Below are 72,089 nucleotides of genomic sequence, written 5' to 3'. Positions count from 1 at the left end.
AACTGAATCCAAGTCTTGAACAAAGGGGCCCCACCCTCTCATTGGTCCGAGAGGGATTTGGTTTATAGGTTGTACCTTAAAACCAATTGTTCAATAATGGATCAGTGGGACTTAAGGAGAAAGATGTAGTCTTGGGGATAAAACGGTACTTTTCGACCTAGCCAAGCTTACGAACAACCTGTGAAGGATTAACCTATTGATCATGGTTATATCAAATGGACACAAATATATCTATAATGAGGGGAGTGCAACTACCAGAATTTAATAGAATGACCCGTTAGTTAATGAATGTTGATTAGCTCGGTATAAAAGAGTTTAACCTATTAATCTCGGATCGTTGAAGCTCATGATCTATAGGTCCATTAGGTTCTCCTGCTAGCTCATATGGAATAAACTTAGAACAGTATGATGGAATGAGTCGAATTGTTTGAAATAGGAGAGGAGAGAGAAATCGACAAGTATATGTGATATAGCCGTCGGTTTTAGATTACTAATTGAAGCTTTATGCTTAAATGAGATCTAAATGTTAAAGATATGAATGTGGATTCATACTCGGAAGCTCGAAAAAGATGGAAATTGTCAAAGTTGTAAAAAGTCAAAATGTTGATTTTTGACTTTTGAAAAGTCAAACTTTGACCGACAATATATTCAAATGTGATTTAAATCTTGAGAAAATAAATGTGGATTCATTCTCGGAAGGTCAAAATTAGTCAAGATGGACAAGACTGTAAAAAGTCAAAATGTTGACTTTTTGTTTGAAAAGTCAAAGTTTGACTTTGACCAAATGATAATTTTACTCTTTGACCAAGGTTAGTGGGAAAATCCAACATTTTATTGGATAAATCCACTAACTATAATGGGCTAGGTGTTAGCAAACTATGAAGACATTAAGTCTACTAATGGTTAGTGGGTTATGTGTTATTGGCTCATGTGATTGCATGCACATACAACCTTGCATGTGAATTCTCTATAAAATGGGCTCTTGGGGCCTTAAGGTCGGGGCTTGACATTTTCTTCTAAAAGAAAAGATTGGGTTGCTGCTGTTTTTATAATAATTTATAAAAAATAATAACCCAACCCTTATTTCTTTTTTTTTTATTTTCCATCTTCTTTCTCTCTCCCGATTTCCTTCATCTAACGGGTCCCACAACCCAGTTCTGAGTCCGGAGGATAGTAGGTCAACCCTAGTGGTGGTTCAAGCATCAATAGGAGCTTCGAGCGTAAGTTTTTCTTACAAAACCCTATATTTAATCTTATTTTGGTTTAGGGTTTATTGTTAATTAATTGCAATTAGGGTAAATCTTTGGTCTTTCTTCTGCCCTGCTCGTTTAATCTATATCATATCGTCAGTAATATCCTCTCTAAAACAAAAATTAAGGAAAGTTCAGACAGAATATGATCAACCTATGAAATCCGTCAAAATGTTAAATCCAGGGTTCGAAAATCTACATCAAATACTGAGTTTAAGACGGTCTTGTTCCAACCGATGTGGTCTTGGATTTAACTCATCAGTAAAGAATACTAGTCAAGCAAATGAGATAAAGTTTGTTCCTGCCACTGTGAGCATCAAGTCTAATCAATCAATTGAAACAAAAGTTATTAGCTCTTCCACAAAAACAAATAACTGGGTGTGTCATTACTGTGGTAAAAAAGGTCATATTCGTCATTTTTTATATGCTTTATAAAGGTGTAAAGTTCTCTATCAGAGAGTTACTTATCACTCGCAAAAGCACAGACTAAACTCATTTACTCCAAGAAGCAAGAGAAGCTATAAGGAATGGAGAGTTAATAATTCGAAAAATTGTAATATTACTTTCACAACAATTCAATCTTCAAGTGATGCTTCGTATTTTAATAGTGGTTGCTCCATAACATGACTGTAAATAGATCCTTCTTTTCCAAACTGAAAGAGTGTACCTCTGGACATGTTACGTTTGAAGATGGTGCAAAAAGAAGAATCCTGACAAAAGGAAATATAGACAAATATAATCTACCATGTCTAAGTGATGTAAGATATGTTGAAGAGCTCAAGGCAAACCTAATTAGTGTCAGTTAACTTTGTGATCAAGATTACCTTGTAATTTTCAGCAAAGATAATTGCATAGTGACTGGTGTAGATAAAAGAGTTCCTATGAGTGGCTGTAGACAAGCTAATAATTATTACCATTGGGTATCAAACAATAATAATGTATGTCACTCAATCAAAGAAGATCAAACTCGACTATAGCACATGAGACTCGGACATGCTAATCTAAGTAGTATTGATAAGCTATATAAAAAATGAGGTTGTCATAGGAATTCCAAACATTGACTCAAACAGTAAGCTCTTTTGTGATGATTGTCAATTAGGAAAGCAAATCAGGGCATCTCACAAAAGTATAAAGGAATGCAATACAAATAGAGTTCTAGAATTTTTACATTTGGATCTTATGGGCCCTATGCAAATTGAGAGTCTTGGAGGGAAGAAATATGTGTTTGTAGTTGTTGATGATTTCTCTCGCTTCACTTGGATAAGATTTCTCAAAGGAAAATCAGATACTGCCAAGTATGCATCAGTTTATGCTTGAGTCTTTAACGTGAACAAGGGAAAAATATTGTTCGAATCAAGAGTGATCATGAAAAGGAAATCGAGATGAAGAATTGAATAATTTTTGTGAAACAGAAGAGATACATCATGAATACTCAGCACCTCTAACACCACAGTAGAATGGCGAGGAGAGGAGAGATAAAATATATATATATATATATATATATATATATATATATATATATATATATATATATATATATATATATATATATATATTCTTTTTTTACTAAAAGTTTCTTTTTACTTTCCAAAACGATTTTTTATTTATTTTCATTAACTAAAATCATTTTGGAAATTAATTGACATTAACGTTATGTAACGTTTCAACGAAATCGTTCCTTTCTTTTATGATATAAACAAAAGTTTTTGAGCAATAGTGAGTCTGATGTTTGAGTGTTTTTTGATTACTAGTTGATTTTCGTGCAAAATCAATTGAAGAAGAGAGACTGTTTTATCCTAGGGACAACAGGGCTATTATCTGTTTGCACAATCGAGAGCAGAGCTGCGAAACATCTTAAAGAGAGCGTGTTCCGCTATTCAGTCGTTTATTAACCTCGTTCTGTTTTGCAGCTTCTGTTCTAGTACTGATCTGCTTCGTTGTTGCTGTTTTAATTCCTACATCACAGTTTGCCGAACTGACCAAGCCTTGAGTTGAAGACCGAAGTGCACAACATAGACACATGCATATACATATATTTTGATATATATATACATACATATCGATAGGTATGCATACATATGCATATATCTATATACATATTTGTACATGTAGGTACGTGTATATCTATGTATATATTTATTGGAAAAGGGGTGAAAATATAATTTAAAAGAATATATAAAAATAATAATAATAATAAATATGAATAAGAGAGTAAGGTTGGGAGATAAGGAAGTAATAAATTGGGAATAATTATAGAGGGACCCACGTCAGTCGTATGTGATATTGTTTGGTTTGGGACAAAAAAAGCCATGAGGTACAGCCCCAACCCCCACTAGTTGATGAATGGTTACATCATCCACAAAGAAAAACAGAAAAACAAACTAATAATAAAAACAAAAACACCAAAACAATCACCCACTCATCATTACTTTTCTTTTTCTTTTTTCTATTTTTTTCTAATTTCTTTTTATTTTTTATGGTGTCACATCTTTTAATTAATTTATTTGTGGTCTTTGGGGCTTAAAAGTATTGGAAAAATATTAGACCTTTTGATTGTTGAGTTTTGAATTTGATTTTTATAATGTTTTGTTTTAATTTGATTTAGACGTATTTCTTTTAATAATTTAATCTAAATTTTAGATACACATTTTTTTTTAGGAATTATACATACACATATATTTTCTATTAATCATGTATGCAAAGTTCATTTTATTTAATAGTAATTTCCTTAAACAATTTTATAAAAAAACGTTATATAAATTTTAAAATATGTAATAATTTAGTTTATATCGTGAAAAACTATTTAGAGTTGAGTTTTGTAATAACTTGATTTTTGGTTAGTGTCGATTATTCCCTAAGATTAATACAACTTTCAATTTTTAAATATGAAAAAATGACTAGAATCAAGTAAAAAGTAGCTCAAAACATACGAGAACAAGGTCAGACAAGGGAACACACGTCTCCCATCAGAAAACTCTATAAACACCAAATCTCGAAACGTGTTAAGAAGAAGAAGAACGAATAGAGGTTTGGAAAAAAATAAACATTTATAAAACAATCAAAATAATAACTCATTTGATATTAAGAACATTTAATTTTTAATAAATCAAGCTAAAAGATTAGACGGATAAGAAACAAAAATTTATATTTTTGTGCAAGCTCAAATCCGTTCGAAAGGTGGGCGGTGCATGTGTGATAAAAGAGTTCTATTTCCTCAACGAATTGATCACTTTGGACTCACCTCTAACATGGCTTGATATTATAGCTTTTAAGCATTTTGCTAAATTCTCCACCGTCAACAACACTTTCCCATTTCCCTTAATTTTTGCTATCGCGGCTTAAGTCTAAAAGTTATTTTCAATATTTGAAGGAGTCGATTGTAAATATAAAAATTAAATTCAAAATAAATTATTGTAACTTAACTTCTATAATTTATATATAAAAAGAATTGATTTTCGATTAATTTATCAATTGACTCGTGGAAGAAATTTCATTCTAACTTAATGATATTTTTAACAATAAGATCTAAATCATTACAAACGGTATAATACAAAGTAACTAAATTGGTGTAAACTTGAAAATACAACCATTCATGAAATAAATTATTATTTATGGCAAAAATATATGTTAGCCTTGTTTTTACCTTAAAATGATTAGGGATCAGAGTTTCAAATTCAAAACATTTATCAAAACCACTTTTATTTTAACTATTTAATACAAATTCAAAACACATTTAAAAACAAGGAAATTATTTTTTTTTCTTTTATAAATTTCAAAGTTAGTAAAGAATAAGTGTATTTGGTATATAAATTTTTAAATCATTTTTTTTTTAGATTCAGATCTTCTAAAAAAAGTGTATTTGGTCTATAAATTTTTAAAATATACTTTTCTAGGTTTTGAACTTATAAAAACTTGTTCAAAAAGGTAGTAAGATGTAATATTTTCATTTTCAGAAATTATGTGGAGACCTAAAAACAACTTTAGAGATGTAATTTTATTAAATTATATATTATTCTAATTTGTAATAATTAAAAAAGGTTACAAAATGTTAAAATGTATATGGGAAAGTTGTTGTGTCCTCAGATCCATGGTACTAAAAGCAACTACGACACAACCCTAACACTAATTTTTAGGGTGCATTTGGAGGAAGGATTGGGTTATGAAATTATTAGTATTATGATAAACTTAGTTTTAGTTTTATCATAACCCTTGTTTGGGAAAATGGTTTAGAAATGTAGTTTTATAATAAGTGGTGTTTGGGGGAAGGACTATGTGAATAGGTTTATGAATATAATTTTTTTTTACTTATTATTATTTTTTAAAATTCACATCGTACATATACCAAATAAATTATTATTGCATATTTTTTATTACGAAAGCGTCGAACCCCTTTTATTGCATATTGTTCTTTTCTATGTCTAATGTTATTAAATTAGTAAACACCGTGACCAATTTCGAAATAATTTGTTAACAAATTGTACTAATTTTATTGTAAGTCATTTTTTACAAATACAAACTAGTTATTGCGCATTTGTAATTAGCGATAGCGTGGTACATTTGTTTTTAACATATTTAACTATGTGGTCTAACGCATGCATTGATATTCATTAATTAGATTACTTATTACATAGCACTTCAATGCCATATTGTTCGAATTGTTACTATTTATCTTAATTTGAATGAAACATTTTAAACCAAATTGAAGGGATGTAGAAGAGACAAAAAGAAAACATATGCATAAACAGGTTACAAATCATACAAGGGATCCAAATACTATACATACGAAAAAAAAAAGTTTGGTAAAATAGGCGTAATTAAGAATTCCTGGCGCACATGGGTGTCATTGGCAAGGGCGCGTGCAGGCCACTCGACAATCATCCTTAGTTGGTCATTCGTACACTCGAGGGCCATATGTATGACTTCAAGCTCACCCTTCTGCTGGCTTTCCCTCTTTCTCTTTGATCCACTTAATCCGGCCCTACCGTCTGACGTGCGAGCAGGTCGTGATGTGCATACATACTCCTGGGATATGTCAATCCCCTGGCTGTACATAGATGGGAACTCCTTGTTCCCAATCGGCATGTCAAACCCCTCATACTCGGCAGGCTCGTTAGACCCGACGATAGCGAATGTCTCAACAAAGAGATCCATCGTCCTATCGTTGTGATCGAACACATATGCAAGTTTAACGTAATAGAGAAAGGGCTTGTTAAGGAGTCGTTTCCCTGCAGGATGCGACTGCATAAAAAACAAGATCACTTAAAACTACTGATACAAAAATTGTGAAGTAAAATGTACATTGCTCAAGTAGTGTGATGTTTAGACTATTTTCCTTACCCTAATCTAGTTATCAAAGACTTCCTTCTGCGCAATATGTATTTTGCATCATTGTTCTAGTCGAATCCACTGCACGCTGGTTCTCGCATTTCTACGATGGCCTGGATTATCCGCTTAAGTGTCTTTATTCTACAGTCAATTACAATGGTTGTGCATACACGACATCCAGGCAATTTTTCAGCCATCATACGTACCTTTTGGGTCAGGTAACCTAGCCGAAATGTACTATTGTTGGATTTTCATCCCCCGGTGGACACCAACTCCACTAAACACTCTACAAAAGTGTCCTCCTCCTTCATCCATACATGCTTTGGTGCACGAGAGGAGGTTGCCAACTGTAAATGATAAATGACAACAAATACATGAAACACGTTAGTAATTTCACATTTCCACATTCATGAGACATAAAAAACTGGTAAACAATATTATGATAAAAACTCAATGCACGCATACATTAGATATGAAAAAATAAAGAGTATAGGTGATTTAAATTGGCATACAACTTAGGGGTTCTAATTTAAATTCGTTTTATCTAAGCGTTACGCAACTTCCATTCGGTGAACGTTGCTTGAGCTAATTCGTCGTGCCACTGAGACCACTCGCTTATGGTCTTAATGTACTGAATGTCTTATGCAGCATGGTGGTCGTGGCGTACGCAGAGTCCTCCTCGTCAACGTCGCCAATGTTTTCGTAATTGGTCATTTCTCTGTTTATCAAATTATGCAGCAAACAACATGCTAGGATAGTGCGACACTGCACTTGAAGGGGATAGTACAATTTTCCATGAAGTATTGTCCAACGATCCTTTAGAACACCGAACGCCCACTCAATCACATTCCTTGGCGAAGAGTGCTTCATATTAAAGTATGTCTTTGCAGTGGTTAGGAAATTTCCAGCACCATGCCACTCTTGCAAGTGGTACCTCTGGCATTTGTATGGGGCAAGAAATCCCTTAGCGTTTAAATAACCCGCATCGGATAGATAGTAATATCCTGTTACGAAAACCAATCATTTTTGTGCATTCAATAGGAATTTCAATAGGACATGGTTGGATGAAAAATGGTAAATACCCTTTGGCACTTGGAGTCTGTTTTGTCGTGCAATGGCATCCCGTAGAATCCACGAGTCTGCTACAGATCCTTCCCAACCGACGAGGACGTATACAAAATCCTCTTTCGTGTCGCAAACACTGAGTACATTTATGGCAATTCCCCCTTACGTGTTCTGAACATAGGGCGATCTGATGCGGGCACGTTCACCTTTATGTACTTCCCGTCCAACGCCTCAAGGAAATTCTACAAGTTTAAACAAATGCGCTTACATTAGTGGCACGTACTGATACGTGACATAAAAACCATTTCTACTACGCCTACCTCGAAACACTAGCAACGTTGATCAGTGTAGTTGTTTGTTACCAACACAGGTTTCTTTATCAACTCGTCGTGTAGTCGCAGCACAACCAACAAGACGAGGTTGAAATGTTGCGATATTTTCTCACCTGACCGTACAAATTTCTATGAATTATGCGGTTCTTTACGTCATGGGCAAGGACGTGCAAAAACATCGCAACCATTTCCTCAGCATCGACAATCTCTGTCGACGATAGACCAACTACAGTCCTAAGTAAATGGCATAGAATAGCGAATGTTCACCTATTCATGCGTGTACTTTGTCGACACAGAAGATCAGACTCGTGTATCTTGTGAAAGTATGCAAGCTACCTAATTCTATGTCCAATATCGTACGGTGTCTATGGGAGACGCTTATTGTCGTTCATTAGTGCATCCAATATTAAGAGCATCTGACTTGGGCCAGTGTGGACGCAGTTAGGACTCCAAGAAGGGTTTGTTGATCCATTTGAAAGCACCTAAAAATCCTAAAAATACTTACTAAATCTGTTATTACACTATCCATATCTTAGTCAAAAAATTACTATTAAGAATAAATTTAGTATAGGGAAACTACGTACAACTATTTAAAAAAAAAGTTTAAAACGATGCTCACTTGTGTCACATGTCATGTTTGAAAGAAAAAACATAATTTGTTTTTCTTTTGAAAAATGTTTACTTTTCGTGAAAAATTATCGAAATTAAAACTTTAAAAAAGAAAATAAAAAGTTGTTATAATATTAGTTAGTAATTTATTTTAATATAAGACAAAAAGTTGTAAAAGTACGTGTCATAATGAATGAAATATAATTAAATGCACTACAATTACAACTTTATTACATCTTTAATCGTCTAAGTTCAATTTTCTTCACAATTAAAATTACAACTTAGAACAATTGCAACTTAAGACAACTAGTTAAACACTTTTTAGAATGTGGTAAAATTTGAAGTATATTGCATCTTAAATGTTGTTAATTTAATTCCTTCGACAACTTAGGGCCACTTTTAAAAACAACAATTTCTAATTTTTTGAACTTTTGTAAGAAAATGTGAAGTTTTCATTTTTATTTCGTTTCAAATAACGAAATTCACGTTTGACGGCTATGATTGTTATCTAACAACACTAACAACATTAGGAAATTTTTTTTAAAAAAATTGTGGTCAAATATTTGATTACACTAATATTAGTGGTACTACTGAAATTATGTATATTGGGATGATAATTTTGGAAATAAAATTTAATGGTCGTACATGTCAAAAAAATAACACAAATCTAAAACTTTCTAGGCATAGATAAAAAAAAACAATACCAAATGTAATGACTCAACTCCTTATACTAAGCTGAAGTCATTACTAATTTAAAAGATAAATAAAATTTATAAATTTAAAATAGAAAAAAATGAAACAAAACCTCGAACTTCTCATTAAGAGCATAAACAAATGTATACTGAAATAATTCTAAAAGTAAAATCCTAACTTTATCTAGTTTTAAAGAAATAAAATAGAAATAAAAGAATAAAATAAAAGTGCAAATGCTGGAATCCGAACAATGACATAAAGCGGAAGCAAAATGGCCCCTATGGCTCGCCACGGTCACTTCTTGTCAGTCGCCAGCTTGCCCTTGCCCTTACCTCTACCTCTGCCTGAAAAATTCAAACAAGAAAGAGTGAGTATAAAAATATACTTAGTAAGGGACCCACTAATAGTCCCGCTAGGTGCCTGTTAACTTCCTATTAGAGCCCTATAAAGTACCTCTGAACTGGCACGTTCCTGAACATGTGCAATCTGTGATCCCGTAGGAACACATCTGGTCTTCGGTGAACCTAAAGGAACACCTAAGACAATCTGGTCTTTAGTGTACCCTAAAGAAACACTAAGACAATCGGGCTATGAGTGACCCTATCGAATCACTCGTAATCATGTTTATGTCAATGTCAATGTCATAATGGACTGATGACCTCGTTGGGCTACGCAGTCATAAAAAGGTGGTGATCCCGAGGGACACCCATGTGGGGTACGACTCTAATAGAAAAGCTAACAGCATACCCTATCCGTAGCATGTAACATGTCATAACATTTTTATAAACATAGCATATCATAACAATCATACCATAGTTAACTAATATCGTAAACATGAACATAACGTAGTCATCTTCATCAACATACTGCTAGTCATAATATAACATCAGCTCACGACATCAATTATTAATACAATCTCAGTCATCATCAATAACCCTAAGTTATGCAATTTAGCTATCATCCAAGCATAATCATAATTACATGCAATCTCTTAAATTCAATTCGAAGGTCTAGTAGAAGAATCTCTTACCTAGAGATTAGCTCACAGCAAAATTATCCTAACAGTCACGATCAAGCTCTCCCAACAGTCAAGCCCTAAGCACAAATGAACCCAATAACTAAAATTAATCAATTAATTACTAAATAACTAAAGTCCAATTCCAATTATTTTAACTTACCCAAAGTTGAAGATAATTCCAAATTTATCCTTGGTTTAGGAAAATTCTTCGGTTCGACCCCCAAATGACCTATCATGAAAATAATTCAATTAAATCCATAATTAAATTATTTAAGGTCTAAAATTGGTCTTTGTTGGGAAACAACCAAACCCAAACAAACGGCTTGAAAAACAGGGGAAACAGCTAGGCGGCTCGGTTAGAAGGCAGAGGGCAGCTCGGGTAGGTGGCTCACACGTGCAGGGCGGCTCGCACGCACAAGGATGGCTCGGCTCGGCTGCGTGCGGCTCACATGGTGGCTAGGGGCGCGGCTCGAATCCATACGGGTGGCTGGCATGAGCGGACTCACATGGGTCGGGTTGAGGGAGAACCGGCTCGGATTGCACGGATCGACGATAGACGAAGGGAATCGACTGATGGCTTTCAGATGGAGGAGATCGGACGGAGGGCACGGTGTGAAGACGATCGGCTCGACGATTTGGATGGATGATGGCGCTTGGATTCACGCGGACGAATCGACTTACAGAAGCGGCGCGGTGTGACTGCTCAGCAGTGGTGGCTGATGTAACATGTGTGATGGAGAACGACGGCTCGACAAGCTTGATGCAGAAGGCTCCCTAACACATGGCTGGAAGGATGGCTATCGGCTTGGGTTGACCTACGACAGACGCTCGACGACGATGCTTGGAGGAGAACGGCGGCGGCTAGGGTTTGAGAAGTTTAGGATTAGGGTTTATTTAGGGAAGATGGTGAATAGTGTTGACCCTATTTAACCCAAAATAATAATAATACAATTACTATTATTTTCCTTTTTTCCTATTCCTTTTTTTATTCCAAAACAATCAAATCTTCTCTCTCTTCATTTAAAACCCACTAAATCTCCCTTTTTAAACCAATAATTCCACAAATCACATCAACTTTTCTCCAAATAAAATATCATAATTATCTTTTATTAAATAATAATTATATTTTCCATTATACAATTATTATTTTAAATTTTTTTCTCTCTCTCTCTCCACAAAATATTTTTCTCCAAAACAAATCTCATTAACAAACAACTTTAATCAAAGTTTCATTTGCATCCAATTAATTCCAACATCAAATAAAATTAAACTTAAGATAATTAAAATAAATTACCTTAACTTGGGGCGTTATAATCTTCCCTCCTTTGAGAAACTTTCGTTCTTGAAAGTTCTAATCCTCGAACTGCTCGGGGTACTGGAGTCTAATGTCATCCTCTCTTTCCCAAGTGGCTTCTTCAACTCCGTGGTTTCACCAAAGAACTTGGACCAGTGCAATTCCTCGATTACGGAGCGTCTTGACCTCTCTTGCCAAAATCTCGATAGGTTGCTCCTCGTAGCTCAAGTTTTCATTAATTCACAAAGGTTCAAAGTCAATTACATGCGTCGAATCTACTACATACTTCCTCAGCATAGAGACATGGAACACATCATGAACTGCAGAAAACGATGAGGGTAACACCAAGGGGTAAGCTACAGGGCCAATCCGCTCAAGTATCTCGAATGGCCCTACCAAACGTGGACTTAGCTTCCCCTTCTTCTCGACCTCAGAACACCTTTCATAGGTGCTACCTTTAGAAAAATCATGTCTCCCACATCAAACTCGAGATCCTTACATCGTTCATCAGTATAACTCTTCTATCTGCTCTGTGCTGTCAACATACGAGCTCTAATCTTTTGTATGGCTGCGTTAGTAGTCTAAACTAACTCAGGGCCTAACATTCTCTACTCACCAATCGCACCTCAACATACAGGAGTTCTACAACACCTATCATACAAAGCCTCAAACAGTGTCATGCCAATGATAGCCTGATAACTATTATTATAGGCAAACTCCATCAAGTGCAAGTGAGAGTCTCAACTCCCTGAAAACTCTAGCACACAAGCTCGCAGCTTCTAAAATTAGGTTCAACCTCTTTGTTTGACCATCAGTCTGAGGATGAAAGGCTGTACTGAAATCTAACCTCGTGCCCAATGCAAACCGAAGTCCTTTCTAGAACTTTGATGTGAAACGAGCATCTCTGTCAGAAATGATAGATACAGGTACTCCATGCAGTCTCACTATCTCGATCATATATAACTGTCCCCACTTACTAGCAGTGTAAGTGGATTTCCCTGGAACAAAGTGAGCTGACTTCGTGAGTCTGTCAACAACAACCCAAATGACTGTATAGACCTTCAGCGTCATAGGCAGTCCTGTAATGAAGTCCATCGATACACTCCCATTTCCACCCTGGCACACTCAAGGGTTGCAACAAACCTGCTAGCTTCCGCCTTGGTGCCTTCACCTACTGGCATACCAAGCATCTACTAACGAAGTTTGCCACTTCTCTCTTCATATTTCTCCACAAATAGACACACTTCAAGTTCTGGTACATCTTCGTACTTCCAGGATGCATAGAAAATGGAGAACTATGAGCCTCGGTCAAAAGCTCATTCTTAACTGCACTATCTATCGGGACGCGCAAATGCCTCTCAAACATAAGCCCACTATCAGAGGATATGGAGAACTCCTCAACTTGCCCTACTTCTGCCAGGCGATGCTTTCCCTACTGAAACTGCAATCCCAGCTCCCTCAAAATCTCTAAGCAAAGGAGCTTGCTTGGTGATAAGCGCAACTGAATGTGACACCTTCCTGCTAAGCGCATCAGCTACCACATTCGCCTTACCTGGGTGATACAGAATTTCGCAATCATAATCCTTTACCAACTTCAGTCATCTTCTCTGTCTCATGTTCAACTCCTTCTAGGTGAAGAAGTACTTCAAGCTCTTATGGTCAGTGAAAATCTGTATCTTCTCACCGTACAGGTAATGTCTCCATATCTTCAGTGCAAAAGCCACTACTGCCAACTCTAGGTCATGGGTAGGGTAGTTCTGCTCATGACTCTTCAACTGATGAGAGGCATAAGCAACTACCTTACCTTGTTGCATCAAAAGGCAACCCAGTCCTTTCTTTAAGGTGTCACTATGAATCAAAAAACTTTCAGATTCATCTGGTACTGTAAGGACTGGCGCAGTCACAAGCTTCCTCTTAAGCTCCTGAAAACTACTCTCACATGTTGGGCTCCAAACAAAAGAAGTCCCCTTCCTGGTCAACTGAGTCAAGGGACTGGCTATACGAGAGAAGTCTTCCACGAACCTCCGGTAATAACCTACTAGACCAAGAAAACTGTGGACTTTGCTGACTGTAGATGGTTGAGATCAATTAGTAACAACTTCAATCTTTGCTGGGTCTACCAAAATCCCTCATTGGATACGATGTGGCCAAGAAAAGACATCTTCTTCAGCTAGAACTTGCACTTATAAAACTTACCATATAACTTATTGGCTTGAAGGGTCTCCAAAACCTGATGCAAATGCTCTTCATGTTCAGCCTCTGTCTTGGAGTAAACCAAGATGTCATCAATAAAGACTATAACGAAAATGTCTAAGAAATCCTTAAACACCCTATTCATCAGATCCATAAATACAACAGAAGCATTTGTTAGGGTAAAAGACATTACAATGAACTCGTAATGTCCATATCTGGAATGGAAAGCAGTCTTAGGGATGTCGCTGTCTCTAATCCTCAGCTGGTGATAGCTTGAACGTAAATCGATCTTGGAGAAAATAGTGGCTCCTTGCAGCTGGTCAAACAAGTCGGCAATCCTGGGCAATGGATAACCATTCTTGACTGTTACCTTATTCAGCTCTCTGTAGTCAATGCAAAGTCGCATCGAACCATCTTTCTTCTTCAGAACAGTACTGGTGCTCCCCAAGGTGAGACACTAGGTCGTATAAAGCCCTTGTCCAGTAATTCCTGCAACTGAACCTTCAACTCTTTCAGCTCAGCTGGGGCCATTCTATAAGGAGCTCTAGATATAGGGGCAGTGTCTGGCTCCAACTCAATAGCAAAATCGATCTTCCTGGAAGGTAGAAGTCCTGAAAGTTCATCTGGAAAGACATCAGGGTACTCTCTCACTATCGCTTCAGATGACATAGAAACTTCTGGCTCTCTAGTGTTTACTACGCTGGCCAAGATACCCCAAGTACCCTGGTTGAGTAATTTGTTGGCTTTTTTCATAGCTGAGATGACCTTGGGTAGGACCATAGTCCCTGCTCCCTTAAACTTGAAGCTAGCCTTTGAAGGAGGGTTAAAAACTACCTCCTTGCAAGAACAGTTTATACTTGCATGGTTGACAGACAACCAATCCATTCTTAGAATTACGTCAAAATCCCGCATGTCTAAAACTAGCAAGGTTACATCTAATACATGGTTTGCTATCTCTAAGGACAAAAGTCAACTGTATGCCCTGGTTGCTTACACCTGAAACAAACTCGACTTCCTGTCAAGCAACGACCTCCATGATATCTCCCACAGCTCTGACACGTAGATAGTTCTCTCACAATCTTTCCTGCAGCAGCAAGCTCCTAGCGATGCCGCTGGAAAAGACCTCCTGGCCTCCGGTTCCTCTGTGGCGCTACAATAGGCTGCAACTCAGCCTTCCTCTTCTAACGTGGGGTTGACACTCTTCCTGCAGCCTTGGACGAATTAGCTCTCTCGAGCAGACTCATGTCTAGTGCCAGATGCAGTGCATCAGCATGGGTGGGTGGCCTGAGGGCTCGAAGGAAACCCTAGAGGTCCAGTCTGAGACCTCTAACGAACTTTTCGGTTCAGGAGGCCTCATCCTTTACTACCTCGGGAGAAAAGCGGGATAGCATATCAAACTTTGCGTCATACTGCTCCACAGTCATGACGCCTTGCTCCAGGTTCAGGAACTCTTGCTGTTTAGCGTACCTCACGTTGGTAGAGAAGAACTTAGCATAGAAGTCCTCCTTGAACTGCTCCCAAGTTATCTTACTAACATCTCCACCTAGCATCCTCTCAGCAATCTTCCACCAGGCGATACCTCTATCCTCCAAGAAGAAAATTGCGCACTGCACCTTTTTGTCATCAAGGCATTTCATGTACCGGAAGATGGTCTCTATAGAACCAATAATTCCACTAATCACATTAACCTTTCTCCAAATAAAATATCATAATTATCTTTTACTAAATAATAATTATATTTTTCATTATATAATTATTATTTTAAATTTCTTTCTCTCTCTCCACAAAATATTTTTCTCCAAAAAAAAATCTCATTAGCAAACAACTTTAATCAAAATTCCATTTGTACCAAATTAATCCAACACTAAATAAAATTAAACTTAAGATAATTAAAATAAATTACCTTAACTTGGGGCGTTACACCAAATTTATTAAATAGGTAAATGTCCATAGAAAACAAAAATTACATAATTACAAAACCAAAAGTGTGTCCTATACAAATAAAATTAAATTACACAATTTTAATTCTAATGAAACAAAAGCACTAAAAAATCGAACTTTGAATCTACAAACGGCTAATTCGTGGTACGTCTTAGAAGGATGTGATGACCGCGGATGTTCTACATAAAAAAGTAAAGAAGTTATGAAACGACAAACGCCGAAAAGACTAGAAGTATTTTAAAACCAGCATAAGTGAAGAAATAAAAAAATAGAAAAGGAACTATTACATAACTTGTAAGTAGAAGAACCTAAAATGAAAATTTGAAAATGTAAGACGTTAAAAAAATAACATTTAAACGTAAAAATGATTTTTCGAAAAATATGTCAAGGAGCCTCAAAGTTTAGAAATTGGTTCAATAAGTTGAACCAGATTTCATTGTAGTGGAAACATCAATTAGGAGGAAAACAAAACAAACAACAAACCATATGAAGAGACAAAGTAGAAGGTACATACAGCACGCAAGAGAACAAAGAAAATGAATACCAGTAAGTAAAGTTATCTAACAACATTAAGAGGAGATTCATAGTGGTCGAAACATGACTGTAAATATTTGAAAATATGTAAGGTACACTAATATTGAAATAAACATACATTAGAGGAGAATGAAAGGAAAAAAAACTACAAAAGACAGAATAAAATAGGAAATGTGCACTAATATGGAAAGAAACATACATTAGAAGACAAGGAAACTAAAGAAATACCATAAGACAAAACAAGGCAGAAGAAGGGTAACGCGGATGGACAATGATGCAAATATGGAAGAAAAAAATTACAGACCAAATAGAAAGAAGCAAAAGACAGAGCAAGGCAGCAATAGAAATCCCAAGATGCGTGGTAAAACAAAAGAGGAAAATACTTGAAGTTATGTAAGGTACACTAATATTGAATAAACATACATTAGAAGAGAAGGAAACTAAAAAAAATATCATAAGACAGAACAAGGGAGAAGAAGGGTAACACAGATGGACAATGATGCGAATATGGAAGAACAAAAATTACATACCAAATAAAAAAAAGCAAAATAGAACAAAGGCAGCAATAGAAATCCCAAGATGTGTGGTAAAACAAAAGAGGAAAATATTTGAAAATATGTAAGGTACACTAATATTGAAATAAACATACATTAGAAGAGAATGAAACAAAAAAATTACATAAGACAAAATAAGATAGGAAAGGTGCATTAATATGGAAAGAAACATACATTAAAAGAGATGGAAACTAAAAAAATACCATAAGACAAAACAAGGCAGAAGAAGGGTAACACGGATGGACGACAATGATGCAAATATGGAAAGAAAAAAATTACATACCAAATATAAAGAAGCAAAAGACAGAACAAGGCAACAATAGAAATCCCAAGATGCATGGTAAAACAAAATAGGAAAGGTGAATATATAGGAGTGGATGAAGGAAGTTAATATGGCTTTAATGATCATACACAAAAAAAAAAATTAGAGAATCTCTGCAAATGACAGTGTAAAAGCATACAAAAGTGAAAAATTTGGTCGAACCCTAACCATTGGTAGTACCCTATTTACTATAGAAATGGTAGATTGTCATATACATTGAACAGACAAAACAATCTGCAAAGGGTAAGTTTGGGCGGCCAATATTTCTCCACAGAACATGAGTCAGTCAAGACATGAATAAAACAAAGACGAAAGTACATAATGGCAGTCAATGGAAATCACAATCAGAGGCAACAATGAATTTACAATTCACACATGAATGGGTCAAAGAGTATAATCCTCACAAAGCCAAAACAAAAAATAATTGTAGGAATTTTTTTTTACAAACAACCATTGCGAACAATTGAAGACAGTGGAACCGAAATACATGAGTACAAACGTACATTTCAATTTTTTTTTAAAATTTAACCGAAAGGAAGAAGTATGACAGTCAAACTTGTACAAAACGAAATAAATAAAGAAAATTCGTTCAAGTATTAGCAAACAAATGAAAATTCAGTCCGCAACATCAATACTCATCATCGGCTATCAACAAAAATAAAGAACATACAACAACACTAGTGTTACCTCCCTACCATGCTCCACCTATATCGATTGCAACAAAACAGTGTGGCATGTAGCATTGGGTCGAAATTAGTAAAGGAAAACGCGAATCGGCAAGGGCAACACCGAGCGAAAATCGGCAAGTGGGCGGCAAGGAGACTTTGAATTAGCTTAACCCAAACATGGATGTCCATAGAGAAGTCCGATCCAAGATGTAAGTGAGGATTTTAGAGGCTATATAGATATACCAAAGAATATTTAATTGCATTTTTCAAATTAGGAAATCATTATATCGAACAAATATACATACTTGCAAATCTCCACATAACAAATATTAAACTTCTTCCAACAAATTCTCAAAACAAATAAAGATGCTCCACATAAACAAAATCAAACCTAAATATGGCATGACCAAGAAAGAACATGAAAAACAAGAAATCTTAGAACATAAAGAATTTTAAGTAACAAATTAGGATTTTAGGGAAATTTTAAATCTAGCTTAAATAAATTACATGTTTTAAGAGATAAAGGCGATGATGACGGCGATGACACTGGAGGATAGGGGCCGCACTGAAATAGACAGGGTAGGCGACGAGGATGGCAATAGCGGTTTTCAGCAGAGAATTTCTTGTTTCTCCTTCCCCTTCTTCGTAGATTTGTGAAATACAGATCTAGAGAGGGTTTTCAAAGGCCAACTCCCGACGTAGCCTGACATGCGTTGGCCAAATTGTCGACGCTTTAATTAAAACATCAGCAGTTTTCACACAACTCTCGATGCTTTACTAATGGCGTTGGAAGTTCTCTTCTATCTTCCAACTTGCCAATTGTTGTGTCGGAAGATGTCTTTTCTCCCGACGGTATAAAGCAGCGTTGGGAGATCCATAATTTTTTAATGTAGCGCTTTTTCCACCAAAATTTCGTATTTTTTATTTTTAATGACACATTTTACTCAATCCATATATTTTTTTTCTTGATTTCAAGTGTCATTGTATACCAAATTTATAGTAGTGAAAGAACAACTAAGGGTTTAGAAAAGAAAAACAAACACATAACAATCAAAATAATGAATCTAGCCCAAACCTATCCAGATGGCAATGACGCGAGTATATGGTGAAAGAATTTTATTTCAACCACGACTCACTATAGACCCACCTCTTATATGTCTTTGGAGTTATACCTTTTAAATTTTGCTGAATTTATCAATGTGAACAACATCCTATTTTAAAAGTCTCATGAACTAAGGTAAATGTATATTTTTATTATATATTTAATTACTAAAAAGGTTGTTTTAAAAATTAAGAAATCAAACATACATAAAATTGAAAACTTCAATTGTAACTAAAAAGAGAAAGACAACTATTATTAATGGTAATAAATAAATAAAACATTTTGAATGAGTTTGCCCGCCGACCGAGGAAATCATTGAATATTTCGATGTCAATTTTAATTAATTTGTCCCTTTTTTCTTTTATTTAAGCTCTTATAATAAACATACCCACAAAATATATAAACTATATAAAATAATTTCAAAAACAGAAAAAACCTACAAGTCCACAATAAAATTATTAAAAATGTTCCATTAATAACACGTGTAACATATGTGTTACAAAATCGTATAGATTTGGTTATTGTTTAGTACACGTTTAGATTTGGATAGACAAATCTAAACTATTTATTTTTTCAATTTCATTGTTTAATTAGGTTACACGATCGTTTACATTTGTTACAGAATCGTTTAAATTTGGTTCGATCGTTTAGAATTATTTACACGATCGTTTATTTTTTCAACATTCCTTAGCACACGATCCTTTAGATTTGGCTAAATGATTTTTTTAATTCTTTTTGTACACGACCGTGTATCTTTTTTATACGATCCTTTAGATTTGGCTACTTCAATTTAAATGCTTTTTTTTCAAAAAAAAATTATACACGATCTTTTATATTCGGTTACCATAATCTAAACAACGTAAAAAAAATAGAAGGAAAAGAAAAAAGACTATGAAAAGAAATAGCAATGAAAAAAAAAAGAAAAAAAAAGAAAGACGATAGAAAGAAATCAGATTTGGTTACCCAAATCTAATCGACGTAAAAAAAAGAGGAAATGTAGAAAGACGATGAAAAGAAATTGCAACGGAAAAAAAAAAGAAGAGAAAAGAAAGAAAGCTGAATTAGAAAAATTGCAATAGAGGAAAGAAGAAAGACGAAAATGCAAATCTAAAATATTTTAAAAAAATAGCTAACTTTATATATCTTGTTAGACGTACCGTAAATATTTTATTAGTTTGTTATATTTATGAAAATTTACCTTTTTTTTTTCCTTTTTCAAAAAACCTCTACGGGTTCTGCATATACTTTTTTTATTTCAATGATTTTTATAAGTTTACTTTATACTGCATTTTTTTAATAAAATTATGGGGTCTTTTCAAAAATATAAAAAAGCGGGAAAGTATTTATATTGTATAGAACAATTCCGAAAATATAAAAAGCTCAGAGGCTCACCGTGTAAAATACCAAAAATACTATGTCAACAATGCGCGTAATATATTTGGTAACGCGATTTGGTACACGATCGTTTAATTAATTGGGTACACAATCGTTTAGATTTGTCTACACGATCATTTAGATTTGGCTACCTTAAATCTAAACCATTTTTTTATCAAAATTTGGTATACGATCGTTAAATTTGGCTACACGATCGTTTAGATTTGGCTACACGATCGTTTACATTTGACTACACGATCGTTTAGATTTGACTACACGATCATTTACATTTAGGGTTCCAAATCTAAAAAAAATCAAAATTTGGTATACGATCGTTAAGGTTTGGCTACACGATCGTTTAGATTTGACTTTTAGATTTTGCTACACAATTGTTTAGACTTGGCTACTCCAAATCTGAACGATTTTTTTTTTCAAAATTTGGTATAAACGATTTTTTTCAATATTCTTTTTACACGATCTTTTAATTTTTGTTACTCTAATTTAAATCCCTAACCAATTTTTTCAAGATTATTTATATACCATCTGCGTAAAAAAGAAAAAAAAAAAGACTATTTTTTTCAATATTTTTTATACACAATCTTTTAGTTTTTTGTTACTATAATTTAAATGTCTAACCAATTTTTTAAAGATTCTTTATACACATATGTTTAAAAAAGAAAAGAAGAAAGATGATACAATGAAAAAAAAAACAGAAATAAAAAGAAATAGATTTGGAACCAAATCTAAAAAAAAAAGGAAGAAATGCATGAGTACAAAGGAAGAAGACGATAAAAAATTGCAAAGAAGAGAAAAGGATGGAAGGGCAAATATGAAATATTTAAAAAAAAGACTAAATTTATGGGCTTTGTTACGCTGGCCGTAAATATTTCAGTACTTTGTTATATTTAGGAAAGTTTCCCTAAAATTATCATACCTTTCTTTTTCTTCTTCTTTTAGATATAAAATTCTTTTAAAATACATTTATTTCAAATATTTTGTTTTTAATATAATTTAAACTAAAAAATAAAAGAAACTTTCATAAATATAACAAACTATTAAAATATTTACGATCTGTATAACAAAGTCCACAAAGTTAGCTATTTTTAAATATTCTATATTTGCCCTCCCGTATTTATTCTCCTTCTCCTACGATTTTTCCTATTTGTCTTTCTTCCATTTCCCTTTTTCTTTTTCGTTGCAGTTTCTTTTTATCATCTTTCTTCTTTTCTTTTCTTTTCTTTTTTTTTACGTTGTTTAAATTTGGTTGGCTATTTCTTTCTATCGTCTTTCTTCTTTTTCTGTTTTTTTCACAGCAATTTCTTTTCATCGTATTTCTTCTTCTTTTTTTTCTATGTCGTTTAGATTAGGGTAATCAAATCTAAAAGATCGCGTATGTGTATAAAGAATCTTGAAAAAAATCGTTTAGACTGAAGTAGCAAAATCTAAACGATCGTGTACCAAAAGAATTTTGAAAAAAAAATCATTTAGCAAAATCTAAATGATTATGTACCAAATTTTGTAAAAAAAATTGTTTAGATTTGGCCCCCAAATCTAAACGACCAAAGTTAAACGATGGTGTAATCAAATTAAGCAATAGAATTGAAAGAATAAATCGTTTAGATTTTACTATCCAAATCTAAAGGACGAAATCTAAACGATCATGTACTAAACAATAGTCAAATCTAAACAATCATGTATCAAATATATCACGCGCGTTGTTGACGACGGTTGACAGAACATTTTTAGTATTTTTTATTGTAGGCTTGCAGACTTTTTTTCGTTTTCGAAATTGTTCTATACAGTGTAAATATTTTGCCGCTTTGTTATATATCATTTAATTTAATCTTAGTTTCAATTTCTATTCAATATTTTAAACTGTGGGAAAACTATTCCCATTTTTTTGACTTTGGAAAATTCAATCAAATATATTTAATTTTCCTTTTTAGTGGAGGAATGACTATAGTAGAGAAAAAAACTATTTACAAAATATAATAAAAAATTAAATGGATAAAGAGAATTTAATGAATTTTAATATATTTTGTAAATAATTTTAATATTTTATATATACAAAAATTAAGAAAAGTTAGCTTTTAGTTCGAAAATATGTGTGTTTGTCTAGTTATAGAAACATATCTTTTTATTATTTGTGATTGTAAGAATAGACGTTAGCTTTACAAATTTTCAAAATGTACTTTTTTAATCGTGTATTTTTTTTAAAGTAAGTTTAAAACTTCTATTTTAAATAATTATATGTCATCTTAAATTAGAAAAAAGTTCTAAAAATTATATTCTCCTTAAAATTGTTTTTTCTAATCGTAAAATATCATATTTTTAGAAACCTTTATACAAAATTTTTAAAAATTTAAAAATTAAAAAGATACATTTTGAAAACTTATAAACCAAACCAATCTAATTTCTAAACTTAGGTACTAAAAAAAGGTAAATTTTTAAAATCAGAGGACCAAGTATATATATTTGCCAAAACTTATAAACTAAAAAGTAACCAATATGGATTATTTATTATTCATTTGACTTATAGGCCAAGACCAAGACTCTACAAAAAAAAAAAAAAAAAAAACTCCATAAATTGTTTCTAGTAAATTAAACATATATATTTTAAATCAACCAGACTTATACGACACTCTAGATCATTAAAAAAATTATGAATCATATCATAAAAAATTATCTAACTTTGTATTAGTTAGCTTATTTCCGTTGTACTTATTTAATATTGTGTTTAATAAATCATTATACTTTAACTTTTATATCTAGTTTTAAATTTTGTATTTAATAATGTTGATAGGTTTGTTGACAAAAATAATTGATACTTTATCAGCTTAGAAAACATCTTAAGTGAAATAGATACAAAATTAAAAATTGATTCCTTGGGTATAAAAATTAAAAATTAAAAAATCTACTATTTGATGGTTAGAGCCCCATCTGACAAAAGTTTATGATTTGTGGATTTATTAAACAATTTTTCACAAACTAAATAAACATAAAAGTTTAGGAATAAACTTGTAGTTTAACTATCAATAAACAAGTTTCTTTCTATTGTATTGAACTATTAAAAAACACGATTCTTGTAGAAGAAAAAATGTATTTTCGACCAAGAGTTCTTATCCATACGGTCGTAGTACCCTACCACACTCACACACATATACTAGTTTTTCATTTAATTATTTTTTATTTTCTTTAGAATTAAGCTTATACACACTTAATTACATCTCACTACAAGAAATTCCATTTTCAGTGGCGCACAGAAAGCGTCGTTGAAGATTGACAACACGTCGCTAATAGTTTTAGCGACGAAAAGGCCTTCGTCACTAGGACTGTCGCAGATTCCGTGTCGGTTAAAGTTTTAGCGACGCAAGCGTTCGCGCCGCAAAAGATGAACTTTTAGTGACGTTTGTGCGTTACTAAAGGCTTACTTTTAGTAACATGATTTGTGTCACTATTTATTTTCTATAGTGACGTTTTGAACATGTCACTAAAGTCGATGTTTTAGTGACAAATTGTACTGTTGCTGAAGGTTACTTTGGAACCGTTACAAATAGCTTTTGTGACGTATTGAAGTGTGCCACTAAAAAGTCGTACAGTTTTTTTTATAATCAATGCTTTTGCGACCTTACTGAAAGCGCCAGTAAAAGAATTTTATTACATAAAAAGTATTGTGCACAACAAAAAATTCCTACTTGGACCAAAAGTATTTGCATAACAAAAAATTATAAGATACGAACCAAACTCTTGACATATTCATCAGAAGTCCATTGTGCGTCAAATTTGAAAAACAATATAACAGCATAAATAAGTCAAACATGTAAGCAAAATATGAAACTTAGGCACTTTAAATATGTCATACTCAATATGCATAAAACTCAAACTTTATAAAAAAGATTGAGAAGGAAGGGAGACATGTCTAAAGCAACAAATTCATTACCATCGAACTCAATAAACGGTTTTCAAAGCGTTATGACACTAATCAAACGGATGAAACCCAAACATTCTAAAACAATTTGGGGGGGGGGGGGGCAAATCTACATCAAGGACCAAAATCATCACAAGAATGAATGTATCATATTCGCACATGCTACTCTAATCCAACACTTTGTATCAAACTAATTAAGTTGAAAGAATGAGGGGGAGGGCATGTCTAAAGCAAAAAATGAAACTTAGGCGCTTTAAATATGTCATACTCAAATGGATAAACTCAAACTTTCTAAAAAAGAAGAAGGGAGGGGGACAACGAGATATGTTGGATGCAAAACCATCTGGAAACTTCACAGACTTCAAGAACGTACAAAAGTCAACTTTTTCAGAAGCAGTTAACGTGTAGGAAGCATGAGGCTTTACAAGTTTATTTCCAATCTCTTGTATCTGAAGCTCCTTTCTTATTTTCAAGTTAGCTAGATCCTCACGAGCTTTAATGGTGTCTTTAGTCTTTCCATCAATGTTCAGTATCGTGCCTACCAAGTTATCACAAATATTTTTCTCAATATGCATCACATCTAGTTTATGACGTAGTTTATGGTTTTGCCAATAAGGAAGATTGAAAAAAAATGCTTTTTTTAGTCCAATTGTGCTCACAATTTGTCCTTTTTCGTTTGATGTCACGTCTTGTAGGATTCTTGCTCAACAATGGAAAACTTATAGAATTCAATTGATTTATAATATCTTGTCCAGATAAAATATTTGGACTTGCTCGTAGTTCTTATTTTCCATCATGTTGCTTACTTTTACGCCATGCATGTGTTAGAGGTAGATATCTACGATGTCCCATATAACAAATTTTGCTCTTTAGTCTCATTGAGCTTGTATCAACATTGCAAACTGGGCATGCTTTATAACCTTTTGTCCTCCAACCAGATAAATCACCATAAGCTGGAAAATCATATATTGTCCACAACAGTGCAGCTCGGAGTTGGAAGAAAGAAGCACTGAAACTATCGTACGTTTGAATACCATCCATCCACAACTCATTTAACTCATCTATCAATGGTTGTAAGTAAATATCAATTTCTTTGCCAGGAGACCTTGGACCAGGGATGAGTAAAGATAGAAAAGTGAATGGTGCTTTCATACACTTCCAAGGAGGCAAGTTGTATGGAATGAGTATTACTGGCCACATGCTGTATGATGTGCTCATGTTTCCAAATGGATTAAACCCATCAGAAATAAAGTGCTAATCTGACATTTCGAGCTTCTGAAGCAAAACAAGGATATTGTTCATCAAAATATTTCTAACCCTCAGCATCAGCAAGATGTCAAAGTATACCTTCAATTTCACACCTCTTGTCTTTGTGCCACCTCATATCCTCTGCGGTATGTTTTGAAAGAAATAATCTTTGCAACCTTTCCTTTAGTGGAAAATATCTTAGCACCTTATGTGGAATTTGTTTCCTCTTTCTATCATTCAACTTATATCTAGACTCTCCACAATGCGGACATTTGTCAAGTGATGCATAATCTTTCCAAAATAAAGCACAATCAAATTTGCACACATGAATTGATTCATATCTCATCCCTAGGTCACGTAGTCTCTTCTTAGCTTCATAGTAGGAGACAGGTAGCTTCACACCATTCGGAAAGGCTTCATTTAATAGTTCAAGCAACATATCAAAGGATTTGTCATTCCAACGATTAAGTACCTTAATGTGCATAAGTTTCACTAAAAAATTAAATGAAGTGAACTTTAGACATCTCGGATATAACTCCTCTTCTATTTTAGGAAACATTCCACTTATTTTATCGGACTCATCTTACTCGTTTGATTCTCTTCTACATTCTTCAAACATTGGCCCATGTAGATCATGAATCATCTCTACCATCTCATCATCCATAGTATCTCTAACTCCAATGTTTTCTTTAAGATTTACAATCTCTTCTCTACATTCACTTACATTGGAAAACGTTGCAACTAGAAACCTCGAATTAGACCTTAAAAATGGAGAAAGATCAACAATATCTCCGTGAAATATCCATCGCTTATAAGTCGGGGACATACCATATTTATACAAATGACGTTCTATAACGTCTAATCTATTCCAATTGACATTCAAACAATTTGAACAAGGACATCTTGTTCTTTCCTCTTCGTCTAAATGATTAGTTGCAATTTTGATAAAGTTAGCAACACCATCAAAATATTCACTAGAAGCTCGATCTTTTAAATTTATCCAACTCCGATCCATAATAAGTACAACACTTAAAGTACCTAAGTTAGAAATCCATGTGTTAGAATTAAAGCCATATGTAAATTGCTTAATAATAAAGTATACAATCACACATTCGAAAGAACAACAATTACACTTACAAAGAGAAAGAGCAATCAAAACAACTCCCAAAACCTAAAATCAAGATCTTTATATCAAGTCAATAAAAATTATATTGTTGTTGTTCTATTAACAACAACAATCTAAACTCACAACTTCATTCCTAGAAGTAAAAACACAATAACAAAACAAATATATAAAACAAAAATATATTCAACATGACATTACTTAAATCTAAACATTAATCAAGACTATGCAAACACTACAAGGATAAAACTCAATCTTAAAACTAATTAAGAGAATAAATATTCAACAAATCAAAATCCAAATACACTGCCTTGAAAATTTTAAAAATGAAGAATCTTACCGGAATCTCACTACTTGGTCGTTGGAGTGATTCGTGCAGCTGGCCGTCGAGTGGTTCGTGCAGATTCGGTGCCATGGTTCGCTCGGCCTGGTTCAGCTACATTGTCGACCGTCCGTTCGGCCTGGTTCTTTCGTCGTGGCTGTCGCGTTCGTTGTGGTCGTCGCGTTCATCATAGAGATATGTTGTCGTGCAGATTTGTCGTCGGCCGCTTAGTTCGTGTGTAGTTCGGCCGTGGAGGAGAGGAGTGGAGATGGAAGCTTTTCGGGTTGAGAATGGGTAGGGGGAAGGTTTTTTTAATTAAAATTGATTAATGAAAAAAAGAGGAGGGAGATGAAGGGGAAATTTTTTTTAGACTTTTAGCAACATCTATTTTTGTTGCTAAAGGTATCACACTTCTAGTGACATTATTATTGTGTTGCTAATTTTTTTAGGGACGCAAATTTAAAATATGTCGTTAATAATAATCTTTTGTGACATATTTTTTTTGCGTCGCTATAAATGACTTTTACTGAAAAAAAATTTGTTACGTCACTAAAAATTTGTCACTAAATAGCAATTTTCTTGTAGTGTCTATTTTTTATTAATATTTTAAAAATCAAATTCAAACTTTGCAAATTATTCTTTAAAAAATTAGCATTTTATTATTGATTTTTTTTAGAATCCGTACCTAACAAAGTTATCAATTACTGTGAGAAAATAAGTAAATAAACATAATTTTCAAACATTATAAAAAATTGTTATGAAAAAGTAGTACATAATAAACCAAAATATTTATAAAATATGACAATATTTTAGATTTCATTAATGGTCAACGACTATTCTATCATTTATATAATCTAAAATTTTGCTACATTTTGTAAGTATTTTTACCAATTTTATCATTTATAATAAATTTCCTTATGAAAACTAGCCTAAATTAATTGAGAAAAGTTTAAAGAGGAAATTTTAATTATACTCTTCAATTCTAGAGTTGTATCAATTTAAACTTCAAACTAATAATTGTATCCATTTAAACCCTAAATTAATAGTTGTATAAATTTATACCTTAAACTTTTATAATTATATCAATTATAACCATAAACTTCCATATATCTATCAATTTAGACCACCCATGTCCAAATTGGTACAACTACAGATTAAAATTTAAATTGGTCCTATTCAAAAGTTCAAAATTTAAATCGATAAACTCAAAACTTAATGTACACACTACAAGAAAAGGGACTTATTATGATAGTTAATTCCATCCCAAATTGAAAGGAGGGAAGAAAAAAATGTCATAAAATGTCAAAAAGCACGTGTTGAATAAGAAATTTTGGAACCAATCATAAATTGTTACATCATTTACTAAAAAAATTGTATTTGGGATTAACTAAAAATTGGCATGTGTCCCAAATTAAATTTAAAGACAAATTGGACAATTCTAATGATGTATGTGTCTTTATTATGGCAATTGGATCAAATTAATTATTTTGGTTCAACTAAATATTATTTAGTTAGACTAAAATTCAATTGAGCCCAAGAATAAGCTTAATTTAGCCCAAAATAAAATGGGTAATTATAATGGATAGTAATTTTTAGAATAATTATTCAGTATGTAGCAATATTTTTAAAAAATTGCAAATATAGCAAAGTCTATCGATGATAGACTTCTATCCTTGATAGACTCTTATGGTTTATAAGTGATAGACCAACATTTGCTACATGAACATTTGCTACATGGTCTATCAGTGATACATTCATATCATTGATAGATTTTGACAAATTTTGCTATATTTGCAATTTTTTTAAAATGTTGCTATATACTTCTTTGTTTTGAATATAATTGCTAATATAATTGCTATATTTGCAACTATCCCAAATAAAATATGACCCAAATCCATGTGATTGAGCCCATGGGTATGGTCCATGGACCAGACCAGGCTCAAGTCCATAAAAGCCCATCAGGGAATTCTATAAATAGGAGAATTTTCTTCATTTGTTGAGGATGAGAATTTTGAACTGCAAAAGCTCTTAAGAAATTTTTTTGACTTTAGAACGTCTAGAGAGAATTCTCCCAAGAGATAAAAGACTACTGAAGTCGAACACCGTTGAAGATTGAAGAAGATTGAAGCTTCTTTGAAGATACAGTCTTTCTTCCAAGATTCCAACTTCAAGAACACCCTCAAAGATTGAAGCTGCTTTGAAGATACAAGCTTTCTTCCAAAACTCCAACTTCAAGAACACCCTCAAAGATTAAAGCTCCTTTGAAGATACAAGCTTTATTCCAAGACTCGAACTTTAAGAACACCCTCAAAGATTGAAGCTTTTTTGAAGATACAAGTTTTCTTCCAAGACTCCAACTTCAAGAACACTCTCAAAGATTGGAGCTCTTTTGAAGATACAAGCTTTCTTCCAAGACTTCAACTTCAAGAACACCCTCAAAGATTGAAGCTCCTTTGAAGATAAAGGTTTCTTCCAAGACTCCAACTTCAAGAACATCACATGCTTCGCTTCCTTAAATCAAGCGTAAGCATCTAGCCGAGAGAGAATCAGAGAATCAAATTCTAGAGATCGAACCACATCGCATCAAATCAATATAAATACAACATCAACACAAATTCAACTCCACGAATCAAATTTCTCCGGAAATCTCGTGTGAACAACACGTTTTTTGCAGGAAAAATGGTGTTTTCGAATTTCACAAATATATGACAATTATTTGTTGTTATAATATGTAAAGACATTAAAAAAATTATTTAAATATTATTTAATTCAAATTTATCAAAATAAAACTTATTTTAAAATAAAAAAAGAAAGACAACAACCCTCCATCTCCTTTCACACAAAAACCTTTCATCCTGTTTTCCTTCTTCAAATGCAAAATTCCTCCCTATGAACGTCCCTATCCCCGTCGCCTCCTTGAACGTCGTCGGTTGCTGCTACCCTTAACTTCCCCGCCTTCGGACGTCGCAGGCTATTACTTTCATGAACATTCAAACATGGTCGCTCCTTTAACGTTCGAACATGGTCGCTCCTTTAACATCCCCGTCCGTGTCTTCTCTCCTTGAACGTCGCTGCTACCCTTCGAACATCGCTACTACAATCGAACGCTACCACTCCCTAAAACCCTTCGTAAGTCTTAGTTTTCAAATACCTTTGCGTTTTCATCACTTTTTCTTTTATCTTTTTATTATTATTCTGATTGAGATTGTGGTTTTTTTTAAGAGAAAGTTGAGAATCTTTGTGATGGAGAATCATTGTAGTTTTTTCTTTCCTGTTCTAAAAAAAGGTTTTTATATTTCTCATTAAAAAAGGAAAAAATAACAAAGACTGGTATGTTTTGCATTTGGATGATGTTTTGATACTGTTTGATTGCCTCTAAGGAAAACCATTGGCAGTTCTTATGCATTTTCTTATTTTCCATATAAAAGGGCCTTATAAAATAGTCAGGTTTAGAAGGATTCAATCCTCTTTAAAAAACAATAATTGCCTCGGGGCAACCAAGTAGGACCAATCTTCACTAAACTAGTTTCTAACCATAAGAAATGGAGTTTGAAGATAATGAATCTTGAAGTAGGGGTATGTTTGAAATATTAAAAATATAGAAGGAGCAAACTAAGAAAATGACAATCATATAAGTAAACTATGCAAGTTATATGTAGTTGTAAAGAAGGTATACCAATTTGTTTACCTAATATTCCATATGAACCCAAGTACTTCATCTTGTGCGTGTTCTTCTAGTTTCTAGTGGATTCTATACGAAATATGTGTATCATAGGATGTAGTTACTGATTCATTTCCTTCGGTTGTCATCCATCTCTTTTGTAACCAGGTTTGTTTAGAGGGAAATTATAGAAGATTCAAGTTTGTGACAACTACACAATTGACAAATCATGGATGATGGAAAACAGGATGTCTAGATAATATGATGTAGGAGTTGAAAGGTTTATTCAATTTGGTTTATCTCATGCCAAAGGTTCTAATTCAATAAGATGTTCATGTTTGAAATGTGGGAATCGTTTACTTAAGAATGTCTTAATAGTTCGGTATCATTTGTACGCCAATGGAATTGATCAAAGTTACAAGGTATGGTTCTGGCATGGTGAAGATTTGGACTCAGAGAATGTTACCAATAGAATGAAAACTATAGTGGATGAAAAATATGAACACGACGATTTGTTTAATACAGCGAACATGTTTCAATATGCTCATAACCAATCTTGTAATACATCCAATACCTTTGATACTATGTTTGATGATGCAAAGAAACACTTATACCCAAGATGTAAGAAATTCATGAAGTTTTCAGCCCTCGTGGGATTGTACAACTTATATGTTAGATATGGTTGGAGTAACACTAGCTTCTCTAAATTGTTGTCCCTCTACCTGAAAACAACGAAATAGCAAGTTCTTTAAACGAAGCGAAGAAAACACTAGGTGCTTTAGAACTAAGTTACCAAAAAATTGATGCATGTCTTAATGATTGTTGTTTGTATAGAAAAGAGTATGCAAACATGACAAAGTGTCCTAAGTGTGGTTTGTCAAGGTGGAAGATCACTAAAAACTCAACAAGTGAAGAAAGTGGAGTGGCTATCAAGTAGATGTAGTATTTTCCAGTAGTTCCAAGATTTATAAGAATGTTTAAGATATTTGAGAATGCTAAGAACTTGCATTGGCATGCGATCGATAGAAGAGTTGATGGTATTATGAGACACCCGACTGACACTCCATCATGGAGGTTGATAAATCACATGTGGCCAACCTTTGGGTCAGAACCAAGAAATCTTCATTTGGATTTGTCCATTGATGGAATTAACCTATTTGAAGATTTATCGATGAACTACAGTTGTTGGCCAGTTATTACTACAATATACAACCTTCCACCATGGTTGTGTATGAGAAGGAAACATTTGATGTTGATAATGTTAATATCAAGTTCGAAGTAACCGGGATACGATATCAACACCTGTTTAGCACCCTTAATGGAGAATAAAGAATTATGTATGTGCTATGTTGTGTATGTGATGTGTTGGATGGTGATTGTTTTGTATTAAGTTGACTAGTGGTGTGTATTTAAATGTGCTATGTTGTGTATGTGTTGTAACTTGGTAGATTTGTGATTTCTAAAATTATATGTAAGTTGGAATGTATGCTACAAAAGCCTCGGTTTTGTAGCATGAATTTGCTTAGTCTGTGCAGACCATAATGGGAAGAAGAATAAACAACATATCAAACAGTCCATAGATTGAATGCCACCACAGGGTTGTGTAGCCATGATTTTAGACCACCATTGCCTTCTTAATGTATTGAACATGTTCTGTGTATGTGTTGTGTTGTTAATGTATTGCCTTCTTAATGTACACTTGTATGTGTTGTGTTGTTGAAGTGAATGTGCTGCAGTTAAATGAACTGAATGTAACTGTATGTAAACTTTTCTTATATTCTTATCTTGATGTGTATAGTCATACTCTAAAATATTTATTTTGTTTTCTACTAGGTTTTGCAAGAATCTATTGGAGCAGTGAAGCTATATTTGCGATAATTAATTGATTTATTGGCCTTTTTTTAGGTTTAGTAGCAAAATTTTGGTTCAAATGTACTTATTCAAATAGCTTGTTGGTACAAAAGCATGTATGTTCATTCTATCATTGTATAAACCATTTGCCAACAATTATACAGATATTACAAAGTGCATGTAACGTATATATATTAAAGCTTTCACGGTTTGTTTCCATATGAGTTGTTTTATAGTACTTTGTGATTGAATTGGTCTATGTAATGGCAGGGCATCAAGAAAAAAAGGGATTGAAAAAAATTTATGACATTTGGATTTTTTTAAAAAAAACTGTCATGAAAAATGTATTTTGACAGTTAATTAAAGTCATGGTAGATAAAATGATGATAGTTAATCATTGTCATAAATTATAAGTAATGACATTTATTATATGTCCTAAAATATAAATGATGATAGTTATTATCTATCATCAATAAGAGATTCTTGACATTTATTTTCTGTCATGAAAAGCACCTATTGTGACAGTTTTTTCAAATTGTCATAATTACTTTCCATGACTGCGAATAACTATCACGAAATTTATCTATGACAATGTTTAACTATCATCGTAGGCCCTTTTTCTAGTACTAGTAAACAATGCATGCGATACACGTGAAAATCACACATGAAAAAATTATAGCTTAACTTAATTTTATAAAATTAGAACAGTCATTTCAATATTTTCATATTTATATCATTTTTACATTCACATCGTAATGCATGAAAAATGAATAATAAATTTAGAAATATCATAATATACTATCTCAAAGTTTATAATAGCTTTAATAAAAAAAAATTAAATGAAGAAAAAAACATGAGTAAGATTTCCAAGATTACATTTTAAAATATTCTTAATATTACATAATTTAAACATAAAGAGCATAGACATATCTACATGTCAAGCACGAAGTTGGTAGTTCAAGTTTCACCGATTTCTGTTGTGTACTAAAAAGAAACCTATAAATGAAGAAATATATACAAGCATATTTCTATATAAAAAATAGACAAAATAAAAAAAATAGAAGAAAATAGAAAAGTATAATTTGATTTGTTTTTCTTCTTCACTCCTAGCATTTTATTATGACTTGTGAACATAAGTGAAAATAAAAACAAAGAATGAAATATTTATATCCAAAGATTTGAAAATGAAGAATTTGAAAGGTTGAAAGAGATAAGAGTTAATATAAGATAAGAGAATGTGAATAGTTGGGAGATAGAAGATAAAAGGATAGAGATGAATGTGAATGGATTTTGATAAATTCAAATGACATAATTAATTGGAGAAAAAATTTTAAAATTTTGAGAGAAGTTATAATAAGAAGATGAAAAGCTAAGAAATGTAACTTCTATCTTGTTGATGTGAAAATAGCTATAAATATTAAAACTATATGAATGACAAAATTGTCCTAACAAGACAAAAAGAAAGTTATAATAAAAGGATAAAATGAGGCTACAAAATTTCTATAATTTATAGTATGGATCGATAAATTGATAATCGCCTGTAGATATATTAAAAGAAGACCAATCAAATTTTGGTATATATTTTGAAAAAAAGACCAATCAGCATAAGAGGTTGGCAATGTCCGAATGGAAGTCACGTGCGAGTAGTAAGCGCTTTTTGGCCGTCGGAAAAGAAATTTTAGTCGCAAAAAGTCGGTGCCCTTTTCCACTATTTCTTCGTTTTCACCTTCAACTCCCAACTTTTTTCCTCCTTCCTCTATTCTCTGTTCTCTCAATCATTCATTATCCATCATCAATTTTTCCATAACAAATTCACCTATATTCGCTTCCATCATCATCCTCTTCATCTTCTCTTCTTCTCCGTAATCGACTCTTCAAGATTGACTTCACTCTCCTCTGCTTCGTTTTACGCGTTTTTTGGGGGGATCAGAAACATTCTTTTGTCTCTATGATCAAGTTCATTTGAACAGAGCGATACCTGATCTGCTGTGAGAATCGAGTGTGATTTGATCCAGTTGAATCGCGTTTGTTTTTAGTAGTTTTTCTTTAATGGAGGCTATTCGGAAGCAAGCCAGCAAATTCAGGGAACAGGTTGCGAAGCAGCAACAGGTTACTGTCGTTTTCATTCTAGTCGTTTTCTTGATTTTGTTTCTTTTTGTCACGGATTCTGTACTGTTTCTGTGATTCTTGTTCTCTTTGTTAGTGGAGTGTTTTTCTTTTTGTTTTGGTCGACTTATGTTCGTTGTGTTTGTAGGCCTTGATGATAAAATTAGGGCATTTCGGTACGGAACCATTATTGGCTGATGAAGCTGAAATCCAGTGCCATCAGCAGCTTCATAATCTTTACAATTCTACCAGGACAGCTAAGGTAGAGCCTCGTTGGTTTTTTTTCCTTTTATTCCTGGTCCTTATTTACGAATTTGAGATAATATGTGATTCGAGGATTGAATTTGATATGCACTGTGAATTACAAGTTCTATCGATATAGTTTTGTTTGTAATGATATTATCAAAGCAGACGTTAGTTAATATATCCTAAGTTTCTAACCAATTATTGACAAAAATGAAACGATTGCATTCGGCAGCATTTTCAGAAGAATATCGTTCGAGGTATTGAAGGTTTTATTTCTTTGAGTACAAAGCAAATGGCGATTGGTAAGGATTTTGTTTCTCTTTTTCCCATTTGATGTCTTTCATTTGGCTATACATTTATCTTTTTCTGGTATAGAAGATATATTCTCTTTATGTATGCACTCAAACATTTCCAAATATGCAGTGAGGAGGTTAGCTGATGATTGTAGCAAATATGGAGCCAATAATCAGAATAGCTGTCCACCCCTTGCGACGGCTGTTCTTAATTTCAGTACATCGCATAGTTCAATTGAAGACAAGAGGGAAGCTTTACTTGGAATCCTGGGAGATCAGGTAAATGAGAAAATCCTTGTGCGCCTTCATACATCCTACTTATTTTATTATCTTTACACAAATGTAGTTTTGTTTTTCTGTGAGTCATATGTTCATAGATTCAAGTGTTTGTATGCACAAATTTCTATTTGGTTTATTAATATATGAAAGAGTAATCGTATTCTTTGTTTGCTTTTACTACTAGTGCGTGCTCATCTTGACAAATTAGAATCAATGAACTTTGTCTAAGCTGAAAAAATCTGAAACTCGTGAAAAGGGGAAAGAAACACATTGTTTCTGTAAGTCGTTTATATTTTCTTCAACTACATAGTTCATTGAAGTGGTTGGTATTGATGTACTTCTGAGGAACACTAATATATTTCATAACTTATAATGAAGAAATATTAAAATTGTATGTTTTTTCTATTTTCTTTGCTATGCTTCTAATTGTGATGCAGGTATAAACCTCAGGTATGTGATCCTCTACGTGCGCAAATAACAGGGGCACCTTTGGAGGATGCCCGTCATCTAACATACCGTTACGATAAACTGCGACAAGAAGTGGAAATCCAGGTAATACTTTATCTGAAGTACAAATTTAAATGTATGGTTGCTAAGGATTTAGTAGTGAACAGAATACATTCTTTTCAGGCAGCTGAAGTTATGAGACGCCGAGCTAAGTCAAGAGACTCTTCTATTTCGGCCGAGAGTGCCACAAGGCTTGAAAATGCAGAAGCAAGATTAAGTGAACTTAAGTCTACAATGATGGCACTGGGTAGAGAAGCAACCACTGCTATGCAATCGGTTGAGGCACAACAGCAACAAGTAACTTATGAAAGACTTCGTACTATGGTATTGCTATATCTTGTACTCTTTGACCAACTTTCATGCTATTTCATTATTTGGATTATTTATCTATACAAAATTTCTTTGAGAAATGTACTTAGAAGTATTCTGTGGGTAAATTCATTTTGTAGGTGGACGCTGAGAGATCTTACCACCAACATGCCCTTACTAATTTAGAAAGGCTGAATTATGAGGTTGGTTACATACATTGCTCAATGGCTTTGAGCCTACGCCGATACTCTTAGTGAAAATACTACCTTTGTTCTTCTTACGCTTGTTTTTCATTCCGACAGGAAATTTTGTATGCTTATTGCTTACTGTGTTTTATTATTTCCGGTTTATGTGAGAGAGGTTATGACTCCGTAGTTTCTTCCATTGTTTATTATTGGAGGCCAGTTGATTCAGTTGGCACAATCAGATGGGTCTTTGTCAACCGCGGCCCTTGTGACGGACACAAATACAGTACCCACAATTAGAAATGGAGAGGAAAGTGATCAACCATCTGAGTACAAAAAGACAACGTCGAAGAAGTCTGATGCACGTGGCCCTCTTGATGAAAATAAGGACTACATTATTGCAAAAGTAAGCTCTCAACTTTTTTGGGGTCTTGTTCATACAACATTCTATCCTAAATAACTGGAGGAATTAAAATTCAGATCCATGAATTAGTAATGATAATATTTGAGAATATTTGGCATTATTTCACTGTCTTGTAATGTCATTAGTCCTTTAAATCTTAGGATCATCTGTATATATTCATAGTCTTTTGTTTGCATAATAAGATAACTATGGTGTTTCGCCTCGCTGCTGGTGTTTTGGAACTTGTTGAATATTTTTAGATTTTGCGTTCTGTAGTCACGTTACTTCTAGTTTATAATAAAACTTAGTTCTTCTTGTAGGTTATTCACCCATTTGATGCTCAGGCAGACGGCGAGTTAAGTTTATCTATTGACGATTATGTCATGCTTCGTCAGGTATTGTATTGCTTTCACGTATTTCTGATCATAAGGGAAAAAAACATCACTAATTATCAATATGATAACCAACAAAATGCTGTCACTTAAGTGTATGTTGGTGAGTGTTTCTAAGATAGCTAGAATTACTCTTTAACATGTTTGTAATCATTCAAAATCCTTTTTGACGTTTAAATTTGTGTTTTAAGGTGGTTTTGAACGTGATAAAGGTGAGTTCAACTATTTTAAAATCACTTTTTAGGTGCACAATGAGATGCATACACATTAAAACTTAAAACAAACAATAAACTAAACAATTCTAACTTATTATATATGCATCTTTTTGCAAACAACTCTAACTTATTATAAATGCATCTTTTCGCAAATGGTTCATCATGATGTTTTATCAGGTGTGGCCTAACGGATGGTCTGAGGGAGAATGCAAAGGAAAAATAGGTTGGTTTCCCTCTGCATATGTCGAGAAGCAAGAAAACATATCGCTGAGCGATCTATGCCAAGTACAATCCACTTCTCGATCTTTATCTCACTCTAAATCCCCATAAAATCTCCATGATTATTGCATTTTCCATCATGTACCATGCGGCTGCCAGTGTTCGTTTGTGATATTTATCATGTTCAATACCCCAACTCTTTTCTCTTTTTTCTTTGTGCAGAAGAGGTTTTGTTTCTTTGTTAAAAAGTAAATGATTTGTAATTATTATTAGAGATTTTGAATTTAGTTTTGTATTATTCCAAAATGTGTCGTTATTTATTTGGTTGATAATATTAATATTCGTTTTGAAATTGTAGTTGGTGTAATCCTAAGGTCAGTTATGCCAGGTTGAGCACTGCCCCGTTCTTAATTTTTCTATATCTTTCTTACTGGGTTCTCCAATCCAAAATATAATTAAAATATAGTAAAATTTTAGATTTTATCAATGATAAATACCGATAGACTGTATATATGTGTGTATATGTATATATAAAATGTAATTCTATCTTATTTTATTATTTATTTTAGGACTACAGTTATCGTTTGCCCTCGATTTTGAAATGAAAGGTTATGTCAAGTACATATTCATACCTATGCATGTGCAATAGAATTTGGAAGTTGAAGAAAAAAATTGAAAATTTAGGAACATGTTAAATACAAAATTTGAATTTTAGAAATTGATTGGACACAAAATGAAGAGTTTATGTCTTGTTTCGTCATCATTTGTTTTTGTTATTGAAAGTTAAAATTTATTTTCTTTCATTTTCTTCTCATGTGGAAGAGTTGAGTTGCATTTCGAGCCAATTTCCAAAATAAAAAACACGTCTTTAAAATATACTGTTTCTGTTTTCAAATTTTAAGTTGGTTTTTTAAATATGTGGGTTATCAAAATGAGCTATTTGTGCCAAAACTACTCTAAATTAATTACACCACATATTTTGTCTAACTTGGATTTAGTTTAATGTGTTTTCGAGAACAAAAGATCTCCGGTTTAAATTCTCTCATTTTAAGTTGTAATTAAAATGAAACAAGCGATTTAGAGTTTAATTTAATTTTCAAAAACTAAAAACAAAACTTCCTTGCTATCAAAGATTTTCTTTTAAAAAGTCCATTTTTAAATCCATTTGGGTAAGGTCGAACGGTTTTACTTCAAACCATTATAATAAAATTGGTTAAATTAAAAAAAAAAAAAAAAAAAAAAAAGCTATGAACTTTGTAGTTTGTGTCAAAAAATACTTTTAAACTTTCAAATGTTTCAAAAATACTCTTAAATTTTTAAAAATGTCAAAAAAATACCTTACCATTAGTTTTCAATGAAGACCACTACAATTATTTAGAACCATTGAAAAATTTCATAAATACTCTTGAGCTTAGAATTAAAAGGTACTTCTAAGGATCTGTTCATACCTGTTTTCTCTGACTAAAATTTTAGGTTAAAATCATAGTTTTAAATTTATTTACCTATCAACACAACCTGTCTCAATAGTATTGTTACAATTGACATTAAGGGGGTGTTTGGGTCTTGGGTAAAGGGGGAAAGGGAAAAAGAAAGTTTGACCCAAGTATTTTGTTCAAAGGGGATCTTCTCCTACTGCCTTACCCGTCGTAGGCCTTGTTCGTATAAATTAATCCCCTTTTAACCTATCTTCTCCTACTGCCTTACCCGTCGTACGCCTTTCCTAACTCTAACATTTTCTGATCTGACGCCGTAGTTATTCTCGTGATTTTCGTTACATTTTCCTCTCATTATCTTCCCTTTTTTTCTCTGATTACCTCCCTTTTACCGATATCTTCTCTCTTCGTTTTGAAATTAATTTATATCTCCTTCTTCTTCTTTCGAAGGAGATGTCCGAGTTCTTCGTGCTCCATTTTTTGCCCTACTCTTCCCGAAACCCCTCTTATTCCTTTGTTTCGTTGATCGGTTGCCACCAACGTGCGTGACCTCCGAAACGTTTCTCATCCTTTCTCCATATTTCCATACCCTTCGTCTGCCGAAGAAACCCTTGCCGCTCCCCACTCTTGTCAGTCCTAGAACGAGTTTACTACACTTTTTTTATACCGAACAACCATTTTATGGTAGATGCTACACTAAATCGGTGAAAGGAATTCGAGTACGGGCATGGCGGAGCACGGCAGGGGTTCTCGGTGTGCACCAAAGGTATGGTCAGCCTATGATGAGCATTGTGGTGGTCAATCTAATTGTTTTGTGCAATTTTTGTTCTTATTATCAGTCCAATATTCATTCCTGTTCGCGGTGATGAGTTTAATTAGGGTTTCTGTTGAATTTTTGTTTAATGTCTCGTCTGTGAAGTTGATTAATCATCCGCGCTCTCTGTTTTTCACATGTATTCCAAATTTGTTCTATCATTCGCACTCTCTGTTATTCACATATATTCTGAATTTGTTTACTCATCCTGACTCTCTGTTTTTCACATGTATTCCTTTGTTTTCTGTCCATATGTGATCATAACTTGTTCTGCCTTCTAATGTGCTAAATTTTGTTGGAATTCTGTATCTTGAACATGTTTTAATTTGTTTTAGAACATCTTCAATTTCAATTGTTGTATTCAATTGCTCTCACATCCTCAATTATATCTATTCTTGTAGCCTATGTAATAAAATGTCATGTCTATTGTTGAAAAAAATGTCATGCCTACTGTGTACTTCTGTTGAAAAAAATTACCTCCTACTTGCTTGAAGTTTGACTGAATTTGTGAAACCCCCTTTTTATGGGATTCTTGTTGGACTTAATTACTGCTGGTTCATACTCCCTTTACTATATAATGGAGCCTTCCTCCTTCCATTCCATATTCGACTAACTTTCCCTTTTGGTATACTTGCATTTGTCTTTGGTATGTTATTCAAATTCTTTTGCTATACTTGCATTCCATTCTTTGTTCTATGGTATGTTTATCATGTTTGCAACGACACTTGATATTTGTCTCCTATGCTAAAAGATATTTTCAATTCAACCCATGTGTTTCGCCTTCTTTGCCTTTGTCTGTATTTTACAAAACACTTATTTTGTAAATTTGTTTGCTTCTTATTTTGAATGACCCCTTGGAACAAAAAATGCTCCATTGTTTGATTCTGTAAATTTGTATGTTCTTCAAAATTTTGACACTTTATTTCTTAATTGTACTAACAAGTATGCTTGTTGTACTCTGTTCTCCCTATGGTTTTTTTCCCTTCTGCACTGTCACAAATAATGCTTGCTGTTTTCAATGCTCCATGTTTGTTCCCGTACTATGTTGTGACACTGATCATTGTTTTCTGAATATGTCTCCATGAAACACATTAGAAGGATCTCTATTTGGTTGCTTCTGTTTTACGTATGATGTTATCAAGTCCACCGCAAAAAATGGTATCGTAAATGCGTTCTTCTTGAACGTCTTTGCGGGAATCAAATTAACTCTGAGGCTACCTTCTTTTACATACATTATGTACTCACACTTTGTTTGATTTTTTGAACTATTCCATGAATTTGTGAAGTTTCATTTGTGGTTAAGGTATGTTTCATTTTCGTTTTGTCATTCATTTTTTTACAATACGTTATCTTTATCGGCACACATATGTAATAACAAGCTCATTTTTTGTCTATATCTTCAGGTTGTAAATGTTTAAGCATTCGTAAACGAGGTACTACAGTTATAAAACTCCTTCTTTGACGAAGTCGATGTATATGTCGTGTACTTAGTTGTTTTTTGTAATTAATTATTTTCTTTCCTTACAATTTATTTATGTTATATGAAATGCTTCGAACAGTAGGGTACGAATTGTATTATTCTTAGAAAGTCCTTTTAACTTAATAGTAGTTTTCCTTGTCTAAACGCAAACCCTTTGCTCACTTCACTCTTCTGGTGGTTTTTTGAAATTTCATTAAAAAAAATATTGTGCAGCTGCCCTCTTTGCTATAAATTTTATTAAGTTTCTGTTTTGACATCCCACCAAATGCAACTCTAAAATTGTTATACTTTAAAATTTTTCTTGTAATAATTACACTTTTGATCCCAAGATATAGGTTTAGTATCGTTTTTAATCAAAAGAGTTTTCAAAACCAACAAGAGAGTAAATTTTGAATTATTTAGAGTACAACAAAGAATATAGAAAAGTTCTAACAACGTATCTTAATATATATCTGTACGTCAGTTGAATATGGTTCAGTTTGACACACTATAAAATACAGATTGAGTGGTCAAATTGGAGACATATGAGTGGATGATGCATAGTAATGAGACTAAGGGAAAGTACAAAAAGAAATAATTGTTTTCATGAATCCTACTATTTATATTAATTTTAGAAGCCTGTTTTCTAAAAACAATATAATTTATATTACTTTGAATTTTTTTTATATAAATGTCACGTTAGACAAATTATATGGATGATACTATTTTGTTTTAGTGGATTATTCTTATACATTCTCAAATTAAAATAGAGATCAAACTTTGAAAGCTATATAGAAATTTGTGATTTCTTTTTACAGACCGGATAATCTCTCTATTGAAAAAGTAAAATTAATTGAAACGTTCACGATAGATTTCAATTGAAAATTAGCAATATGTTTTATTTCTCAAATTTAAATACGTATACTTCCATATATACATAAATGGAAACATAAACATAAATGAAGTTTGCACAAACGTATTTTCAAAAAAGTAGTAGAAGTCCATTACTTAATTTGTAAACATATTAACTTAGTTTACCTTTGAAGATATTTCCAACATTTCAAAACCAAGATTGATATTAGGTGATTAGGTTAACAACATTCGAAATTAACGCATTGTTAGGATTATTTTCCAACAGGGTGTCAATCTATAATTTATAATGGACGAACACGAGTTGGCGTCTATTGTAAATGCGTCCATAGCATCCCAACGACAGTTGTTACTAATGTTAGAGCTCTTGAAGAACGATACAAAGAGGATAACGCACATCCCGTATGAAACTAGGCATAGGATTAGACAGTTAGCTTACTTTCGCATGATTCATGGCTCAGACCTTGTCTGTCGCCAAAGTACGAGAATGAACCGAAGATGTTTCGCCATTCTGTGTCACCTACTGAGGACCATTGCTGGACTAACGTCGACGGAAGTCGTCGATGTTGAGGAGATGGTAGCAATGTTCCTCCACATTCTTGCGCACGATGTGAAAAATCGTGTCATTCAACGAGAGTTCATGCGGTCGGGTGAGACAATTTCCCGCCATTTCAACATGGTCTTGTTGGCCGTCATTCGACTTCATGAGGAGCTTTTGAAAAAACCACAACCAGTACCTAATGAATGCACAGATCAAAGATGGAGGTGGTTTGAGGTACACATTTATATCGAACTACGTACTTCGAACACAACGATGTTAGTTCTTCTCAATAATTTGTAGTTATGCGTTGTAGAATTGCCTAGGTGCATTAGATGGAACGTAAATAAAAGTCAACGTTCCAGCAAGTGACCGGGCTAGGTATAGAACACGCAAAAGGGAGGTGGCCACAAATGTACTTGGCGTGTGTGACACGAAAGGAGATTTCGTTTACGTACTTGCCGGTTAGGAAGGATCAGCTGCGGACTCACGCATCCTCCGTGATGCCCTTTCAAGACCTAATGGGCTTAAGGTGCCCAAGGGTAAGTAACAACGACATTGTACCTATGAATGCAATTTTGCAAGTATCAGTTGCGACATTTTAATCGTGCATTGTGATCACAGGCTATTACTACCTGATTGATGCCGGGTACCCAAATGCGGAGGGTTTCCTGGCACTATACAGAGGCCAACACTATCACTTACAAGAATGGCGTGGCCTTGAAAATGCACCTTCAACGTCGAAAGAGTTCTTCAATATGAAGCATTCATCTGCTCGTAATGTAATCGAAAGAGCATTCGGTGTCTTGAAGGGTCGATGGGCAATACTGCGGGGAAAGTCATACTACCCTGTAGAAGTTCAATGTCGCACAATACTCGCATGTTGTCTCCTCCACAACCTTATCAATAGGGAGATAACAAACTTTGATATAGAAGACAACATATATGAGGTTCATTCCACCCACTCGACTACTGCCGCCGATGACATACATTATTTTTTCTTATATTAACATTCCTTATTTAAAAAATATAACATAAATCTAATTAACGTAATATTTGCCCCAAACAATTTTTATAATAATACTACACTCATAACTCTTCCTCCAAACACATTTTATAATAATACTATAATAATAATCCTTCCCCCAAACACATATTATAATAATACTACTACAATAATAATTCTTCCCCCAAACACATATTATAATAATACTACAATAATAATTCTTTCCCTAAACACATATTATTATAACACTACTATAATAATCCCTTTTCCAAACACATACTATTATAACACTACATTTCATATTTCTTCTCCCAAACACATATTATAATAACACTACCAATAATAACTTTTCCCCCAAACACATATTATCATGACACTAGGATTATCATAACACTAAGATTATCATAATCATTTTCCCCTATAACTCTTTCCCTCCCCCAAACACACCCTAAGTGTCAAATATAGTGATAATTTAATTTTTATTTTATTTGATTAATTGTTGTTTTAGTATATTTTAAGTAGAAACTTTTATTTTGAAATTTTGTATACTTTATGTTTTAATTAAGGTTTAAAATATTTACGAATGTCTATGTTAATGGTTATCTAAATTTTATAGAAAATTTGATTTACATGCATATTCATGAAAAAAATTATAGAAACAAAAAATAAATTTAATTTAGTAAATAAATATTTTATTATTTTTAGATAAGTAAACATGTTTGTTATTTATATTATGTATAGGAGTGTTATTTTGACGTCGAACTATGGATTTTTTTAGGATTTTTTTAGGATGTAATTGATTTACCTTTATTGATATTAAAATCATGGAGATGTAAAAATATAGACGGAAATATCGACACTGATGTAAATTTAAAACTATAATTTTAACTAAAAAATTTTGTTACTAAGAAATTTGATGGTTAAAATATTTTTAAAAAATAAATTTAAGAGTATTTATGAAAAATTCGGATTTGTAAAGGAAACGTTCGGAAGCAGGCACTTTCAAAAGCTTAAAGGAGATTTTATAACATTTTTTACGCAAATCAGAGAGTTGTGTAGCATTTTTTATAACTTAGCCTAATAAATAAATTGGTTTACTCTTATTGAAGAGAAAAAAAAAACTCAAAATTTATTATATAAATGAGAGAAATTGAATTGAGAAAACAGATTTGAGTTCCATGGCGATAAAGAGATTGAATTGATACCAAGTAGAGTAGTCTTGAGTCGTGATTGGTGAGTAAACGACGCGCTAGACCTGGACTCTGCCTCGAGCTCCGTTTGAATGGCGGCATTGCTGCCCTCCGGCACATGCCTTTCTCTCCCACTCCCATCTCGCCGCTCAAATCCTTCATCCTCCCTCCCTTCCCCTTCTTTCTCTTCCAATTACACCACCATTTTCCGCTGTTGCTCCTTCATAACTCAAACTCATTCGCCAATGGAGGAGCCATCCGAACAATCTAAGTTCCCAATAATTCCCCACGCCCCCCCACTTCGCCTTGCCGCATCGGCGGTCGTTTTTCTCAGTCTGAGTATTGGTTTCGGCATCGGATCTCGATCATCCTTCGCGGCTTCTTCGCCGCTGCCTCCTTCTTTGACGTCAGATAATTACAACTTGGAAGAGGAGAACGTAGTTCCTAGTAAGTGCTCTGCATTTTTCTCATGTTACTTGCCTCGGTAGCGTCGATTTGTAGATTTGGTTTGTATCGCATTTTAAGTAATTGTTCGGAATTTTGATTTGAGGGCTTTGCATTTAACTATTGGTCCTGCTTTGCTTGTCTTAGGTTTTGTTGTTTTTGAACTTATAATTTTCTGCTGTGTAGGTGAGGATGAGAATGTGGAGAAGAAGAAAATGGATGAAGAATTTGAAGAGTGGAAATCTAAGAAGTTTGCTTTGACCGTTCCGTTGAATGTCGTTGCTCTTCGTGACTCTATTCCTCCTTCTTGGATTAAGGTCTGTCTAAGTTCCCGGAGTTTTTTCAATTTTCCTTGGCTAGCCGGTCGTACCTCACTTTCGCATTACAAGCAAAAGTGATATGGTAATTGGGCTACATATCCTATTCAAGAATTAGAATCATCAAAATGCTCATTGTAGAAAATGTATAATATCTCCAACTCCAAGATATTATAGAACTCAAACGACAGTACAACTATAGAATCTGGATTCTGTTTAAGTAAGGTCGTGATATCTCCAACTTATTGAATTTCCCAAAATCTCTCCATTTCCTCACTCTCCTGAAAACGTGTAGAAACTCCTCAGTTCATATCTGCTTTGCCCGCCTCTCTTGATCCTCATCTTTGAATCGACCAAAGAAATCTTTCTTTTGATCTGGAAGGATGTTGTTTTTGACATGGGTGTCTTTTCTAGCCAATGATATAATGGAGGGAGGAGAATGTTGACTGAATTGTCTGAACTACATAGCCATCTTCCCGTTTTGGTTACTCTTCTCTTAATCAAAAGGATATGGAGTCTTATGTTAGGATACTTCCTAACAAGAACTAAATCCGAATGTATTGCAATATAACTATGAAGAAATACAAATAAACCCAAGTATAAAGGAACTCAGAACCTCCCTCACGAGGGTACTCTCTCAAGCCCCAGATCACTTTACAATGTGACCCAGCTTTACTCACTCCCTCCTCTAATTTATAACAACATTAGTGACTACCTCTATTCAGTAACTACCCTTTTATCTAATTACCTTATACCTCTTAACTACTAACACCATATTAAATATCTAGTACCTAACATCTTATTATTAGGCTCTTTTTAAATTGTTTCCAATCGATACATTGAATTATCTATAATGAAGTCCAAGGTTATAACCCTTTTAGAATGAAAACCTATTTTTAAAGAATTCTTTTGCAGTTAATTTTCCTAATGTGTTGAGAATGTTGGTCAGAGTTGGGACAATTTCTTATTGCTTTTCTCATGTAGGAGTTTATTCAATCACAAGGGAAGAGATTAAAATTCACTGTGAAGTTCCATGGAAGTCTTGCAAGTATTTTTTCTGAATTATCTGTTCCCGTTGGTAAAAGCAAGGTTAAGCCTTCTTCCATTATGGTTGCTGATGTTGTTAGTGTCGGCGATTCTTGGCTGAACTTTTTAATTAAGAAGGCTCTTATCGAACCTATTGAAGATGTGGAAGACCAAGACTGGTATAATAATTTAAGCACTAAATGGAAGGTAATAATGTAAATGGTCTTTTCACTCTTTGATGATTAATTTTGAAATCCCGCTTGTAATAGTTTAAGTGGTTTTTTTTTCTCTGTTTCAACTTTCTATGCTAAATATACGAAGTGTTTCAACAGAGTGGTGGCCAACACCGATTCAATTATGTGAATCTTAGTAAGTGTTGCCAACAAGAGTTTAACTCAACTGATATTTGTATGTACTGAAAACCAAGAGGTCCTAGGTTCTAATCCCCTCACCCAATTTGTATTAAAAAGAGAACCTCAGTGTTGAAAATTAATATATCATTAACAATTTTAGATGTTAAAAACTTCAACTTTTTGTGGAGTTGTCAATTATGTTGATTGTGCTGAAATACATACATATGACATTGCATGCATTTTTTTAAAGAAGAAAACACAATGTTCCATTGATACAGAGAGAAGTCACAAAGTGTTCAGTCAATAAAAAGAAATCAAATCTCTGTATGATAGTTTGTACGCACTTCAACTAATCTCTTAGCCATATCTGTCATACAAAACCGAACAAAATATTCCCCTTAATTTCAGAATATTACTACGTGCATATTTTATTTTCACTAACAATGTTGCAGGTACTTCTGCGCAGAAACTCTGAGGGTGAAATAGATCCTGAAGGTAAAATGTGGTCCGCTCCATATAGATGGGGATGCATGGTTATAGCATACAATAAAGTTAAATTTCGGAAGAACAACTTGGCTCCCATGGAGGTAATAACTCTGAGTAGATAACTTTTGTCCTCCATGACTGTTTCTGTTATGGAGTTTCATTTTATCTACGTGTACAAGTATTTCGAGTTCTTGGCTAACTAAAGAGTAACATTTTCCATCTCAATTTGTTCTAGAAATTAAAGTCGTTCTTTCCCTCTAAAGAGCAATTTGCTTCCTCTAGTGTTCTTAGGTTCATCAGTACTTCTGCTGCAGGACTGGTCAGATTTATGGCGCCCTGAACTTCAAGGAAGGATTTCAATGGTTGATTCACCTAGAGAAGTAATTGGTGCTGTTCTTAAGTACATGGGTGCATCTTATAACACAGAAAACATTAGCTCACAAATTCCTGGTGGCCGAGATGCCATACAGCAAAATCTAACTTCGCTTGCAAAACAGGTCAGACAAATCTTGTTCCAATCAGATGACAAAAACGATGAATTTAGTAAAAAAAAATTCGAACTATTACTTGCAAAATAGAACCTCTCCATCTCTCTCTCTCTCTCTATCTATTTTGTCATGGAAAAGTTGTCGAATTTGATTTTTCCTTCAGAACTTTAAAATCAGTTCTTTATATTTTAGTTGCTGATGTTTTCCCCCTGCTGAAAGATTCCATTGCAATGATTCTCATTAGCTCCAAATTATAGGGAATCCCTGGCTCTGGCTTAACTCTTAGCTTACCAGTGTTATGTAATTTATTATGATAACAGATATTGTTTCATTTTGAGAAATATTACCAAAAAGGGAGGAACTTAACGGAAGGAAAATTACACAAAGTTCAAGCCATCTAGAGTTGAAAGAAAATCGATTCCTATGGTCCCATTTGATAAACATTTAGTTTTTAAAAATTTTTCTTATGAACACTGCTGACCGATGAATTTCTTTGTTTTGTTATCTATTTCCTAAAATCTAGTTTTTGGATTAAAAAAATTGTATGCGCAATTCTCAAAAACAGGAAACTAAACTCTAAATTTTGTGAGGAATCCTTTCAAAATCATGGGTGAAAATGATGGGGTTTAAATTCTCATTTCACCTGATATTGCTGACCATTACAATTTTGTCCATTGTTGTACACTACATTTACATTCTTGTCTTACAGGTACGTTTATTCGATAGCACACACTATCTGAAAGCATTTGCAGTTGGGGATGTGTGGGTAGCTGTTGGATGGAGTAGCGATGTTCTTCCGGTTGTTAAACGCATGTCAAATATTGCAGTGGTTGTTCCCAAGTCTGGATCAAGCTTATGGGCTGATTTATGGGTATATTCCAATTAACCAATGTCCTCTTTACATTAAGGACCCTTAAACATAAGGTTCAAACTCAAACACGAACCTAATGCTGAAGCTAGGCTTAGAAAGAAATGGACAATGTCACTTGATTGTAGGATTGTACATCGGTTGGTGTCGGTTTTGGAAAAAAACTGGCACTGAGACCTACTGCAGGCTCCTGTATGTGGCAGCTAACTCACTGGCAACAGTTGGGTTGGTTTACTTTTTTCAAAAAGAATTTTGTTGTTGCTGGAGAGAACGAGAGGGAGAGAACTGAGAGAGGTGAGGAGAGGAGGTCCCTGGAAGCACGTATTGTTGGAGAAAAAGATGTGGGTGAATGAGTGTTTTCAAATTTTTGGGTCGGGTTCTTCACTTTTCTTCGAACTAGTCAAATGTTTTTTTTTCCTGATGGTCACACCAAACAGACCAACCAACCTCAAGTCGATTAATCTGATCGGTTTTCGGTGTATGTATGTTCACGCCACCTACTTGGTGGGTGCAGTCACAACTCTCATTTTCATTATTCAAAATTTGAGGTTGAGTAATGGTGTCAATTATCAAATATGTTTGTCTTTTCAGGCAATTCCTGCCACCTCCAGAATCGAGACAGAGCCAATAGGTGGAAGAGTTAGAGGACCTTCCCCTTTGATCCACCAATGGATAGAATTTTGCTTGCAAACTGCTAGAGCATTGCCTTTCAAGCAGGAGGTAGTCCCCGGTGCCTCGCCCGCTGCCATAGAAGGTCCTGTGGTTGTTCCTAAAGAACTGTTTGAAGGTAAACCAAAGTTAGATACGAACCTCATCAGTGGAGTACCCCCTTCTGACATTTTGGAGAAATGTGAGTTCCTCCACCCCTTATCTGACTCTACTTTGGCAGATTACCGATGGTTAGCTGCGAATATGCAGAAACCGAAGCATCGTTTGATGGACAGAGTTCATCAAGCTGCCTCATCCCTTGTAAGATTTGTTTCACAGATTAGCTTAAAAAACTCAACCAAAATCAGTAGTTGAAGACGTAGGCAACCAAGTGATTTTTTTTTTCTTTTGTTGTACTAATAGATACTAAGGTCTCCTTGTAAGAAGTCTAGATAAACACTTCGATGACTTCAGTTGCTCTATCCTTGGCATGGAAATATTTCATATTAAACTTATATGAGTAAGAACAAAAAATGATGCAAAATTAAGACAAATTTTAAAGTAAATTCTAAAGGAGAATTTAATAATTCAAGTCTAAAAAAAGTAGAGAATCTAAAAAGGATTTTAAAAAGAAAAGGAGAAAAGAGTTAAAGCATATACTTGTAATACACAGGTAAGAACTATATAATCATCATGAAGCAAACTGTCAGGATTCTTTTTAGATGTACTCATCTAATTGCTTAGTTTTTTAAGCATGTAGGAGAGTTGGCCACTCCTTGGATCTAACATGTCACTATGTCTTATGATATCATCCCTAGTATACATTAGATGTTGAATGAAATGGTGAACTATTATCGGATAGAACAATAACTAAGTGCAATAAATTAAAAATGGAAAACAATCATCTTAGTTGAAAGAAATACTAGAACATATTAAGGCACAATGGAGTCAACCATCCTCGAGAAAACCATTGATTTTTTATTTCAGAAGGTTTTATAATAAGGAAGTTGAATTGACGGGCAACTGTGAGTATCAAATCCCTCCAAAATAAGTACCTGGGTTCCCAATCAGATTTTTGCCCACTAAATGCCTTAAATCGGGTTGTAGCCAGCACTTCGTCATCCCAGTCTGGAACTTTTTCCATTTTGTTACCACTGTTCACGCCAAAAAATAGCGCTGCGACTACAACCTAGCCAAATCGAACTGCGTAAACCATGAGTTAGCAAAAACATGTATGATAATTCCGGATAATTTAGAGTTTTCAAGTAATTTCAAATTGTAGGTTAGCAGAAAAAGATCATGACCTTCCTATTAGTCCCTCAAGCATCCAGCACCTTCTAATCACTTAAATAAGATGCTCTACATGTCATACCCACCCAAAGATAATTTCATCAACTAATAATTCCATTGTGCACAACAAAGATAATTCTGAGACAGCATTAAGGACTGTACAGAGAAAAAAAAAATCCTTGCATTGAGAAAAATTCCCTGCTACTTGATGCCAAAAGTTGATAACCAACAGAAAAGGTATCTGGAGACTGGAAGGTTCAAATGAAAGAAATTCTTACAGAAAGAGAGAGACATGGAGAAAGAGAAATAAAGACAAAATCAGTACATCCCACAACTATGAAATACCTAACCTAGTTTCTCTCACGGAAAAGGGAGATCATTGACCCATTCCAGAATGTTCAACTTCAACAAGTACATAAATCTTTTAACACATTCTTAGAACCCAATGACAGAGATACAACCAATAGAATGGACCCTAATTACACAAGGTCGCTAAACTTTTTAAATATATTCATTATTTTAGCACTCTCCCTTTGGCTTAGACATTTGCAAATTTGATCATTATATATGTTATCTGACATGTAGACGATATTATATTAAACAATAAGGAAGTAATAGTAATTGAGTGCATACATAGAATCAAACAACAGGAAACCGCCTAGAAATGAACTGGTAAAAAATCAACGTTCATCTTTCATCAATTACAAACAAGATAGGACAACTAAAGAAACTGAACATAGTTTTTAAGTAGAGTAAATGATGAGTAGAATTACTTAATCTTCTTCAATTGGGGGAACTGTTAACTTTTTATTCTCATTAAAATCTGCATGGAATGAAACACGCGGGATATGGAAGACTGGAAATGGAAATGAATTCAAAGCATAAACAGATATTGGTTTGAGAGAAATAATGGGCCTATTACAAATATAGCATTGACGAAAAGGAAAACGAAATGAATTGAGAAAACTGCTTCTTCGATACAAACACAAATGAAAATAGGAATTTCATTTATCTTTAATCCAAAACCTCGTGGAAATAGATATAGAATTAGAAATGATGAAAAGAAGTTGTTGTGAAATAAATGAGGACCTTCATAATCAATTACAATAAATGGCGTCGAAAATGATGATAATATTTGGAGAAGCTTGAGAACTCAAAAGTTTGAATAGACCAAAATGAGGTATTTCTAAATGGCAAGCCTATTCCTTATGGATGAATTATTATCTTTTGCTATGTTTGCGATGTCATAAAAGATACTAAACTCTAAGTCCAAACTCAATTTTAAGGTCCACGACCCAAACCCATGTAAATATGATGGAGACATATTTGCAAATATAACAATTATATTCAAAATAATTAAATGTACAGTAATATTTTTTAAAAAAATTGCAAATATAACAAAATCTATTGATGATAGAGTGATATAGTAATATTTGCAACATGGTCTATCAGTGATAGACTTCTATTATTGATATTATTGATATACTTTTACAGATTTTGTTATATTTGTATTTCTTTTAAAATGTTGCTATATAATTCAAGTATTACTCCTAAAATTGTTACTCATCATCTTTTATTAAAATCTAAGGTCTTATTTGTTCATTAGGGTATTAGGATTTAGGGTTGGAAGAACTAAACACAGAAGTTTGGAAGCTTTAAAAGTCATAAAGATCGAAGTTTACAAGCTCTGAACTTTGAATTTCTAAAGCTTTGAAGATCCAAATGTTCCAAATGTTACAAGGCTCTAAATATCTAAAAAAATCACAAATCTAAAGCTTTTGAAGCTTTTATTTATTAAAGTGTAATTATTCTAAATATCTGAAGACCTAAGTTTCAAAAATATTAGTTTTTGTTCTCCTAAGATCTAAAGACTAAAGTTTAGAAGTCTTCCAAAAGATCATTATTCTCTCCAAACTCTTGAAAACAAGTTGGAAAGCCCTTTCGATTGATCAGCAACGACAATAAATAGTAAGACCCTTAAGATGAATCAACATTCAAGAGTAAGTTGCAAGACTAATCAATATCAAGAATAGGTTACAAGGTCTCAAGATGAAGTTCCAAAACATCAGTGGAGGACCTAATAAAGCAACTGTATCTTGAGTTACTTGATTGAGTGTGGTAAAGCAAAATTTCTCTCTAAGGGAAAAATGGAACTTCTAGAGGTATCCCATTATGTTATTTTTCCATATTTCATTCTTCATATAAGCACATTTTTGGATTATTTTTATAATTTATAAAGATAAAATTAATTTAAACTGCTTTGATTTTTTAGTAAGGTTGTCTAGCCTGCCTGAGGACTTGACTTTACTGGAAAAATAGTTGTAAGATAAGAAATAAATAAGTTAAACTCCGATGAATACTAAAGGATGTAAATAATGTACCATGATTGGATCCTTACATGCTATCGATCCTAAATTTCTATTGACTTTTTTAGTTTTTCAATGAGTTATCACCTTTTGAGCTCTTTTTCATTCCTCTTTTCCCTCCTTGTAATAACTAGGGCATAAAGGTCTCTCTTTCAGCAACGACAGTTCCTGGAATCACAACTCTCGATTATGATATTTTGCACTTAGTTTAGACAGCAAAAAAGCTTCAGCAACAACTTGATGTGATTGACCAGCGCTATGATGTGTAACTATTTATGGCTCTCAATACTCTCTCTACAAATTGTACTAAATCCTTTGAGTAATGGCTGCATACATATTGAATCCCATCATTAACTTGATAAGAAGTCTTTGAGTAGTTCACGATAAGATGGGGTGAAATACTTGAGCTTCTGTATCAAGACTATTCAGTTTTATCATCGACTAAAATTGTTCCCTTGGAATGTACCGCACATCAACTTCTGGTTGTTAAAAAGAAGGCATAATGGAACTTTTCGGTATTTGAGACTAGGATGGATGTAACGACTGTAAATATATATAACACAGAACTCATCTTTCAACAAGCTCGTAAAGTTTGACTTTCTAGATAACTCATTATCTTTACAAGATTAAACTAAATTTTCGTCGCAGGTCAAAACAATCCGCATTAGTTTCTTTGAAGTCTGGAAACAAAAAAACTGCATTGATGAAACATGCAAGAGAGTTGAAGATCACTAAAGAAATTTGGGAAAAAGTTGCATCTCTCTTCAACAGAGTGGAGAAAGTCTTTAATGCTATTGCAGATGCCGAATTGACAAAAACAATAGGTTACCATCTTCAACTTTCTTCTTTGATAAGTGGAATGTGTTTTGCCCGTATCTTTGCCTCTCTAAAAATGACATAATTGAAAAACTCTTAGCTTGCAACCATTCAAAAACAAATACAAATTTTGAGTTGCTAATACAACTTGTTTTGGTTTGTAGTCTAAGATTTACTAATACTTAATATCATACTCTGTTGGCAGGTTTTTGAGGCTATTCACATTGGTGCTCGAGTAATGAAAGAACACGAGGTTAATTGGGATTAATTCTAGCATAGTTTGAGGAACTAGAAAAAGCATTGAAATACAAAAGCAAGTTGCAAATGCTATAGGTACATGTGTTTTTTTATTTTGCCCAATTACTCATCTTTAAACAATCTTTTAAAACTTAAAAGTTGTTCATTCTTAACACAGCTCTGGGTATCATAGATTCAATTCCATCTACCTCAATTTTGGATGATGAAGATATTGAGGAGGTGTTTAAGAAGCTCGAGTTGGAATTAACAGCAGGCCAAATCCTTGGCGCATCGACATCAGAATCTGCAGTTAATATTGCAACTGGTGAAACAGTGGCTGCAGTTTGTGATGATTCATTAAGCTCTACGTTATCAAATCTAAAGCTAGTTGAAGAAGTAGAAAAGGAGAATGCGAACCAGAAATCGAATTCTAAGAGGAATTCATAAAAATCATGGAGCTTGGGATTTCTTAGGTGCATTCTCATGTAGCAGTTTAGAATGGCAATGCCAATCCAATGTAACCATCTTCTTTTGGTTGCCCTCTGTACTTCGATGTTAAAGGTTAGTGAAATTGATTTACAAATTTGTTACTGCAAAGTCGATGCTCTTTGTTATTGAGTCAGCGATTGTATAACTGTTATTGGTGTGAATTTGAAGATGAAAATGTATCATTTGAATATGATCTTAAGATATTGAGATTGTTGTATGAACTTCAAAGTATGATTGGTTTTCCCTTTCGAAAACAAAATCTGGGTTAAATTACTAAGTTCAAAGTCGTTTTCAAATAAGTTCGTTCTAAAATTTTGATTTTGTTCGCATCGTTTGGTAATTATTTTGTTTCTAAAAATTGAGTCTGTAAATATTACTTTTATCTACAAATTTCTTTCTTTGCAATCTATCTTTTGCCCAGTGGTTTAAAAAACCCAAGCTACAATTTGAAGACAAAAAAACATGTCTTTTAGATTTTTTTTTTTTTTTAAATATGGTTGAAATTCAATCATTGTAAAGAATTGTAAAGAGTTGAGGAAATAAACAAAGTTTTAAAAAACCAAAATAAAGAACGAAATGATTACCAAATGAATCGTAAATATCTTATTTTTGGTTTTTGGTTTTTTAAAATTAAGTTTGGACATAATAATTTTACCTCTAAATTTCTTGGTATATTATTTACTTACTAACAAAGCTTTCGTTAATTAAGCCAAAATTTGAAAACTATAAAAAGTTGTTTTATAAATCAATTTTTGTTTTTGAAACTTTGCTTAGTATTTGATTCTTTCATTTAAGAGTTAGATGAAAACTATTGTAAAAAATTAAGAGGAAACATACTTAATTGCAAAAAATGATAAACAAAAAACAAATAGTTGCCAAACAGTTGGAGTCTTTATTTATTCAAACCTTGTTGGATAACCATTTTGTTTATTGTTCTTGTTTTTGAAAACAAAGCACATTGTTGTTTTCTATATCTTTTAACGATTTGCTTCTTTTTTAAATGTAATAATTAAATTTTTAATCAAATTTTAATTCAAAAACTTTTTTTAAGGGTTTTTCTAAAAAATATAACAAAACGGCAAAATATTTACACTATATTGAACAATTCTAAAAACGGAAAAAGCTCACAGGTCCGCCATGGAAAATAACAAAAATGCTCTGTCAACAATGCGCGTATAAATATATTTGATACACGATTGTTAAGATTTGGCTATTGTTTACCACACCATCGTTTAATTAATTGGGTTACACGATCGTTTAGATTTGGGGTTTTCACGCTCGTTTAAATTTAGCTACACGATCGTTTAGATTTGGCTATCGTTTTTTTTATGATCGTTTAGATTTGGCTACACAATCGTTAAGATTTGGCTATCCCAAATTTAAACGATTTTTTTTTTCAAAATTTGGTACACGATCGTTTAGATTTGGCTAAACAAACTTTTTTTTTAAATTCTTTATACACAATCTTTTAGATTTGGTTACCTAATCTAAATGGCTAAACGATTTTCTTCAAGATTCTTTATAGACAATCTTTTAGATTTGGTTACCCTAATCTAAACAACGTAAAAAAAAAAAAAAAAAAGACATGCACGCAACAAAGAAAAAAGAAGAGAAAAAGAAAGATGAAAAGAAATCGCAGCTAAAAGAAGAGAAGTAAGGGAAGAAGACGATAAAAAAATCGCAGACAAGAAGAAAGATAGAAATGCAAATTTGAAATATTTAAAAAATGACTAACTTCATGTGATCTCTTATACGGGCTCTAAATATTTTAGTAGTTTGTTATATTTATGAAAGTTTCCCTTTTTTAATCTATTTTTTCTTCAATATTTGTTTTTTTTTTTAAATCATTGGTAGGATGTATATAACAAATGAGTTTTTATAAGCTTAATTTTCAAGATAAAAAACAAAAAACAAAATGGTTACCAAACAAACCTCAGTTAACACTTTGGGTGCGTTTGGGGGAATGGTTGATTTAGGGAAGGGTTAGTGTTATGATAAAACTAGTGTTATGTTAAACCTAGTTTTATCATAACCCTTGTTTGGGGGAAGGGTTTAGAAATGTAGTTTTATGATAATATGTGATTAGGGGAAGGGTTAGGTGGGAAGAGTTAATGGGGATTTTATGATAAAATGTGTTTGGGGGAAGGGTTAGGTGGGAAGGATTAATGGGGATTTTATGATAAGATCTGTTTGGGGGAAGGGTTAGGTGGGTAGTATTATGGGGATTTTATGATAAAATGTGTTTGGGGGAAGGGTTAGGTGGGTAGGTTTATATGGATTTTATGATAAAATTTATTTGGGAAAATTGTTATATGGGTTGGGTTAATAACTTTTTTTATGTGGTATAATATTTTTTAAATTAGATTGTAAATATGATAAAAAAATTATTGCATACTTTTTTACGAAAGCGTCGAATCTGTCTTATTGCAAATAATTTGTTGTATGTGTAATGTTATTAAATTAGTACATACAGTTGTCCAATTTAAAATTAATTTCTGAATATATTGTGACAAATTTATTACAATTCATTTTTTAGAAAGACAAAAAAATTATTTCGTATTTCTAATCGGCGATAGCGATGTCCTCCTATTTTAAACCTATATAAATAGCCGTTATAACGCTTTTGGGAAATTGTGACTATTTTTCTTAATTTAAAATAAACATTATGAAGGAAAAAAATAGTTCTTTACAATAGGAAATGCATAAATAGTTAACATCATACAGAAAAAAAGGTAAGGAAATAATAAGCAACCTAGGTTCGTAGAAACATAAACTATCTCGTAATGTCTCGTAGGAGGACTCTAAAAAATCCCTCCCTTTCATCCTCAGGCATGAGTACGAAACCCTGAAGGTCGTCCATACGAGACAAAAGATGCCTTTGCAATAACGCCCTATCCAAACTCGTAAGTTCTGGCATCTCACGCAATATGCGGAAGAATTCCGTGCGCACATGGTTGTCATTTGCAAGGTTGCGTGCAGGCCACTCCGCAATCTTCCTGAGTTGCTCGTTTGTTTGGTCGAGCGCCAGATGTATCGCTTCAACATCGAAGTCTCGCTAACTTCCCCTCTTCCTCTTAGATCCACTCGATCCGGTCCTACCCTCTGAAGCGCGAGAAGGTCGGGATGCCCGTACATCGTCCTGCGAGAGGTCAATCCCCTGGCTGTACACAGGCAGGAACTCCTCGTTTCCATCCCCCATATCAAATCTGTCATATCCGCCACCAGGCTCATTAGACTCGACGTCCGCGAATGTCGCAGCGAACCGACCGGTTGCCCTATCGCGACCGAAGACATATGTAAGTTCGTCGTAATACGAGAATGGTTTGTTCAGGAGTCCCTTCGCTGCAGGATGCGACTGCGGGGAAAAAAATATCACGTATGAGTACTGATTGAAAAATTGTTAAGTAAATGTACATTGTGAACGTTGTGTGACGTTTATATTATTTTCCTTACCCTAACCCAATTATCAAATAATTCCTTCTCCGCAAGATACATTTCACTTCACCGTTCCACCCAAAGCCACTGCACGCTGGCCCCCGCATTTCGGCAATGGCCTGGAATGTTCGCTTCAGTGTCTTAATTCTACAATCAATTACAGTCGTTGCTCGGACCTGACATCCAGGTAGTTTCTCCGTCATCATGCGTACTAACTGCGCAAGGTAACCTGGGCGGAACGTACCATTATCTGATTTTCATCCTCCCATTGACACCAACTCCATTAAACATTCCACAAGAGTGCCCTCCTTCTCCTTCGTCCAGACATGTCTCGGGGCACGATTTGAGGTTGACATACTGAGAATGAGAAATTAGAAAAAATACATGGAGTACGTAAGTAATTTCACAATTTAACAGTTAAAAAGAAAAGGCATGATACAAATTCATGGCACGCGTACATTTCATATGCAAAACTCGATATTACTTTTTACAATACATTTTAGACATGATAGAATTTCAACCTTACAATCGAAAACTTGTAATGTAAAATTATCTTTGGTGGTCGTCGCGTACGTAGAGTCCCCCTCGTCCACGTCGTCAACGTCCTCGCAATATGTCATTTCCCTGTTGATCAAATTGTGAAGCAAGGCACATTCTAGTATGGTGCAACACTGGACTTGCAGGGGATAGTACGACTTCCCACGAAGAATGGTCCAACGACCCTTGAGAACACCGAACGCACGCTCAATAACATTCCTTGCCGAGGAGTGCTTCATGTTGAAGTACTCCTTTACATTTGTTGGCGCATTTGCAGCACCACGCCACTCTTGCAAATGGTACCGCTGGCCTCTGTAGGGGGCGAGAAACCCCTCTGCGTTTGGATATTCCGCATCACACAGATAATAATATCCTGTTATTAAATCATTCGTTTAAGACCTTTAAATAGGTAACTAGGAAGCGGCGGTGTTTTATTATAAAGAAGATATACCCTTTGGCACTTGTAGTCCATTTTCTCGTGAAAGGGCATCACGTAGGATCCGCGAGTCTGCTGCAGATCCTTCCCAACCGGCGAGGACATAAACGAAATCCCCTTTCGTGTCACACACCCCCAGAACGTTTGTGGCAATTTCCCCCTTACGCGTTTTGAATATAGGCCGATCTCCTGCGGGGACGTTGACCTTTATGTACGTCCCGTCTAACGCGCCAAGGCAATTCTGCAGGTTTAAATAAACACGCTGAAATAAGTACGACGTACGTAAAGGTAAAATATAGTGAACTTCTATGATGCCTATCTCGAAACACTTCCAACGTTGATCATTGTAGTTATTTGTTACCAGAACAGGTCTCTTTATCAACTCCTCGTACAGTCGAAGAACAACCAACAATACGATGTTAAAATGTCGAGATACTGTCTCACCGAACCGTACAAATTCCCGTTGGATGATGCGGTTCTTCACGTCATGAGCAAGAATTGCGAACATTGCTATCATTTCCTCAACATCAACAATCTCAGTCGACGAAAGACCAGCCACATTTCTAAGTAAATGGCATAGAATTGCGAATGTTCGCCTATCCATCTGCGTGCTCTGCCGACACACAAGATCTGACTCGTGTATCATGCGAAAGTACGCAAGCTCCCTAATTCTATGGCGTGTATCGGACGATGTATGTGGGAGACACTTATTGTTGTTCATTAATAGCTTCAACGTTAGTAAAATCTGACATTGGACCAACGTGAATGCAGTTAGGACTCCAATAAGTGTTTGTTGATCCATTACAATGTATGTAAAGTTTCCTAAAAAACATGTACTAAGTGAATTAGTACAATATCGATATATAGTGTGAAAAGATCCTTAAACTTAGTAATATCCCTATTTACTAAAACCATAAACATAGAACAAAGAAACTAGATTATGAGTGACTAGAAGATTGAAAATGATACATAAAATTAAAGAAGTTGAAAATGGAAGGCATGTAATTAACTATTTCCATGATACATAGCGTACGTACTCGAGACGATAGTATTTAAAAAAACCCAACAATAGTACTTAAAGACATATTTTCCAAGCTTATGAAATGTGTATTCCATTAATTTAATTTAATTACTATCAAAATTTATGATCATATTGAAAAAACACTATTAGGGAAGGGTTGTTGATATGCAAATTTATGATCATATTGAAAAAACACTATTTGTAAAAACTTGTTGATATGCAAATTTATGATCATATTGAAAAACAGTATTAGTAAAAAGTTGTTGATATGCAAATTTATGATCATATTTCAATTAATTAAATACTTGTTTTCAAAGTCGATAAAATTAATGAAATTATTTATATTACTTAGAATTATTGGTAATAAAGTTAGAACTTTCTACTTATAAAAAACATTGTTAAATGTACTTATTAGGTAGTAGAAAAGCTTTTATATTTTTTAAATTAGGAATTGTTGTTAATTAATTGGATAGTTAATACGAATTGTTGTTAATATTTATTTGGACAATTAATTTAATTTTTGTTAAATAGAAAATGTTGTTAATTAATTGCATATTTTGTAAATACAAATTGTTCTTACTATATACAAAAAATAAAGATAGTTAAAAAAGAGGAAGTTAATAACTAACAATATTTAACAAAATTTAAGAAAATGTTTTATATACACATTATAAACCGAAACAAAATGTTCATAATAAAATTATACAAAACCAAAAAAAAAAATAAGAAAAAAGTACAGTATACAAAGCCTACAAACGGCCATTACAATAGTACCTCTTCGAATAGTAAACTCGTGAATCGCGACGTCCTACATAACACAAAAAAAAAATTGGTTAATATTTGTACATAAGACACGATATAGAAGGTCTAAAAAAAATATTACATATACATACCTTTTATGACGACAAATCTTACCCCAAATCAACATTGAATGGGGAAATCGATTAATAATGAACATCCAGATGAAATCAAAAAGAATTTTTTTTTTAAATTCATAGCCTCAAAGTTTTGAAACCATTCAAAATAATGAATGGAATTCCATCATAGTTAACACATAAAAAATAAAGGAGGACAGAAAGGTATAGCAAAAGGAGGACAAAAAGGTATAGCAAAAAGATGAGACAAACATATAGGAAAAAGAGGACAAAAACATAACACAAAAGGAGGACAGAAACCTACAAAAAAAGGAGGACATAAACATATACGAAAAGGAGAATAGAAACATATAGGAAAACGAAAATTAAAACATATATGGTAACTTAAATGAAGAATCAGCAAACAAATGAAGAATTAGCAAAAGAGTAACGCAGAGTAAATGAACAGAATCAGAGAAAAAGAAAAAGATAACTTACAAAAGATAAGTTACAACCAGAGAGAAGATACAAAGAGAGACGACAATGCAGTGAATGAAAAGAGGAGACGTGGTTATATATATAAGGGAAAGATGGGGCAAGTTGGGAGGACTTTAATAGAGGCAAACCAAAAAATAAAGAGGAAAGTAATGGACTGCAACCTATCCATCAATAAAAGACAGGGAATCTCTCTGCTACAACTGACATAAAGCATAGCAAAGTCCAAAGAGTCAAAGCCTATATACTGAAAGCTATACCAAAACCATACAATATAAACAGATGGAAGAGACAACACTGGAAGCTATACAGAAAGGAAGACCAATGTAAACAGATGGAAGAGACAACACTGGAAGCTATATAGAAACCATACAAGGTAAACAGATGGAAGAGACAATAGTATGCAGCCACACAATTTTGAACCGAAAGGCTGGAATAAACAATAGTATGTAAGAAAATTGTGTAAAGAACTTGAAACAAAATTTGTGAGTAAGAAATGAGGCAACACCAATGGTATGAAAACAATACAGTATGAAAAGAATACAAGAATGTAACAATACAGAACACATGGCCGAAAAAGCTAAAGCAATAACACAGAAGACATCGCAACAATACAGAACACATGGCTAGAAAAGCTAAAGCAATAACACAGAAGACATGGTCGCAATAATACAGAACACATGGCCGTCAAAGCTAAGCAATAACACAGAAGACATGGCCGCAATAATACAGAACACATGGCCGCAAAAGCTAAACCAATAACACAGAAGACACAACAGAATGCAAACAAATACATCAATTCCAAGTAAAATCAGTTTCAATTGAAAATTGGAACTCATCATCGGCTTCAAAAAAATTGGATTCAAAAGACTCCAATACCTCCCTATCAAGCTCCATCGGCGTCCAATGGCAGACAACAACGGTGTGAAGTTTCTGTCTTATCAGTGAAGGGAATCACCAAATCGCAAGCGAAATACTCGACCGCAACAATGGAACCGCGAGCGGCAAGGAGTAAATAAGGAGGCAAAACCCTAGATTCCAAAAGGAAATCGTGTTTGGAGCCAACGACATTGAACGGTCGGCTTCAAAAAACATAGAAAACCTTTCGGGAGTGAGAGAGACGGATGAGAGAGATGCAGAGAGAGATTCGACGTAACGAAATTGGATTTCATCGCGAAAATGCAACGGCCGAATGAAGGAAGAAAATATACAGAAAGTGCGGGTTAGGATCGTTGAGGGAGAAGACGAAACAAAACGAACAAAATAGATTAAAGGATGAAGACGAAACAAAACGAAATGGAGCAGAGAACACAGAACGAACAGAAACCCTCGATTCGTTGAGGGAGAAGACAAAACGAAAGAAGAAGAAGTCGATTCCTTAAGGGAGATGACAGAAAGAACAGAAAAACAAAAATATTTTCGATGAAGACGAATGGAGGAGAAGATTTAACACGGTTTCAACATGGAAATGGAAGACGGTTTGAGGGGAACGACGAAACCGGATTAACGAAAAGGGGGAAGACGCGAATCGACGTAGGAAGCGGCAGACGAAAACGAGTTAAGGAAACCCTAACTAGGGTTTCCTTAACCTTCGGCCCAAACGGGGGTTAGGGTTGGGCTAACCTAAGCCCACAGTCCCAACCCTAACCCCAAACGGGCCCTTTATGTTTGATTATTCCTTAATCCATTTATATTGAATTGAAAATTTAAGTGCTACCAGGTTGGTTACTATAGTCACAATTATTATAACTAGTTCATTGCATGTGTGTTTTTATAATTCAATATATTTGAGAAAAAAGTTAAGTGTTTAAAATTTTGAATCTAATTATTCAACGATAAATCTAAAATTTTCTACCTAAATTACAAATATATTTTTCTATTTTATTCCAAATATTTATTCTCTTTCTTTAGTATAACTATTTTTTTTTTCTTTTGTTTCCTACTACATAATTTTTTGTTTAATTTACGTAGTTACATGTAAGTTACAATTTAATGTTGTTATTTTTAGGGATAACAAACTTAGATTTATTATCTTGGTCATTAGAATAAAACATGTAACAATTTAAATTTCAACTATTAAGATATATATTGAACAATAAATTAAGCATATAAATATGACAACTTAGTACAAACAATTAAAGAAGACGAACAATGGTTGTATTAAGATATATTCATGCAAGCTTCTTCTTTAAAATGTATTTACGATTTTTATACATGCAAAATTCTTTTTATGATAAATACATGCAAAATTCTTGTAACGCCCCAAAATTTGGAATTCAATTTTATTATCTTAAGTGTAGTTATTGAAATTTTGGATGTTTTGAATTAATTGACTTATGAATTTTTTATTTTTATTAGACATTAAGAAAATATCTAATGATGGTGGTGCTTAGGAGTTGTGTTAATTGGATGTATTTGAGGAAATTTGATTAATTATATTTTGGTTGTGTAATTAATTAAGTTTTGAGGATATATAATTATTTTATTTGGATAATAAATTGGTAGAGATATTTGTTGAAGATAAAGATAATTTGGTTGAGGAGAGAGATTATGTGATTTATTTGGGAAAAGAAAAAAAAAAGATAAAAAAAGGGAGATTTGGTGTGTTTTAAATGAAAGAGAGAAGATTTGTTTTATTTGGTTGAGTTTGAGGAAAGAGAAAAAGGAAAAGAAAAATAATAATTAATGTTATTATTTTGTTTAAATATGGCATAGGAAGTTGTGTCATCTCCTTCGTTCGAAAAAAATAGAGGAAAGAAAAGGAGAAAACCCTAACCCTATTTCCGCCGTCGCCACCCCCCTCTTGCAACCACCGCCGTCGCCATCGGTTCGAGCCGATCGGCTTCATCAGGCGTGTCGCGTCTGTCGTTTGAAGTTGCGCCGCCACCGTAGCCGAACCGTGCGCAAGCATCAGCCGTCACTTGGAGCACGTCACGCACGACGACGCTCCGTCAGCCGTCGCCTCCATCTTCAGCCATTTGCGGCGCGTCGAGTCGTCCGCCTTGCAGTAGCACCATCGTCGCTATCTTTGTCGTTGGTTTTCTCCGTCAACAAACCATCAGCAGGCGTAACCCGAGTCGACCCGGCAACAGCCACCCAAGCCGTCCGAGCCGCGTGTGCGAGTTGCGTCTCCAGTCACCCGCAAACGCCGAGCCGAGCTGCACGCGCGTTGTTTTGCTGAGCTGTGTCTAGAGCCTACCCGAGCCGAGCCGACCAGCCAGTCCCTTCCTCCAGTCGAGCCTTCAGCCGTTTCTACCACCTACCGCCAGCCGTTTCTACCGCTAGTCGTCCAGTTATTGTTGACCCACCTAGCCTATTTTTGACCCTCTTACCTGTTTTGGTAAGTTGTGATTGGGTTTTTGGATTGCCCAACCAAGACTAATCTTTTGACCTAAATGATTTAATTTTGGATTAAATTAAATTAAATTATTTTATCCTAAAGGATCGGTTGGACCAACTGGAGTTGAGCTGTGGAACCCCTTCTGATTAAAGGAAATTATTGCAACCTTCATCTTAAGTAAGTTGCTTCGAATAATTTTTGGACTTTAATTCCATGAAGGTTAGGTTATTCAATTTTTGTTTCCTAACCATTTAGGACTTTCGCAGCTTGGGAAGCGTGATTTTATTGCTAGAATTCGTTTGAGCAAATCTCCAGGTAAGAGATTCTACTACTAGACCTACGAATGAAATTAAGAGGTCGCATATATTTTTAGTTGTGCACATTGATAACTAGATTGCATAACGGCATGGTAATTAATCATGATATGGTATGACATGGCAATATGATATGACATGATGTTATGACATAACTTGATGATGTGATGATGATTTGTTACGTGCATGTTATGGTTAGGGTGTATGTTAGCTTATCCTATTAAAGTCGTACCTACATGGGTGTCCTTCGGGATCACCACCTTTTTAGGATTGCGCAGTCCGACGGAACCGCCAGTCTGGCATTGACATAGACATGATTCGAGTGGTTCGACGGGATCGCTCCTAGGTCGATTGCTTTAGTGTTTCCTCCGGGTACACTACAGACCAGATTGTCCTAAGCGTTCCTTTGGGATTACCGAAGACAAGTTATGTTCCTCCGGGATCACATGTTGCACGTGTTCGAGAACGTGTCAGTTCTTAGGTACCACTTTCAGGACTCTAATAGGAAGTTAACAGGCACCTAGCGGGACTAGTAGTGGGTCCCTTACTGAGTATTTTATACTCACTCTTTCCATTTCTACTTTTCAGGCAGAGGCAGAGGTAAGAGCAAAGGCAAGCTGGCGAGCGACCAGAAGTGACCATGGCGAGCCATAGGGATCTTTTGCTTCCGCTTTATGTCATAGTTCAGTCCTTAAATGTTTGCATTTTAGTTTATTCTTTATTTGTTATTTTATTTCTTTAAAATTAGATAGGGCCCAAGTTAGGATTTTATTTTTATACTTATCCTTAATCACATTGTTTATGCTTTTAAAAGAAAATTTTGAGGTTTTGTTTTATTTTTATCTTAATTTTACAAATTTTATTTATCTTTTAAATTGGTAATGCTTCGACTTAGTATAAGGAGTTGGGTCGTTACAGTTGGTATCAGAGCCAAGTTTCTAGGTTCTGTAGACTGACTTACGATGTAAGTCTTTGTTTTGTTTTGTTTTGTTTTGCCCCTATGGCTATACGGTCCTTTGTCACTCGTCAGGTATGTTTTAAGATTCTGCTAAATGTTATGGTTACAATATTGCCTGAATAAAATAAATGTAGTTAGTATAAGAGTTATGACTGTTTTGTGAAAAGTTTCTGCTGGTGAAACTTCAGAAAAAAAATGCCACCGCGTAGAGGTGCACGTCGAGGGGGTGGTAGGAGAGGCAGAGGAGCTGGACATATCCAGCCGGATGAGCAACCTGCTGTGTGTCACAATCGTAACTTCTCAACACGATTGTGCGGCACTTGTTTAACTCAATCAACAAGTCAGCCGTTCGAAATTCGGAATCCGCAGACAAACTCGCGGTATGATGTACCCTCCCTCCTCGTTCTTGAGAAAATATTTTTATAAAACGAGAAAGAAAAATTAAATAGTTGAAAACATCATAAAGAAAGCATTGAAGACTGTCAATTGCAAAGAAAATAGCTTAACTTGCAAAGAGTGCGACAAGGCTTGGGCGGGGGTCGGACTAGTCATGTACCCCCTATAGTACATATTGAGATTTTTGGCCTTGGCACGCTTGCATATGAAAAAGCCAAAATGTCACACTGTGACTCGGCGACACCTAAACGAAAGAATTAACCTAAACTACTTTCAAGACATAAAGATAAAGTGATTTGGGGGTATAAGGGCATACGGCCATCGGTAAATAATACCTTGGACGATTATGCCCTTGACATTCTCCCCCACCTAAATGGTTGACGTCCCCGTCAACTAGCGAAGCTTGAAATCTTCAATCTTCTGCTTCCACGCTTCAAGGTCTTCGACACGCTCCCAACTAGTCTCCTCCACAGGAAGGTTCTTCCACTTTACCAGATACTCGTGGATCCTTCGTGCGGGTCTTCTGCCCCTCCTTACTCGCTCGGCCAGAATTTCTTCAACATCTTTGTCTTCCTTCTGACTAAGATCGATAATTGGGCGAGTTACGATATTCTGCTGCAGGTCTTCCGTGACTTGATGGTACGGTTTCAGGTTACTAACATGAATTACTGGGTATATTTTCATCCATGTGGGCAACGCTACTCTGTAAGAAGTATTTCCAACCTTTTTCAGCACTTCAACTGGTCCTTCGTACTTCCTGACGAGACGCTGGTCTTTGCGTCCTCGAAACCTGACTTTCTCTGGTCGTAGTTTGATGAGTACCTGGTCTCCCACCCGAAACTCAAGAGGTCGTCGCTTCTTATCTGCCCACTTTTTCATCAGCTTCGATGCTTTTTCTAAGTACGCTCGGGCGATGTCGTTTGTTTGTTTCCACTCCTTCGTGAAATTGAGGGCTTGAGGGTTCTTCCCTACAAAGGGATGATCAACAAGGTGTGGCAGTACTGGTTGCCTCCCAGAAACAATCTCAAATGGGCTTCTCCCTGTAGATGAACTTGTCTGAGCGTTGAAACAGAATTGGGCTACGTCCAACAGCTGGACCCAGTTCTTTTGCCTTGCGTTTACAAAATGGCGTAAGTATTCCTCGAGCATGCAGTTGAACCGCTCAGTCTGGCCGTCAGTTTGGGGATGGTAGCTTGAGGATATGTTCAGACTTGTCCCCAAGAAGGAAAATAATTCCGTCCAGAAGGAGCCAATGAATCTACCATCCCTGTCACTCACTATACTTGTCGGGACTCCCCACAACTTAACAACATGCTTAAAGAACAATTGAGCTGTCATTTCTGCTGAACACTGCTTGGTGGTGGGGATGAAGGTGGCGTACTTTGAAAAACGATCAATGATGACTAAGATGGCTTCAAAGTCGCCTACCTTAGGAAGATGGGTGATGAAGTCCATAGAGACACTCTCCCAAGGTCTTGTTGGAACCGGTAGAGGGTCGAGAAGTCCAACAACCTTCACTTTCTCTACTTTATCTTGTTGGCAGATGAGACACGTCTTAGTGTACTGCATGACATCATCTCTCATATTCGGCCAAAAGTAGCCCTTCTTTAACGGGGCGTACGTCCGCTGCCATCCGGGATGGCCAGCCCATAGAGTGTCGTGACACTCATACAAAAATTTCTTCCTTAAGTCCCCTGCTCTTGGAACATATAGTCGATTGCTCTTTGTGACTAACAAGTCTTCTTTGACCCAAAACTGTCGTGTTTTGCCCGCCTTCACTAAATTCATGACATTCTGAGCGGCATGATCTTTCTGTACGAACTCTCTCAAGGTGTCTCTAACCGACCCGCCAATCTCGCTCCCCCGGAGGTGAGCTAATAGGCAAATGGCTGCATGTTCTTGTTTTCGACTTAGGGCATCAGCAGCTTGGTTGCTCGACCCCTTCTTGTGTTCAAATTCGAAGTCGAACTCGGCCAGAAATTCCTGCCATCTTGCTTGTTTCGAAGTCAACTTTGGCTGGGTAAAGAAGTGGCAGGTTGCACAGTTGTCCGTCTTCACTACAAACGACGAACCTAATAGGTATTGTCTCCAGGCCCTCAAAAATGTACTACTGCGAGCATTTCTTTTTCGGACACAGTATACCTCCTTTCGGCTGCATTCAATTTTCGACTTTCGTATGCAATCGGGTGCCTATTCTGTAGGAGCACACCCCCCAACGCATAATCAGACGCATCTGTCTCGACTTCGAAAGGTTTGGTCACATCCACAATCCCTAGAAGTGGCCCCTCTATCATGGCTTGTTTTAGGCCGTCGAAGGCAGCTTGGCACTCGGGGTCCCAATTCCAGTGAACGTCTTTTTTCAGTAGTTCAGTTAGCGGGCTTGCTCGTTTGGAGAATCCCTCGACAAACCGACGATAGTAATTTACCAGCCCGAGGAAGGAGCGTAACTCCGAGACTGATTTCGGAATTGCCCAATCGCGTATCGCAGCAATCTTCCCTTCTTCCATTCCAATTCGGCCACACTCTATCACATGGCCCAAGAAGTTTATCCGCTCTTATGCAAAAGAGCATTTTTCTCTTTTGACATACAGCTGATTCTCTTTCAATTTCTGAAAAACCTTTTGCAGGTGGTCTCTATGTTCCTCCATGGTCGTACTATAGACCACTATATCATCCAGGTAGACTACTACAAATTTATCGAGATATTCGTGGAAGACCTGGTTCATCAACGTACAGAAGGTGGCAGGGGCATTGGTGAGACCAAATGGCATTACGAGGAATTCGAACGCACCATATCGGGTGACACAGGTTGTCTTCGGCTCATCTCCCTCTGCAATTCTCACTTGGTAGTACCCCGACCGCAAGTCTAACTTTGAAAAATATTTCGCCCCATGTAAGCGATCGAACAAGTCAGTAATTATGGGAAGTGGATACTTGTTGCGAACCATGAGTTTATTCAGGGCAAAATAATCAATGCACAATCGTAAACTCCCATCTTTCTTCTTCTGGATAAGAACTGGGGCCCCATACGGAGCTTTTGCAGGCCTAATGAACCCTGCATTCAGTAACTTATCTAACTGTTTTCGAAGTTCAACTAACTCCGGAGGTGCCATACGATAAGCATTCTTCGCAGACGGTTTTGCCCCTGGCACCAACTCGATCTCATGATCAATAATTCTCCGAGGTGGCAATGACTTGGGCAAACTATCGGGCATCACATCACGGTACTTCTCTAGCACGCGCACGATCTCCTTAGGGACTGTCTCCCATGAGTTCTCTGACGAATTGAGTGGGATGGCCATAAATGTTGGTTCGTCTCGAGAGAGACCCTTCTTTAATTGCATGGCCGAGATCATTTTCAACCCATCTGGCTGACGTAGGTCAGTCTGTACAATCGAGGGTGTAGGTCCAATGATCACGAAGCATTGGGCCAAAGGCATTGGGATTACCTGATGTTCGAGTAAGAACTCCATTCCTAGTACCACATCAAAGTCATCCATTTTTACTACTACAAAGTCTACGAGGCCACTTCATCCTCCTAAACTTATCATCGTTCGTTTCACTAGTCCGATGATAGGTAGGGCAGCAGAATTCACGGCTTTCATTCTTCCTGCATCCTTCTCTCAGCGGAGATTCAAACGTTTAGCTTCTGCTTCTGTTATGAAATTGTGGGTGGCACCGGAGTCAACCATAGTGCTTTTGGTTGGCTTCTCGTTGATCCAGGTGTCAACGTACATTAAGCCCCTTTCCACTGGTGTGTTCATCTCCCCCACCTTTTTCTGGAGAGATGACAGAAATTTCAAGGCCCCCATTCGAGGGTTATCAACTTCTTCTGTCTGGTCTGCTTCCCTCTGGGTCTAATTTTGTTGATTGTCTGAATCTGAGGCCAAAGATGCCTGGAATGCATTGAAAGCAGTTTTGTTCGGGCATTCCCTGGCCATGTGTGGTCCCTTACATATGAAGCAACTAAGAGGACGATTGGACACATTCTGGTTACTTGGTCCTCGCCAGGAGTTTTCAGTATTCGATTGATGGGATCTACGATCTCCATTAAAGCGTCTGTCCCCTCCCGTAGTTTTAGGAGAACTTGGGCGGTTGTTCCTACTTCCTCTAGATGAGGAACTTGGATGACGTCTTGTATCTTGAGAGTCGTTAGACAGGTCAAACAGCCGTTCGGCTGCAGCGTACGCGGACGTGAGGTCTTGAACTCTTTGTTCATATAGCTTTGTCTTCGCCCACGGCTTCAATCCTTCGACAAAACAGAAAACTTTGTCTTTCTCGGACATATCGCGTATATCCAACATCAGTCCCGCAAACTGTTTCACATACTCCCGAATACTACCGGTGTGTTTCAACTCGCGTAACTTCTGTCGTGCCAAGATCTCGACATTTTTAGGGAAGAATTGTGAGCGAAGTTCTCTCTTCAAAGCGTCCCAAGTATCTATCGCGCAACGTCCCTCCTGCATGTCAACAAATCGGGACCTCCACCATAACTTGGCATCCTCAAAAAAATGCATCGTCGCCAACGTGACTTTGGCTTCCTCTGTAACCGTGTTTGTGGCCCTGAAGTACTGCTCCAGGTCAAAGATATAGTTTTCTAGGGCCTTCACGTCTCTTGCCCCACAGAAGGGCTTTGGTTCCGGGATCTTCACTCTACTAACCAGAATGGCTCCCCCAGCGGGAGCTTGATTTGCCATTGCTCGCATTGTGAGGCTCAGTCTCGCATTCACATCTGCGATTTCATTTCTGACGACATAGATTGTAGCTCGAAAATCCTCTGACATGTCGTTTATCATCTCTAACAGCGTCTTTTGAGAGTTCTCCAGCTCTTGAACACGCTCCTCAATATGGGCAACAGAGCCCGTCGAACTGTCTCCACGCTCGTAGTTGACAGTTCTTTCGATGTTTATGGTTGTTTCCAGGGCGTCGACCCTTGTCATCAACTCTTGTATCGGAAACCCTTCGACACGGCCAGCTACCGCATCGATCATATCAGTTTTCGCAGAAATTTCATCGAGACGAGACTCCAAGTAGCGGATGGAGTCGGGAACTTCGACTAGGTAGAGCATCTGTTCTTCTAGCTCTACTAGTCGGTCTTTTTGGGCCTTGCCCGATGGATTCGACGACGACATGTTTCGGTCTTATCGTCAATTAGCCAATTTGGCTCTGATACCACTTGTCACAATCGTAACTTCTCAACACGATTGTGCGGCAATTGTTTAGCTCAATCAACAAGTCAGCCGTTCGAAATTCGGAATCCGCGGACAAACTCGCGGTATGATGTAGCCTCCTTCCTCGTTCTTGAGAAAATGTTTTTATAAAATGGGAAAGAGAAATTAAATAGTTGAAAACATCATAAAGAAAGCATTGAAGACTGTCAATTGCAAAGAAAATAGCTTAACTTGCAAAGAGTGCGACAAGGCTTGGGCGGGGGTCGGACTAGTCATGTACCCCCTATAGTACATATTGAGATTTTTGGCCTTGGCACGCTTGCATATGAAAAAGCCGAAATGTCACACTGTGACTCAGCGACACCTAAACGAAAGAATTAACCTAAACTACTTTCAAGACATAAAGATAAAGTGATTTGGGGGTATTCGGGCA

General features: G+C 34.9%; 2 protein-coding genes across 3 annotated transcripts; both read left to right on the top strand.

Moving 5' to 3' along the window:
- Positions 1-34,029: 34,029 nt before the first annotated feature.
- LOC103487638 (SH3 domain-containing protein 1) lies at positions 34,030-37,948 on the top strand. Of its 2 annotated transcripts, XM_008446040.3 has the most exons (10): positions 34,030-34,516; positions 34,662-34,775; positions 34,992-35,061; positions 35,183-35,331; positions 35,782-35,883; positions 35,962-36,162; positions 36,288-36,350; positions 36,553-36,738; positions 37,056-37,130; positions 37,520-37,948. In XM_008446040.3, the coding sequence occupies exons 1-10, from the start codon at positions 34,457-34,459 to the stop codon at positions 37,670-37,672; spliced, it is 1,173 nt and encodes a 390-aa protein (XP_008444262.2). In that variant the 5' UTR covers positions 34,030-34,456; the 3' UTR covers positions 37,673-37,948. The 2 variants fall into 2 exon arrangements, with proteins under 2 accessions (XP_008444262.2, XP_008444263.2); XM_008446041.3 differs by lacking the exon at positions 37,520-37,948 and having other exon boundaries at positions 34,056-34,516; positions 37,044-37,133.
- Positions 37,949-44,821: 6,873 nt separating this feature from the next.
- On the top strand, positions 44,822-50,016 carry LOC103487640 (uncharacterized). Its single transcript, XM_008446042.2, has 7 exons — positions 44,822-45,318; positions 45,502-45,632; positions 46,617-46,865; positions 47,464-47,598; positions 47,812-47,994; positions 48,695-48,856; positions 49,445-50,016. The coding sequence occupies exons 1-7, from the start codon at positions 44,964-44,966 to the stop codon at positions 49,874-49,876; spliced, it is 1,647 nt and encodes a 548-aa protein (XP_008444264.1). The 5' UTR covers positions 44,822-44,963; the 3' UTR covers positions 49,877-50,016.
- The last annotated feature ends 22,073 nt before the right edge of the window (positions 50,017-72,089 follow it).

This window comes from Cucumis melo, chromosome 7 (genome assembly GCF_025177605.1).
Source record: "Cucumis melo cultivar AY chromosome 7, USDA_Cmelo_AY_1.0, whole genome shotgun sequence".
In the NCBI taxonomy this organism is placed as follows: domain Eukaryota; kingdom Viridiplantae; phylum Streptophyta; class Magnoliopsida; order Cucurbitales; family Cucurbitaceae; genus Cucumis; species Cucumis melo.
Note: the sequence above shows the minus strand (reverse complement) of the source record. Positions and strands in the feature narration are given on the sequence as shown.

Excerpts from the sequence above, each read along its gene's own strand:
- LOC103487638 (XM_008446040.3), top strand. The coding sequence starts at position 34,457 with ATGGAGGCTATTCGGAAGCAAGCCAGCAAATTCAGGGAACAGGTTGCG. Across the intron at positions 35,062-35,182 it reads TACAAAGCAAATGGCGATTG|TGAGGAGGTTAGCTGATGAT; the intron begins GTAAGGATTTTG and ends CCAAATATGCAG. Across the intron at positions 36,163-36,287 it reads ATGAAAGACTTCGTACTATG|GTGGACGCTGAGAGATCTTA; the intron begins GTATTGCTATAT and ends TTCATTTTGTAG.
- LOC103487640 (XM_008446042.2), top strand. The coding sequence starts at position 44,964 with ATGGCGGCATTGCTGCCCTCCGGCACATGCCTTTCTCTCCCACTCCCA. Across the intron at positions 45,633-46,616 it reads TTCCTCCTTCTTGGATTAAG|GAGTTTATTCAATCACAAGG; the intron begins GTCTGTCTAAGT and ends TTTCTCATGTAG. Across the intron at positions 46,866-47,463 it reads ATTTAAGCACTAAATGGAAG|GTACTTCTGCGCAGAAACTC; the intron begins GTAATAATGTAA and ends ACAATGTTGCAG.